This window comes from Bos javanicus, chromosome 3 (assembly GCF_032452875.1).
Source record: "Bos javanicus breed banteng chromosome 3, ARS-OSU_banteng_1.0, whole genome shotgun sequence".
Lineage (NCBI taxonomy): Eukaryota > Metazoa > Chordata > Mammalia > Artiodactyla > Bovidae > Bos > Bos javanicus.
This window is the reverse complement of record NC_083870.1, coordinates 23,867,803-23,939,219: the sequence shown is the minus strand read 5'-3', so window position 1 is coordinate 23,939,219 and position 71,417 is coordinate 23,867,803. Positions and strand designations below refer to the sequence as shown.

At 47.0% G+C, this 71,417-nt stretch overlaps 1 protein-coding gene across 1 annotated transcript; it reads left to right on the top strand.

Moving 5' to 3' along the window:
- Positions 1–35,279: 35,279 nt before the first annotated feature.
- PHGDH (phosphoglycerate dehydrogenase) lies at positions 35,280–67,713 on the top strand. Its single transcript, XM_061409101.1, has 12 exons — positions 35,280–35,521; positions 40,932–41,083; positions 44,347–44,412; positions 47,707–47,761; positions 47,850–47,948; positions 58,465–58,597; positions 59,102–59,250; positions 59,678–59,830; positions 64,029–64,161; positions 65,207–65,337; positions 66,297–66,534; positions 67,400–67,713. Exons 1-12 carry the CDS (start codon positions 35,384–35,386, stop codon positions 67,552–67,554), a joined length of 1,602 nt encoding a protein of 533 aa, XP_061265085.1. The 5' UTR covers positions 35,280–35,383; the 3' UTR covers positions 67,555–67,713.
- The last annotated feature ends 3,704 nt before the right edge of the window (positions 67,714–71,417 follow it).

The window sequence follows — 71,417 nt, the reverse complement described above, 5'->3', positions numbered from 1 at the left end:
AACTCTCTGCAGATGCAGGGGGTCCCTTGCCTTCCTTACCTCACCCAATGGGAATCAGGCCCAGGTAGCTGATAACAAATGCTGCTACTCTGATGATTGCTAATGCTGTGAGAAATAAAGTCCTTTGTCTCTGACCTGGGAATCTCATGTGTTCTGCCAACACCCATAAAACTGTGCAGTTTAACTTGTTAGTTTGCAAGTAGAGTACAACTGTAGACCCTTCCTGCTTCTGAAGAGACATGCCAGAATGGGCAGACTGATTACTGTAAGATTTTTAAACTTCCCCAATTCCTAGCTTCAAATGAAAGAATAAATAGCTAAGAATCACTAAGAATTTTCAAAACAAAAAAAAGAGAGTAAAGAGGTAGTACTTGCCTCCCCAGAGATTAAGTTACTCATAAAGCTACAATAATGAAAACAACAATTGTGGTTCTGACATAAGAAAAGATAGCCAAATCAGTGAAACAGAAGGAATAGTTCGGAAACAGACTCTATAATGAGGGAGGGACTTCCCTGATGGTCCCGTGGCTATGCTTCCAATACAGGGTGCTGGGGTTCAACCCCTTGTCAGAGAACTAAATCCCATATGCTGCAACCAAGACCTAGGGCAGCTAAATAAATAAATGAATAAAAACAAACAATAGAAAAAATTACCCCAAGGGAAACATCATAAATCAATCGTGGAAGTTTGAACTACTGAAAAAATTATGGCTCTAAAAAACTGGTTGGACATTTGAGAGGGAAAATCAATTTAGAGATTCACATGATGCATTGGTATACACTTTTGACAGATATGATTTAAGAATGAGGAAACATACTAAGCCATTAGCAAATATAAATGAAGCCTGGAGGAATCTCATTTCTGGATGGGAAATAACATTTTGAAATATCTTTCAGAATTTTGAAATTGTCATGTCCTTTGACACAGCAATTTTTAACTAAGAGAATGCAAACTTCATCGTTAAGGATCTAAGACCATTGACTATTGGTTATTGCTGTGTCCAGAGAAGAGTTTCTAAGTCTAAGTCATTTCAGTTGGAAGAGTAGGAATTCAATAAATGTTTGTGGAATAAGCAAAAGAAAAAATGTTGCAAAAAACTTAAAGGTGTATAAACAAGGATGTCATTGCAGTCCTGGTTGTATAAGTCAGTTGCCAGTAGGCTATTTATACCTTGAGGTTTAAGTGAAATTGACAAGAGAAACTAATCAAACTGTTCACTGCCCACCTCATGATTTCTGTGAGTTTTGGCTGTTTTGTTTTCTCACAGTTACTTCTGTCTCACTGGGAGATCTGGTTCTGTCTGAATCCTTGGTTCCACCTGGGTCTCACCTCTCACAGCTAGTCTCATCTTTTTTATCTGAACAAACTTACACATGGCCGTCAGTCCCCTTTCCCTGATTTTCCATCTTCTTAAAACAAGATGAAGCTCAACAGCAAAAACACCTCCCAAGGCATTTGAATCTATAGCAACTTTTACAGGGTTCAGATGACAAAAGGGATTTTTATAGCCACACAAATGGACTCATTCAAAACTTAATGTTAGACATTCTTATACATAAAAATCCTTTGGCTACGCTCTCATGAGAAATTTCTCTCTGGCTATATTTCCCCATGGACTCCTGTCCTGATGGTCATTTGGCCTCCTCTCTTCAACTTTGGACTTTGCTCACATCTTATCAGGCTGTATTTCCAGGGCTTGCCTCTCAACTTGGGCTGCTCAGGGACAGGAAAAATGCCTCCTTCTGTTTTTCAAAGCAGCTTTTCTTTCTACACCTTCCCCAGCCCCCAGCCTACCTAAAGCTTCAGTAATCAGCCAGACTACTCAAAGGCTTATTAATTTGGCCTCAATCTCTAGTAACAGAAAGGTATGGAGATTTTCATATTTTAGACTTTCTCTCTCTCTTATAAAGAAAAAGGAAGCAGTATATAGATTGTTGAGGCAGTCCAAGCATGGGTTGGAAAAGAATTTCCAGACACAGAGCATTTCAGAAGGAAGTGAGTTTATTAGTAAGAACAAAGAGCAGAGATAAATTGGGCACTGCAAGCCCAATGGGCTGATCTCCTGACAGAACAGGGAAAGCTGACAGGTTTCGTGAGTTAATAGTTTTTTAGCCTCAAGAGAAAGAAAATTCCTGCTGGACAGTCGGCATGAGGTGATTGGTTCGGGCTATAGGGTGTTTACTGGAGCGGGCATCTTTGCTTAGCTGGGAGTCAGGAAGCTTGTTGCCGACTATCAGATGGCTTTTGGCAAGGTTCCAAAGGGGCTCAGTCAGCTTTGGAGGTGACCTTGATTCTGGGCTCCACTTCTGTGGCCTTGGTGCAAGGTCTCACACCTGTGGCCTTGGGGGCAGGACTCAACAGAGATGTTTGCTTGCCTTTTGATATGAATATAACTATCCCATTCCCTTAAAAGGCACAAGTGGGGAATAGCCTGGTGGTCCAGTGCTTAGGATCCTGTACTTCCACTGCAGGGGGCACAGGTTCAACCCCTGGTGGAGTAACCAAGATCCCACAGACTATGAAGCACCACAGAGAAAAAAAAAGTGGCTACAGACAGTTTTGGTTTCAAATAATTTTTTTTAATCCAACTACATTTGTAATAGTAGGGAAAGTAAAGATGATTCAAATGATCATTAGTAGAAGATACCAGGTTGAATAAATCATGATACAATAAAGAAAGTAATGGATCCAGGTGTTCTGGTTCTGAAACGGAAAAGATGGCCAAGAGGGGTTATTAAGTTAAAGAAGAAAAAACAAGTTGCTTCAGCACTGAGTGCATTTTTGGTTGTCACAACTAGGTGGCTAGGTTACTACTGATGCTGAACACCTGACACTGCCCAGGGCAGTTTTCCAAAGAATTTTCTGGCCCCAAATACCAGCAGTGTCGAGGTTAAGAAATTCTCTTCTAGATGAATATAAGCCACACTTTTATCAGTGGGTATTTCCAAGAGTTGAATTATGTTGGAATTACATCCTTTCTAAATCATTAATTTCTCTGTTTGCATTACTTTTGATAAGCTTATTATAGTCCGAGAAGAGATTTTGAAAAGCTATAAATAGTTGGAAAGGATGGGTACATTTTGAAAAATCAATACATTTGATCAAATTAGGGAGCAGATGAGCAGACTGGGAGAAGGCACGCCCAGCAAGGAGAGGCGTGGCTTGTTCCCAGAGGAAGCCGCCCAGTTGGGTAATGAACTCTGGTAAATTCTCCATCCAGGCCTCCATCCAACTAGGAATTTCCTCGCCAGAGCACACCTCAAGGATGTCCTGTTCTTTCCCGCTGCCTCTCAAGCGCTCTGCCTTCAGGAGATTAGGGTTGGTAGGGCAGGGGGCAGTGTGGAACTGGAGTGCTTATATGTCCAAACGCCACGCCCAGAGTCCTGGGGGTGGGGAAACGGACCAGTTAGAGGCGTGGCAGAACATCAAAGTACATGGGATATGAAAGGCGTAGTGCTATTTGTCTGCCAAGGAGTAAATTTTGGTTTTGTTTTCTGCCACCCCATCCCCTGTAGCTCAGACGGTAAAGAAGCTGCCTGCAATGCAGGAGACCTGGGTTTGATCCCTGGTTCGGGAAGATCTTCTGGTGAAGGGAATGGCAACCCACTCCAGTATTCTTGCCCGGAGAGTCCCATGGACAGAGAGGCCTGGCGGGCTACAATCCATGGGGTCGCAAAGAGTCGGACCTGACTGAGCGACTAACACTACTACTACTACCCCATCTCCATCACATGCTTTCCCAGCGTCATTTTCTGAAACTGGAATGTCTTGGGCGCCATCTGGTGGACAGATTTTTATTACCAAGTCACATGTGTCTGCCTTGGCATGAACCTTTTAGTCACAGTATATCAGTGTCTACCGGAGAAGGCAATGGCACCCCACTCCAGTACTTTTGCCTGGAAAATCCCATGGACGTAGGAGCCTGGTAGGCTGCAGTCCATGGGGTCGCTAAGAGTCGGGCACGACTGAGCGACTTCACTTTGACTTTTCACTTTCATGCATTGGAGAAGGAAATGGCAACCCACTCCAGTATTCTTGCCTGGAGAATCCCAGGGACAGAGGAGCCTAGTGGGCTGCCGTCTGTGTGGTCGCACAGAGTCGGACACAACTGAAGCGACTTAGCAGCAGCATCAGTGTCTACATTTTAATGTCTTTGGCCTGGGCTGTGGCTTGTTGTCACTGCTTCAGCATCTTGTGCAATTGACAGATTATAAGCCACCAGGAATTGTTGAAAGAGTAAATATTGATCCACTATAAGCTGGGAATGGATATTGATGTCCAACCTGAAGGGATGTTGGGAGGAGCCAGGAATAAGTTTTCCTGGTTGCCAAGGGTGAGAGCAGTGTCTGCGACTGAAAAATAAAACCAACTCTAGGCCAGAGAACTTCTGAAATCCCAAACAGGTTCCCCAGGAACCCATAAGATTCCCCTGGAGCCTGGGCAGTGTTTGAGGGTGGTGGACCCAGGCCTTCTATGGGATGAAACTCCATGAGGTGCACAAGTGCTCTGGTGTGTAACTTAACTAGTCCCCGCACTTTCAGCTCTGCCCTGCTCAATTCCCCAATAACACAGTTCCCTGCCTCCAGAGTGGGCCCCAGGGGGGGCAGACACTTCCTTCCTAATGAGGACTGCTGCTGCTGAGTGGGTCCCGGGTGTACATTGCAGTGTTCTCAGATTTTTTGAAAGAAGTGGAAATCTTAAAGAGCTGGGGAAATAGTAACACCTTAATTTTCCAATATTGGCACACATTTCTTTTAAAACATTCAGTGGGACAAAAAGCACTTGTGTTTCATCAACTAGAGGCTCTCTAGGCTTCTTTCCATTCTTCTGACCCACTAAGCCTCTGACCTCTGCCTACATCAGTGCAGTAGGTGTGGGCTAGTTCTGAAATGAGGTCAACTGATAACCCTGCTGCTGCTGCTGCTAAGTCACTTCAGTCATGTCCCACTCTGTGCGACCCCACAGACGGCAGCCCACCAGGCTCCCCCGTCCCTGGGATTCTCCAGGCAAGAACACTGGAGTGGGTTGCCATTTCCTTCTCCAATGCATGAAAGTGAAAAGTGAAAGTGAAGTCGCTCAGTTGTGTCCGACCCTCAGCGACCCCATGGACTGCAGCCTTCCAGGCTCCTCCTGCAACTCTTTCCAGGCAAGAGTACTGGAGTGGGGTGCCATTGCCTTCTCCGCAGCTGATAACCCTAGCTCACGTGAATCACAGGGTCAGGAATGCACTTTCTTTGAAGTTTCAGGACAGTGAGCTACAGTTTAGGGAAAAGACCAAAGTGCTTCTCTTCAGCTAAAATATCTTCCAGAGCAGCCCCTACAGCCTCCCCCATCCCGTTCCACTAAAATACAGCTGTCTCCTGCACTTCTCTCTGCTAAACATCTCTGCAGCATGTTGCATGTGAACCAGATCAAGCCTCTGCATTCTGATCTTTTCCTCAGGGTGCGGTCTTTCTCCAACTTTCTGTTTTCATTTACTCAGAAGCCTATTATGCTATCAAATTAATTAAACTAATTCAATCAAGCACCATGTGTTAAAGCTAGTGGATGACTTTGCTAGTTGGTCTTTTTTTTTTTTTTTTTAACTTATTGACACCAGAAACATTTTGTATTGGGCTGTAGCCAATTACCAACGTTGTGATAGTTTCAGGTGAACAGTGAAGGAACTCAGCCATAGCTATACATGTATCCATTCCCCGCAAACCCCACTCCCATCCAGGCTGCCACATAACATTGAGCAGAGTTCCATGCGCCCTACGGTAGGTCCTGGTTGGTTACCCATTTTAAAGACAGCAGTGTGTACATGACCTTCCCAAAGTCCCTAACTATCCCTTCCCCCTGGCAACTGTAAGTTCATTTTCTAAGTCTGTGAGTATCTTTCTGTTTTGTAAGTAAGTTCATTTGTATCATTTCTTTTTAGATTCTGCATATAAAGGATGCCATATGGTATTTTTCCTTCTCTGTCTGACTTCACTCAGTAAGACACTCTCTAGGTCTATCCACATTGTCACAAATGGCATTATTTCATTCTTTTTTAATGGCTGAGTAATATTCCATTGTATATATGTACCACATCTTCTTTATCCATTCTGATGGACATCTAGGTTGCTTCCATGTCTTGGCCACTGTAAGCAGTGCTGCAATGAACATTGAGGGCATATATCTTTTGGGCCATATTTTTCTCTGGATGTATGCCTAGGAGTTGGATTGCAAGGTCATATGGTAGCTCTATTTTTAGAACTACTTTAAAAGGAACAGGGTTGAATGTAGACCCTGAGACACATAATGCAAATATAATTATAAAGAGATCCAACCAGTCCATTCTGAAGGAGATCAGCCCTGGGATTTCTTTGGAAGGAACGATGTTAAAGCTGAAACTCCAGTACTTTGGCCACCTCATGTGAAGAGTTGACTCATTGGAAAAGACTCTGATGCTGGGAGGGATTGGGGGCAGGAGGAGAAGGGGATGACAGAGATGAGATGGCTGGATGGCATCACTGACTCGATGGACGTGAGTCTGAGTGAACTCCGGGAGTTGGTGATGGACAGGGAGGCCTGGCGTGCTGCGATTCTTGGGGTCGCAAAGAGTCAGACACGACTGAGTGACTGATCTAATCTGATGTAATTATGAGTTTCTATTAAAACAATAATAACAGGAACAGAATCGAAAGTAAAAATTATGTATAAACCTACTGTTTTACTATGTTTTAATGTATATGTTCTGTTTCATACTTTATTCATACATTTCCCTATTTTTTTTTACAAAGATCATGAAAAACACACAGACACACAAACACAAGCCCACACAGACGAATCATAGGTGATTTGTGATGATACACTACAGGTGAGATCACCCCAGGGGTGAACATCAGTCACACAAACAATAATTGGACAATATTTCTCTGATTCCACCCCTACTCAATCTGCAGAAATTCCAGTCCTCAAATCCTTCCTGACTAGTTCTTGAGTCTTTGGGAGCTAATCCTCCCAGCTGTGGTGTGCAATTTCCCCTACTTTTTAGCGTCTCTGTTTGGAAACATCTCCTGTTGCTAATGCTGCCATAGAAATCTGAGAAATCTCAGAAACTGCCGCATCCTCTTCTCATCCTTCTCCCATCAGCCAACTAAGACCAGTTCAGCTCCTTGGTTAGCTTGCTTCTATGCTATTGCCAAGCCCGCTGCGACAGAATCAGATCAGATCAGATTAGATCAGTCGATCAGTCATGTCTGACTCTTTGCAACCCCATGAATTGCAGCATGCCAGGCCTCCCTGTCCATCACCAACTCCTGGAGTTCACTCAGACTCACGTCCATCGAGTCAGTGATGCCATCCAGCCATCTCATCTCTGTCGTCCCCTTCTCCTCCTGCCCCCAATCCCTCCCAGCATCAGAGTCTTTTCCAATGAGTCAACTCTTCCCATGAGGTGGCCAAAGTATTGGAGTTTCAGCTTTAGTATCATTCCTTCCAAAGAAATCCCAGGGCTGATCTCCTTCAGAATGGACTGGTTGGATCTCCTTGTAGTCCAAGGGACTCTCAAGAGTCTTCTCCAACACCACAGTTCAAAAGCATCAATTCTTCAACACTCAGCCTTCTTCACAGTCCAACACTCACATCCATACATGACCACAGGAAAAACCATAGCCTTGACTAGACGGGCCTTTGTTGGCAAAGTAATGTCTCTGCTTTTGAATATGCTATCTAGGTTGGTCATAACTTTCCTTCCAAGGAGTAAGTGTCTTTTAATTTCATGGCTGCAGTCACCATCTGTAGTGATTTTGGAGCCCAGAAAAATAAAGTCTGACACTGTTTCCACTGTTTCCCCATCTATTTCCCATGAAGTGGTGGAACCGGATGCCATGATCTTCCTTTTCTGAATGTTGAGCTTTAAGCCAACTTTTTCACTCTCCTCTTTCACTTTCATTAAGAGGCTTTTTAGTTCCTCTTCACTTTCTGCCATAAGAGTGGTGTCATCTGCATATCTGAGGTTATTGATATTTCTCCCGGCAATCTTGATTCCAGCTTGTGTTTCTTCCAGTCCAGCGTTTCTCATAATGTACTCTGCATATCAGAGACACGGGCTAAAAAGCAGCACAAACATGGAAATGTTAGTGCAACTGCCTTGTGGTTTCTACAAGCTTTTCCTTGCAGTCCATTCTTCCTTGAGCACCCATGAGTCTGGAGTTTGAAGGATGGCCAACTAAATGACAGACAGTTCTCTCATCATCGCCTTTTCTATTTTGCTGACTCTGTTCCTGGGCTGAGCGTCTGTGACTTGATTTTGTTCTCTTTATTATGAGGTTTTACTTGATAGGTTCCTACTTAAGAAAATTGTAGTTTCTATAAATCCCCAAACTTCAAGGACCTAACATTGTAATAACTTCTCACTCATATAACCATCCAGTGTGAGGTTCCTAGTTGGCAACATTGATGAGACTCCTTCCCGGGTATTCACTTCGGGGTCAGGGTGATGGGGGCTCTACCATTGTCAACACAGAACTTCCAAGACTTTTCTGGGTACCACCATCAGCAGGCAAAGGAGCAGGAGAGAGACGCTCAAATTACAATTTCATAAAATAAAATTCACCCACTTTAATGGCATTGTTGGATGAACTTTTGGTAACTGTCCACTGCATGTCCACTGTGGCAATCACCATACAGACATTTTCCACATAAGTTCTCAGTAAGTTCCTGATGCCTCTTTACATCTGATCCCTTCTCCTGACCCTTAGCCCCAGGCAACTTTCTGTCAATATAGATAAATTTTGCCTGTTTTTAAGTTCCTTGTACTTAGTGAAATGGGCTTCCCAGGCAGCTTAGTGGTAAAGAATCCACCTGACAATGCAGGAGATGCAGGTTCAATCCCTGGGTCGGCAAGATCCCCTGGAGAAGGAAATGACAACCCACTCTACTCTTCTTGCCTGGGAAATCCCGTGGAAGAAGGCTGGCGGGCTACAGTGTCACAAAAAGTCAGATATAACTAAGTGATTGAGCATGTACCCGCACACTTAATGAAGTATGGTATGTCTTCTTTTGTGTCATACTTCTTTTTCTTGGTATAATTCATGTTGATAATTATATTAGTAGTTCGTTTCTTTCTATTGCTGAGTAAGATTTCATTGTGTGGATATATTACAATTTGATAATCCATTCACTGGTTGATAGACAACTGGATGAGTTCCAGATTTGAGTTATTATGAGTAGTTCTTCTGTGACTCGTAGATATCTATCTTGTGTGTATACAGTAAGTCCCCTGCATATGAACCTACAAGCAGCAAACTTTCAAAGATGTGAACATGTGTGCCCAGCCCCTGTAGGCTAGCTGTTGTATTGGACTTCTGTAATTTTCAAGGTACTGTACTGTAAGATTAAAAATGGTTTCTTTATTTTTTGTGTTTGTTTTTTATGCATGTATTATATGTGTGAAAATATTATGAACCTATTGCAGTACAATACTATAGAATCGATTGTGTTAGTTGGGTACCTAGGTTAACTTTACTGGACTTGCAAATTTGACTTAGGAATATGCTCACAGAATAGAACTTATTCATATGTAGGGACTTGTACATATATTTTCCTTCCTCTCATGTAAATATCTAGGAGTTTGATTCCTGGGTCATATAGTAAGTATATGCTTAATTGATACTAAAATGGCTGTACCATCTTGCATTCTCACCAGAAATGGATGAAAGTTCTAGTTGATGCAGGTCCTCCTCAATACTTGGAACTGTTAATATCTTTAATTCCAGCCATTCTAGTGGATATGTAATATAATTTTGGTTTTCACTTACACAATCCTAACAATTACTGATGTTGAGCATATTTTCATGTGTTTATTGGCTGTTTGCATATTTTATTTTGTGAAGTATCTGTTCAGATCTTTTGCTCGTTAAAAAAATCAAGTTGTCTTCTTATTGAGTTATGAGTTCTTTATATATTATGGACCAAGCAAAGAGTATACTAATCATTAGCTAGTACTTTCTAACACCATTAGACAGTTGCTTTTTTGCATTATGTTCAGATTTGATAGTTGTTTCTTTAGGGAGATTGGTCCTGTAGCATCTTACTCTCTTGTTATGGGAAGCAGAAACTATGAAGGAGATTTTAAGGGCCAGAGCCGGAGTTGGCTTTCATCAATTTTGCTTACATTGCTAGAAGTCAATCATGTGATAACAGTCAACTCTAAGAAGGCTGGAAATATGGTTTTTGTGTGTGCCCATAAGGTAGTGTGCCTTGGACAAGAACAGACTTGATAGTTAGCTGTCCGTGTCTGCTGGGGTGGACTTAGAAGAACATGTGAGAGCTGAAGTTCTGGCCCAGGAGCATGGTAAGTCTGTTTCTAGATCCCTTCCACAGTAAATAAGTGTGCAGTACTTACTGTGTGATAGACGAGGAGGCCAATGTTTATTGAGCACATACTATGTGCCAGGCAAATACACTCTCTGTAACTATTTCTTCACCATTGAATGGGCCTAACTTCCTGTGGTGGCCAAAGGAAGACTATCTGTACCTTTCGTTACTTCTGGGGTACCAACCACAGTGTGTTTAATGATGCGTCCCAATCTTGCCAGTCACAGCAGGAACAACATTATGGGTAATGAGGATGCATGCCAAGCCCTCCCTGGTTCCCCTGAGGGAAAGGATCACTGGATAAATAAGGTGTTATTAATATCTCAACAAGCCAGTTTTTCCACTTTCTGGATAATTATTCATGGATGTCTGTTGACCCTCAGGGGTTGGGATAAGATTCCAATTACAGGCTGTTCCTTTGCTCCCCGCTGTGTTTCTGCACCAAAATCATCACTCTCTGCAGCATTTCATGCCAGAGCAGTTTGCAGAACCATTTCTGATCTTTCAGTGAATCTCCTGCCTCCATACATGGTTTTGCCAGATTTACTTGTAATTGTGACTCATGCAAATGGGTTGGATTGCCTATGTTATCATCATCTCTCTGTCTAAAGCATCTAGACACAAAATATATATTCTTTAAAAAAAAATCTCTTATTATTTTTGTCTGTGCTTGATCTTTGTTGCTGCGTGGGCTTTTCTCCAGTTGTGGCAAGCAGGGGCTGTTCTCCAGTTGCAGGGTTCTCATTGCTGTGGCCTCTCTTGTTCTCCTGTTGTAGAGCATGGGCTCAAGGTCTTGCAGGCTTTGGCAGTTGTAGATCCCAGGCTCTAGAGCACAGGGTCAATAGTTGCGATGCACAGGCTTAGTTACTCTGATGCATGCAGGATCCTCCTGGATCAGGGATTGAACTTGTGTCTCCTGCATTGGAGGGTGGATTCTTTACCACTGAGCCTCCAGGGAAGCTCTATATATTCTAATGATAATAGCGAGCAGTTGGTGGTCACTGTAGCTCACAAACTGCTTCTATATAAATAGGATAACTAATAACTATGGAGTCATTATTCATCACTACTCCCTCACATTCTACACTCTGATACTACTGATCTCTTTGCAGTTTCCCTCTACACAAGGTGTGATTTATTTACTAGATAGATTGCTCTAGGAATCTTCCAATGTTTAGCTCAGTGTCCCTGGTATTGGGAGCTGCTTCTGCCCAGCCCCCCAGCTCAGACAACCTAGCTGATTTCTTAGAGGATATGAGAACACCTGCATTAGCACTTTCCACACTGCTCAGTAATAGTGCCACTGATTTACCTGACTGGGTGGCCCACACATTGTGAGCTCTTCAAGGATATAGCATCTTTTTAATTTGCATAGTTCCTGTCATACTTTAATTGAAGCATGAATAAATACATACATAAATGAATAAATCAATATTTGTATTATTTGCATCAACTGTTTTGTTTGTTTGAATTGTATTTGAGGTACTTTTCATAACCTTGTGCAGACAGGCAAAGCAAGAAGAAACTGGAGTGAAAAAAAGATTAGTACATTTAGAGGCTTCAAGGAAAACAGGTTTAAGGAAATGGTTATAGAATAGTAGAAAGACAGAAAATGGTTATCTTTGTACACATTTGCCTTTTTAAAAATCAAACATATTCAAAACAGTAGTGACTAATTTCTTATCTCTAAATAGTAATAACAAGTAACATTTGTTTAGAATGTATATTTTCAAAACATTTACACAATTATTTTTTCCAGGACACATTCACAATTCTATTTTTCATATGAGCTACATAGGGAAATGATTAATCAAAGTTCCTATAGCTACTATACGACCAAACTGAATGTCTATTAGCTCAGGTCTTTAACTCAATATGAGGTCACTGGGACAGCTTCTGATTATTGGACTGAAAATTTTTACTTTATCTGCCTGTCTAATTTCCCAAGAGTTTGCCTTCTGGGGAATACAGACACATGCTGCTTATCTGCATATACTGTACATTGCCTAATAACTGGTTATACAGATTGTTTAGCAAATTCCTAAAGAAGATAAAATCATGGGCTTGATTCTAGAATTCACAGTTAACTTGTCTTTCTTCGCCCCTCTCTTAAGAGCCTGAGTCCTGTGTCAATCACTAAATTTAAAACCTCTGGATGAAAAAATAGCCTTTTGTTGCAGTGAAAAGGAAAAAAGAAGAATGAGTTTTTTTCTTTCCCTTTCCTGAAAACAAAGCAGATAAAGAGAACTGTGAGCAGATCTGAACATTCCTAGCTTTTTTTTTTTTTTTAACTTTAACTGGTCCTAACACTACTGCTGCTGCTAAGTCACTTCAGTCGTGTCCGGCTCTGTGCGACCCCATAGATGGCAGCCCACCAGGCTGCCCCGTCCCTGGGATTCTCCAGGCAATAACACTGGAGTGGGTTGCCATTTCCTTCTCCAATGCATGAAAGTGAAAAGTGAAAGTGAAGTCGCTCAGTTGTATCTGACTCTTAGCGACCCCATGGACTGCAGCCTACCAGGCTCCTCCATCCATGGGATTTTCCAGGCAAGAGTACTGGAGTGGGGTGCCATTGCCTTCTCCGGGTCCTAACACTACATGTCTGTAACTAAGTTTGCTTTTCTCTCCCCTAACTCTGCAGGAGCTACATTTTACACCTAGTCTCCTTTGACTCTTTGCATGCTAAGTTGCTTTAGTCGTGTCCAACTCTGCAATCCTGTGGACTGTAGCCTGCCAGGCTCCCCTGTCCATGGGATTCTCCAGGCAAGAATACTGGAGTGGGTCCATGGTCTTGCAAAGAGTGGGACACAACTGAGCAACTACCACACGCACACACATCTTTTGACTCTATGCTAAACACTTCCTGCCCCTTGGTAGTTCTTTTACAGATCAGAAAGATAGTTTTTTTACAGATAGAAAGGTAGTTTTTTTATAGATCAGAAAGAGGGCTGCAGAGCCACTGAACTGCCAGACTCAATTACTGGATTACTAATGCCAGCTTATGACTGTTTTTGACAAGATCCTAACACCTTTGTTCCTCATCACCGACTCCTGGCTGCAAGCCCTCGTCTTATGTAAGCCCCTAGACTCCTCACCGAGCACAGCTATCTAACGCAGGGTCAATAGCTGTGGCGCACAGGCTTAGTTGTTTTGCAGTATCTTTCCAGACCTGGAAAGTGGGATCTTTCCAGACCAGGGATTGAACCCGTGTCTCCTACATTGGCAGGCGGATTCTTTACCACTGAGCCACCAGGGAAGCCCCCTTTGTCTTCATTTTGAAAGATGTTTTTGCTGGTCTTAGAATTCTAGGTGGATAGTTTTTTTTTTTTTTTTTCCTTTTCAGTACTTTAAAGAGATTGTTTTAAATAATTTCTTCTGTCTTGCATTAATGAAAGATCTGCCATAATTCTTACCTTTGTTTCTCTATATTTAACATTATGTGTTTTTTCCCCCCCCTGCCTGCTTTTAAGATTTTTTTTTTTTCAACTTTTTGTGATAGTTGGTATAATTTTCTTCCTACATCTTGTGCTTGGAATTCAATGAGCTTCTGAATGTGTTGATTTATAATTTTCATCAAACTGAGAAAATTTTTTGCCCATTGTTACTTCAAATATCTTTTCTCTCCACCCCCGGCCCCTTCCGTCTCCTTTGGGACTCCCATAACATTTATATTAGGCCGCTTGAAGTTTTCCAACTTTTCATTGCTAATTTTTTCCTAGCCCTATTATTCTATGTAGTATTTAATTCTGGGAAGTTTATATTGAAAAGTCTTCAAATTTACCCTTTTCTTTTTCTTCTATAATGTCTAATCTGCAGTTAATTCCATCCTGTGACTTTCCATCATGCACACTGTAGCTTCCATCTCGAGAACTTGAATTTGACTCTTTTTTATACTATCCATGTCTATACTTCACATGTTCAATCCTTCCTTTAGTTGTTTGAATATATGGAACAAATTTATCACACTGACTTTTCTATTCTTGTCTATTCATACCATCATCTGCGCTAAGTTCTGGGTTGCTGCCGTTGGCTGGCTTTTCTCCTTGTTAAGAGTCACATGTTCTTGTTTCTTTGCTTGGTCACTTTTATTGAATTCTGAACATGGCAAATTTTACCTTCTTGCATGCTGGCTATTATTGTCCGTCTACATATATTCTCAAGTTGTTCTGGGACGTGGTTAACTGGGAACAGTTTGCTCCTTTCAGGTATTTCTCTTAAGCTTTGTCAGGCAAGACCAAAACAATACTTAGTCTAAGGGCTAATTTTTTCCTACTATTGAAGCAAGAAATAGGGAGCTTGCCCTCTGGAAGAAGAATAAAATTAGGAAAAGAAAGAACGATTAATGCCTTGTTGACTGTCAGTGTCTACTGTGTAAATGGAGACTGAATTTGTAACACGTCTTTGTTGTTGCTCAGTCGCTCAGTCACGTCCGACTCTTTGTGACCCCATGGACTGCAGCACACCGGGCTTCCCGGTCGCTCACCAGCTCCTGGAGCTTGCTCAAACTCAGTCCAATGAGTTGGTGATGCCATCCAGCCATCTCATCCTCTGTCGTCCCCTTCTCCTCCTGCCTTCAATCCTTCCCAGCATCAGGGTCTCTTCTAATGAGTTGGCTTTTCACATCAGGTGGCCAAAGTACTGAAGGTTAAGTTTCACCATCAGTCCTTCCTGTGAGTATTCAGGATTGATTTCCTTTAGGATGGACTGGTTGGACCTCCTTGCAGTCCAAGGGACTCTCAAGAGTCTTCTCCAACAGCACAGTTCGAAAGCATCAATTCTTGTCTTATCCATATGTATTTGATTCTGAAATCTCCTGTGCTCTGAGCTGTAACAGTAAGGACTGTTGCACTTGAGGTATATGTTGAGGAAGACTGACACTGGAGCCCCAGTTTGGGAGTGGGAGAAATGCTTAAGTTTTGGAGGGTGCTATGGACTAAATGCTTATGTCCCCACAAGATTTGTGTGGTAATTAGATCAATGCTTGTCACTTCTACCAGAAGTAACTTCCATGAAAGCTAGGACCCTACAACTGCCTGATTTGTTGTAGTGACTCACTTAAACAGTGTGTGGAAAGAATGAATGAGGACGGGGGCAGTGCACCCCTCCTGCCTCCCACCTCTGTCACCTGAGTGCACTGGAGCTGCATGCATTCCCCTGTGACTCAGAATCACCTCCCTTAAATACCTTTTTCAGAATTTGCCTATAGAGCCACACTCCATTGGTTCAAAATCCATATTTTTGAACTGGTTGGGGGATAGTCAGCCTTTTGCCCTTCATTTCCTGTCTCTTTTATCTCTGGCTTCAGGCACCCTTAATCAGCTAACCACTCCAGGTTGAGGAAGGGAAAAACAGGAGAGTTTTCCTGTCCTATCCATCCTGTCTCATTTTAGGCTTAAAGAGGACTACCCAATGTCTATGTTTGTTGATTTTATGTAAATTCTCTTATTAATTAGAAGTGGGGCTATGGGAGGAGTTCATTAATCTTCCATCTACCCTTCCTTAGTGGTTCAGACAGTAAAGAAACTGCTTGTAATGCAAGAGACCTGGGTTCAATTCATGAGTTGAGAAGATCCCCTGCAGAAGGATGGCAACCCACTGCAGTATTCTTGCCTGAAAAATTCCATGGACTAAGGACTGGGGCATGCTACAAGGCCATGGGGTTGAAAAAAGCTGAATACAACTGAGTGACAAACACTTTCACTTTTTTCCACTACCCTTCCTAGCTTCTAAAATTTATTTTTGTTTCAGTGCTACTTAATCTCTCCATTCAGTTCAGTTCAGTCACTCAGTCGTGTCCGACTCTTTGTGACCCTGTGGATTGCTGCGCGCCAGGCCTCTCTGCCCATCACCAACTCCCAGAGCTTACTCAAACTCATGTCCATCGAGTCAGTATTGCCATCCAACCATCTCATCCTCTGTCGTCCCCTTCTCCTGCTGTCTTCAATCTGTCCCAGCATCAGGGTCTTTTCCAATGAGTCAGTTCTTCCCATCAGGTGGCCAAAGTATTGGAGCCTCAGCTTCAGCATCAATTCTTCCAATGAATATTCTGGACTGATTTCCTTTAGGATGGACTGGTTGGATCTCCTTGCAGTCCAAGGGACTCTCAAGAATCTTCTCCAACACCACAATTCAAAAGCATCAATTCTTTGGTGCTCAGCTTTCTTTATAGTCCAACTCTCACATCCATACTTGACTACTGGAAAAACCATAGCTTTGACTAGACAAACCTTTGTTGGCAAAGTAATGTTTCTGCTTTTTAGTATGCTGTCTAGATTGGTCATAACTTTTCTTCCAAGGAGCAAGCCTCTTTTAATTTCATTGCTGCATTACCATCTGCAGTGATTTTGGAGCCCCCCAAAATAAAGTCTCTTACTGTTTCCATTGTTTCCCCATCTATTTGCCATGAAGTGATGGGACAAGATGCCATGATCTTAGTTTTCTGAATGTTGAATTTTAAGCCAGCTTTTTCACTCTCTTCTTTCACTTTCATCAAGAGGCTTTTAGTTCTTCTTTGCTTTCTGCCATAAGGGTGGTATCATCTGCATATCTGAGGTTATTGATATTTCTCCCAGCAATCTTGATTCCAGCTTATGCTTCATCCAGCCCAGAGTTTCTCATGATGTACTCTGCATATAAGTTAAATAAACAGGGTGACAATATACAGCCTTGACTTACTCCTTTCCCTATTTGGAACCAGTCTGTTGTTCCATGTCCAGTTCTAACTGTTGCTTCTTGACCTGCATACAGATTTCTCAGGAGGCAGATAAGGTGGTCTGATTTTTCCATTTCTTTAAGAATTTTCCACAGGTTTTTGTGATCCACACAGTCAAAGGCTTTGGCATAGTCAATAAAGCAGAAACAGATGTTTTTCTGGAACTCTCTTGCTTATTCAGTGATCCAGTGGATTTGGCAATTTGATCTCTGGTTCCTCTGCCTTGTCTAAAACCAGCTTGAACATCTGGAAGTTCATGGTTCACATATTGTTGAAACCTGGCTTGGAGAATTTTGAGCATTACTTTATAAGCCTGTGAGAAGAGTGCAATTGTGTGGTAGTTTGAGCATTCTTTTGCATTGCCTTTCTTAAGGATTGGAATGAAAACTGACCTTTTCCAGTCCTGTGGCTACTGCTGAGTTTTCCAAATTTGCTGGCATATTGAGTGCAGGACTTTCACAGCATCATCTTTCAGGATTTGAAAGAGCTCAACTGGAATTCCATCACCTCCACTAGCTTTGTTTGTAGTGATGCTTTCTAAGGCCCACTTGACTTCACATTCCAGGATGTCTGGCTCTAGGTGAGTGATCACACTATCATGATTATCTGGGTCATGTAGATCTTTTTTGTATAGTTCGTCTGTGTATTGTTGCTAGCTTTTAAAAATATCTTCTGCTTCTGTTAGGTCCATACCACTTCTGTCCTTTATTGAGCCCATCTTTACATGAAATGTTCTCTTGGTATCTCTAATTTTCTTGAAGAGATCACTAGTCTTTCCCATTCTGTTGTTTTCCTCTTTTTTTGCATTGATCACTGAGGAAGGCCTTCTTATCTCTCCTCACTATTCTTTGGAACTCTGCATTCAAATGGGTATATCTTTCCTTTTCTTCTTTGCCTTTCACTTTTCTTTTCTCAGCTCTTTGTAAGTCCTCCTCAGACAACGATTTTGACTTTTTGCATTTCTTTTTCTTGGGGATGGTCTTGATCACTGCCTCCTGTACAATGTCACGAACCCCTGTCCATAGTTATTCAGACACTCTGTCTATCAGATCTAATCCCTTGAATCTATTTGTCACTTCCACAGTATAATCATAAGGGATTTGGTTTAGGTCATACCTGAATGGACTAGTGTTTTCCCCTACTTTCTTCACTTTAAGTCTGAATTTGGCAATAAGGAGTTCATGATCTGAGCCACAGTCAGCTCCCAGTCTTGTTTTTGCTGACTGTATAGAGCTTCTCCATCTTTGGCTGCAAAGAATATAATCAGTCTGATTTTGGTGTTGACCATCTGGTGATGTCCATGTGTAGAGTCTTCTCTTGTGCTGTTGGAAGAGGGTGTTTGCTATGACCCGTGCATTCTCTTGTCAAAAGTCTGTTAGCCTTTGCCCTGCTTCATTCTGTACTCCGAGGCCAAATTTGCCTGTTACTCCAGGCCTGTTACTACTTTTGCATTCCAGTTCCCTAAACTGAAAAAGACATCATTTTGGGGTGTTAGTTCTAGAAGGTCTTGTAGGTCTTCATAGAACTGTTCCACTTCAGCATCTTCAGCATTACTAGTTGGGGCATAGACTTGGATTACTCTGATATTGAATGGTTTGCCTTGGAAATGAACAAAGATCATGCTGTCATTTTTGAGATTGCACCCAAGTACTGCATTTTGGACTCTTTTGTTGACTGTGGGGGCTACTCCATTTCTTCTAAGGGATTCTTGCTCACAGTAGTAGATATAATGCTCATCTGAGTTAAATTCATCCATTCCTATCCATTTTAGTTCGCTGATTCCTAAAATGTCAATGTTCACTCTTGCCATCTCCTGTTTGACCACTTCCAATTTACCCTGAGTCATGGATCTAACATTCCAGGTTCCTACGCAATATTGTTCTTTACAGCATCGGGCTTTACTTCCATCACCCGTCACATCCACAACTGAGTGTTTTTGCTCTGGCACCATCTCTTCATTCATTCTGGAGTTATTTCTCCATTGATCTCCAGTAGCACATTGGGCACCTACCTACCTGGGGAGTTCATCTTTCAGTGTCCTATCTTTTTGCCTTTTTATACTGTTCATGGGGTTCTCAAGGCAAGAATACTGAAGTGGTTTGCCATTTCCTTCTCTGGTGGACCACGTCTTGTCAGAACTCTCCACCATGACATGTCCGTCTTGAGTGGCATGGCTCATAGTTTCATTGAGTAAGGCAAAGCTGTGATCCATGTGATCAGTCTGATCAGTTTTCTGTGACTGTAGTTTTCATTCTGTTTGCCCTCTGATGTATAAGGATAAGAGACTTATTGAAGCTTTCTGATGGGAGAGACTGACTGAGGGGGAAACTGGGTCTTGTTATGATGGGCCGGGCCACGCTCAGTAAATCTTTAATCGGCTTTTCTGTTGGTGGGTGGGGCTGTGTTCCCTTCCAGTTGTTTGACCTGAAGCCAAACTATGGTGGAGATAATGAACATAATGGCGACCTTCTTCAAAAGTTCTTGTGCATGCACTGCCCCACTCAATGCCGCTGACCCTGCAGCAGGTCTCCGCCGGAGACTCCTAGACACTCAGGGGCACGTCTGGGTCAGTCTCTTGTGGGTTCGCTGCTCCTTTCTCCTGAGTCCTGTGTTGCAGCCTGGTGGAACAGAGACCAGAACCTGCCCCATGACTTGGGGGTGTGGCAAACTGTGCCCTCGTGATTGTCCTAGTAAGCATGCTGAACGGGACATTCTTGTGTCAAGATGTGCTCTCCGCTCCGCTTCACTGCCTACCTTTGGGTCCGTCTCCATGGAAACAAAGCAAGATATTCCTGACCAACAGCAGAGCCTGTGCTAATCAAACTCCCCAGTATGGCTATTCCCTAATGATCTCATGTGACTTCTGCCAATAAAAGTGCAGGCTGAAAGGGGCCATTTTGTCTTCCTGCCATGGAGAGCAGGAGGGCTCCCTGACTCCTCACTTGCCAAATTATATGTGTTTGTCTTTTCATTACGCGCTCGCCCCCGTTTCAGGTCTTTCTCACCCGCTTGTGCTGGACGTGGCAGTCCTGGTGTGCACAAGGTTTTGTTTGTGCCCTCCAAGAGCCCTTTACTTTTACCCAATTAACTGGTTTCTTTTTCCACATCTAACCTACCCCAGAACCCTCCCCAAATGTATGCACAACTCTTTTCCAAGATGGATACCAGCCCAGAGGCCTATGGCATCACATATTAGCATTACATGTTACCGGGTGGTGCCTAGCAACTAAGCAACAACATCATGCCAAGTCACTTCAGTCATGTCCAACTCTTTGCAACCCCATGGACTATAGCCTGCCAGGCTCCTCAGTCCATGGGATTCTCCAGGCAAGAATACTATAGTAGGTTGCCATGTCCTCCTCCAGGACATCTTCCCGACCCAGGGATCAAACTCCTGTCTCTTGCATCTCCTGCATTGGCAGCTGGGTTTTTTACCACTAGTGCCACCTAGGAAGCCCCCAAACAGCAACAACCACCTCTCCTTTTTGACCTCCAAGGAGCCTTTCTGCACGTGTGAAATGTCTCCCTTGCCTCAAGGATGAGAGATACATGACCTCCTGATCGTTTATGCAAACAAGGTTTAGTCCCTTTTTGTTTCTGCCATGATTGCTATCTTAAGCTGTTCACAGGACACAAGGCCAGGATATTTACCATTTCAGGAGGCCAGTTGTAAATGTCTAGCCTGGGGTCCTTCTATCTCCTGTCTCACATCCACCCCTCAGATAACCCAGGGTCATCTCCGCACCTCAAACGCCTTAACCTAATCACATCTGCAAAGTTCCTTGTGCCATATAGGGTGACATATTCATAGGTTCTGGTCATTAGGATGTGGACACCTTGTGTGTGTGTGTGTGTGTGTGTGTGTGTTTGTGTTAGTCTCTCAGTCGCGTCCAATTCTTTGGGACCTCATGGACTGTAACCCGCCAGGCTCTTCTGTCCATGGAATTCTCCAAGCAAGAATACTGGAGTAGGTTGCCATTCCCTTCTCCAGGGGATCTTCCTGACCCAAGAATCAAATCCAGGTCATTGTAGGGAAACCCTGGTGGGGGAACATCTTGGAGGACCATTATTCTGCAACCACTCTCATTTCTTAGTAGATACAAATATGTTGGACAACTTTTCAGGCAGCACAGAATCCCTGATTTCTCGCTGTTGTCAATAGCTATAACATTCAAGCCTTTTGTGCTATTGTTTCTAAATTGAATATAGTATTCTAGAAATGGAAGGACCTTTAATTTCACTTTGAAAGATTTAAGGACAGCACAATTAGAAATTTAACTAGCGATTTAAAGAAAAGTTATAATTTTGACTTTATTATATATTGTCTTGTGACTTTTAGCAAGTCATCTTTACTTCTCTAAATTATAAAGTTGGGGTAAAAATAGCAATGTGTCTCAGATTTATCATTTATTTGTAAAATGAGAATAGTGAATGCCTACTCTGTAGAGTTGCTGTGAGGACTTACTGAATTATACATATCTAGCACTTTCACGCTTTGGAGAAGGAAATGGCAACCCACTTCAGTGTTCTTGCCTGGAGAATCCCAGGGACGGGGAAGCCTGGTGGGCTGCCGTCTATGGGGTTGCACAGAGTCGGACACGACTGAAGCGACTTAGCAGCAGCAGCACTTAAAAATGATCAGTAAATATTTGTATCATTATTATGACCATTTTGCATTTTATTGTCATATCTAATCTATGTAAAATATGGGTTTCTAATGTTAAAGAGAAAACCACAGGCCCAGAATGGCATCGCTTGTGCTAAAGGCCATGATTCCAAACCTAGACTTGATATGTGACTTAATAGCAGTTTCAACCTTCCCCAGAACTGTAATCTTAATCAGCCAGTTTGGGACCAGTTTCTGGTCAGCACTGATGAGGTAATGTGTCCTGTAGGCCCTCTCCGTCTCCCTCTCCCACCCCAAGAAGAGACAATTCATGTGATACAGATTAATACTGGTCCCCAAAAGATGTCCTGGCCTAAAATCTTTCTTTTCTTTTGCTAATGACTTCCTTGCTGCTCTCTTTTCTCTTTTCCTTCTGCAACCCTCAGGAAAGTCTTTTTAGTTGTTAGACGGGATACTGCTCATTCTTGAATCCTTGAAGCCACTTAGATCTTCAATTTTACTTGGTTGAATATTTTTTTAACATTAACAAAAGGCTCATGGGATCCTGTAAGGCCCATTAATAAGCTTCAAGAGCTCACGAGTCCTCAAAACCATCTACACAATTTAGAAGGTGAGAGGGTTTGTGGCTTTCATTGGATTCTTACAGCGTTCAGTGACTTAAATAAATTTCAAGACACTGCGGCTGAAGGTAAGGAAGGGAGAGCTTGAGATGGCACGAGGAAGCCTTCTGATGACTAGACTCCCAAAGTAGTAGCTCAGGGTCCATTCTTGGGTCAAAAGTTTTAAAAATTTGATTTTCTCAGAGCCCCTCGTATTGATCAGTTTCAGAGACTCTCACTCGCCTAACTCATAAGAGACCAGAGAACAAATCGGAAAGTTCCCGTTTTGGTAAACAGGAGGATTGCTTGTCTAGTGACTGCCACAAGAGAACACACTGTTCCCCTGCTCCTGTCACTCAGAGCGTTCCCCTGGTGACAGACACCCCTCACAAAACAGGTGTTTAAGTTTCTGCCTTTTTCTCCTTCTGCCACAGGACTCAAAGATGATGGGATCTGGCGAGAAAGAGATCCCACCCTGTGGTCGCTTACTGGCATCTGGGTATCTGGAATATAAAATACTCTGAAGAGTGGTAAGAAAAAGAGGTCTTCACTGGTCACTAAGAAGGTAAAGAAGAATGCTAAGAAAAAGAGTCGTGTAATCAGCAGGGTATTTTTATATAGACTGTGATTCTATCGGATGAATTCTCTCTGTACCACAAAAGGGTTCACCTTGCTAATGACCATCACATGCCTGTGGTCACGCATTCTTTTCTTCTTTTTCTGCTGGAACAGTGCTGGGTAAAAGCCAAGACTTGACTCGCATCACCCTTTTGAAGGTGCAGACCAGCCTTTCTATTAATACATTCTTTTTGCAGAAAAATTATAATCCAGTTGATCATATTATGAGTTTTCTCCCCTTAACATTCAACTGTATTTGGATGAAATAGTATTCTTCTTCCCTTCATTTGCTCTGGTGGTTCCCCCAAATCCTATTTCAGGCATTTACCTTCTCTCAGGATGGTTTACTTTCTCAAGTGATTAAATTCATGTTAGTCAGTGACTCTTATCAGTTTTACCATCAGAGACTTGCCTTTTCAAGTTCTGAGTGTACCTTACTGAGTGGCTTCATGTGCCAAACAAGGGACCCATTCTTCTAATCATTATCATCCTTATATTTATTGTTATCTTCATCATTATCATCAAAACAACACTGTAAAAGAGGACTCTTTTGTGTGTTAAAGTACAGTGATCATTTTAAAACTTAGGTAATACTTGCCTCTTCTTATATCTAACCTTTCAATGGCTTCCCATCCTAGTTAGAATAAAATGTAAACTCCTTTCCATGGTGTTGCTAGCCTGTCCCCTAGTCTTCACAACTCTTCTTTGGGTTCAGCACCCTGAATTTTCCCTTGGGGACCCACTTTTCTTACACTATTAGTGTACACTTCAGATGGAAAAAATCTTTTCCTCCAATCTGAAGTGTGTGCTTTCTCTCAGACTGGCCAGTCAGCATGTTCTTTCTGCAGGCCACAGAGAATGGTTCAAGGACAGATACATGTCCCAGATTTGCCCAATGAGGATCAGGTCTGAATATTTTGCAACAATCATTGGATGACTAGTGCAATCTTTTAGGATGCTAAAGTGCTAGAATATACAGCTGAATCTTCTGTTCATTATTTTATGACATTTATGTCACATCTTTGGCATAGTCAATAAAGCAGAAATAGATGTTTTCCTGGAATTCTCTTGCTTTTTCAATGATCCAGCAGATGTTGGCAATTTGATCTTTGGTTCCTCTGCCTTGTCTAAAACCAGCTTAAACATCTGGAAGTTCATGGTTCACATATTGTTGAAGCCTGGCTTGGAGACTTTTGAGCATTACTTTACTAGCATGTGAGATGAGTGCAATTGTGTGGTAGTTTGAGCATTCTTTGGCATTGCCTTTCTTAAGGATTGGAATGAAAACTGACCTCTTCCAGTCCTGTGGCTACTGCTGAGTTTTCCAAATTTGCTGGCATATTGAGTGCAGCACTTTCACAGCATCATCTTTTAGGCTTTGAAATAACTCCACTGGAATTCCATCACCTCCCCTAGCTTTTTTTGTAGTAATGCTTTCTAAGGCCCATTTGACTTCACATTCCAGGATGTCTGGCTCTAGGTGAGTGATCATACTATCATGATTATCTGGGTCGTGAAAATCTTTTATTCTACAGTTCTTCTGTGTATTCTTGCCACCTCTTCTTAATATCTTTTGCTTCTGTTAGGTCCATTCCATTTTGTCCTTTAACGAGCCCATCTTTGCATGAAATGTTCCCTTGGTATCTCTAATTTTCTTGAAGAGATCTCTAGTCTTTCTCATTCTATTGTTTTCCTCTATTTCTTTGCACTGATCACTGAGGAAGGCTTTCTTATCTCTCCTTGCTATTCTTTGGAACTCTGCATTCAAATGGGTATATCTTTCCTTTTCTTCTTTGCCTTTCACTTTTCTTTTCTCAGCTATTTGTAAGACCTCCTCAGACAGCCATTTTGCTTTTTTGCATTTCTTTTTCTTGGGGATGGTCTTGCTCCCTGTCTCCTGTACAATGTCACAAACCTCCGTTCATAGTTCATTAGGCACTCTGTCTATGAGATCTAGTCCCTTAAATCTATTTCTCATTTCCACTGTATATCATTAAAGATTTGATTTAGGTCATACCTGAATGGACTAGTGGTTTTCCCTACTTTCTTCAATTTAAGTCTGAATTTGGCAATAAGGAATTCATTAAACGAGCTACAGTCAGCTTCCAGTCTTGTCTTTGCTGACTGTATAGAGCTTGTCCATCTTTGGCTGCAAAGAATATAATCAATCTGATTTCGGTGTTGACCAACTGGTAATGTCCATGTGTAGAGTCTTCTCTTGTGCTGTTGGAAGAGAGTGTTTGCTATGACCAGTGCATTCTCTTGGTAGAACTCTATTCGCCTTTATCCTGCTTCATTCTGTACTCCAAGGCCAAATTTGCCTGTTACTCCAGGTGTTTCTTGACTTCTTACTTTTGCATTCCAGTCTCCTATAATGAAAAGGACATCTTTTCGGGGTGTTAATTCTAGAAGTTCTTGTAGGTCTTCATAGAACTGTTCAACTTCAGCATTTTCGGCATTACTGACTGGGGCATAGACTTGGATTACCGTGATATCGAATGGTTTGCCTTGGAAACGAACAGAGATCATTCTGTCATTTTTGAGATTGCACCCAAGTACTACATTTTGAACTCTTTTGTTGACTATGATAGTTCCTTCATTTCTTCTAAGGGATTCTTGCCCACAGTAGTAGATATAAAGGTCAGCTTAGTTAAATTCACCCATTCCAGTCCATTTCAATTCGCTGATTCCTAAAATGTCGATGTTCACTCTTGCCATCTCCTGTTTGACCACTTCCAATTTGCCTTGATTCATGGATATAACATTCCAGGTTCCTATGCAATATTGCTCTTTACAGCATCGGACCTTGCTTCCATCACCAGTCATGTCCACAACTGGGTGTTGTTTTTGCTTTGGCTCCATCTCTTCATTCTTTCTGGAGTTATTTCTCCACTGGTCTCCAGGAGCATATTGGGCACCTACCCACCTGGGGAGTTCATCTTTCAGTGTCCTATCTTTTTGCCTTTTCATACTGTTCATGGGGTTCTCAAGCCAGGAATACAGACCACCTGACCTGTTTCTTGAGAAATCTATACGAAGGTCAAGAAGCAACAGTTAGAACTGGACATGGAACAACAGACTGGTTCCAAATAGGAAAAGCAGTACGTCAAGGCTGTATATTGTCACCCTGCTTATTTAACTTATATGCAGAGTACATCATGAGAAACACTAGGCTTGAGGAAGCACGAGCTAGAGTCAAGATTGCTGGGAGAAATATCAATAACCTCAGATGTGCAGATGACACCACCCTTATGGACTTCCCTGGTGGCTCAGACGGTAAAGCGTCTGTTTACAATGTGGGAGACCCGGGTTCGAGCCCAGGGTTGGGAAGATCTCCTGGAGAAGGAAATGGCAATCCACTCCAGTACTATTGCCTGGAAAATCCCATGGATAGAGGAGCCTGGTAGGCTACAGTCTATAGGGTCGCAAAGAGTAGGAAACGACTGAGTGACTTCACTTTCACTTTATGGCAGAAAGTGAAGAAGGACTAAAGAGCCTCTTGATGAAAGTGAAAGAAGAGAGTGAAAAAGTTGGCTTAAAGCTCAACATTCAGAAAACTAAGATCATGGCATTGTGTCCCATCACTTCATGGGAAATAGACAGGGAAACAGTGGAAATGGTGGCTGACTTTATTTTTTCAGGCTCCAAAATCAATGCAGATGGTGACTTCTGCCATGAAATAAAAAGATGCTTACTCCTTGGAAGAAAAGTTATGACCAACCTAGACAGCATGTTCAAAAGCGGAGACATTACTTTGCCAACAAAGGTCTGTCTAGCCAAGGCTATGGTTTTTCCAGTAGTCATGTATGGATGTGAGAGTTGGACTGTGAAGAAGGCTGAGTGCCGAAGAATTGATGCTTTTGAACTGTGGTGTTGGAGAAGACTCTTGAGAGTCCCTTGGACTGCAAGGAGATCCAACCAGTCCATCCTAAAGGAAATCAGTCCTGAATATTCATTGGAAGGACTGACATTGAAGCTGAAACTCCAATACTTTGGCCACCTCATGCGAAGAGCTGACTCATTGGAAAAGACCCTGATGCTGGGAAAGATTGAAGGCAGGAAGAGAAGGGGACAACAGAGGATGAGATGGTTGGATGGCATCACCAACTCAATGGGCACAAGTTTGAGTAATCTCTGGGAGCTGGTGATGGACAGGGAGGCCTGGTGTGCTGCAGTCCATGGGGTCACAAAGAGTTGGACACGACTGAGCGACTGAACTTAACTGATGTCACATCTTGGGTTTCCTAGGTGGCACTAGTGGTAAAGAACTCGCCTGCCTATGCAGGAGTTGAAAGAGACACAGGTTCAGTCCTTGGGTAGGGAAGATCCCCTGGAGGAAGGCATGGCAACACACTCCAGTATTCCTGCCTGGAGAATCCCATGGACAGAGAAACCTGGTGGGCTATAGTCCATAGGGTTGCAAAGAGTCAGACACGACTGAAGCAGCTTAGCAGGCAAGCATATGCCACATCTTGCCTTTCTAGAAATGAAGCAAACTCAGAGGAAAACAGAGATAGGAGAGAGATTCAGATTGCCATTTGAGCTCATTTCTGTCCAGACTTGATCTTTTCAGACACTTGAGTGATCCCTTTTCCTTTGGGATAGTTTAAATGCTGTTCTTCACATCCATAAATGTGAATGGTCAAAGTGAAAGTGCAAGTCGCTCAGTCGTGTCCAACTCTTTGTGACCCCATAGACTATACAGTCCATGGAATTCTCCAGGCCAGAATACTGGAGTGGGTAATCTTTCCCTTCTCTAGGGGCTCTTCCCAACCCAGGAATCGAAGCCAGGTCTCTCTCACTATAGGCAGATTCTTTACCAGCTGAGGCACAAGGGAATCCCAAGAATGCTGAAAATCCAGTCTATTCCCATGGTTTGAGTGGTCTGTTCCCTGATAACTTCCCCATCTCTTCTAGGGCCACATTCCCTCTTGATCTCTCTACATGACAGGTTTTTGGAACTTCTGTCAGTTTCGAGAAAAAGCCATGCTCTTTTCTACCCAAGCGACTTTGTTCTTACTGTTTCCTTTCCTCCAGAGTTCTCCAGGGCTCTTTCTCCACTTTCAGATCTCAAGTTCAGCACCGTCTCCACAGAGGCTTTCCTCACTGTCCAGTACAGATGAAACACACAGCACATGTGCTCACTCACTGGCTATGAGTTCCCTGAGGGCAGTGGCCTCACATGACTTGTTTAGCATGGTTATCGCATGCCTGGCACACAGTAAGTGTTATTGAAATACTGGTGGGCCAGTTCCTTGACTTGTTCTGCTTTCCCTGCTGCCTAGAACTCCCCCTCCTTATTGCTTTGCATGATTGACATATTTTTTACAGTGCATTTTATTTTATTATTATAAATATATATTTATTTGGCTGCACCCAGTCTTAGTAGCTGCATGCAGGATTTTTAGTTGCAGTATGGGGGATCTGGTTCCCTGACCAGGGATGGAACTCAGGCCTCCCTGCACTGGGAGTCTGGAGACTTAGCCACCAGACTACTAGCGAAAGTGAAAGTGAAGTCGCTCAGTCGTGTCCGACTCTTCGCGACCCCATGGATGGTAGCCTACCAGGCTCCATGACCCATGGGATTTTCCAGGCAAGAATACTGGAGTAGGCTGCCATTTCCTTCTCCAGGGGATCTTCCCAACACAAGGTTCGAACCCGGGTTTCCTGCATTGCAGACAGACGCTTTACCGTCTGAGCCACTAGGGAAGGACTACTAGGGATGTCCAATAATTGACTTATTTTAGTCTTACCTCAAATATCATCTTCTTCGAAAGCCTTCCCTGATCATAGACAGGGAAATAGACAGGGAAATAGATGTCCCCTTATCACAACCCTCTATCACATCACTGTTTTTATTCTTCATTAAACTTAACCCTAAGATTATCTTTTCAAATCTTTCATTTATTTACTTACTCATTTTCATTCTCCAACTAGAACACAAGCTCCATGAGGGCAGAGGTTGTGTTTGTCCCATTCAAAGCTTCATTTCCAGCACCTTCAGCAGTGCCAGGCTCACAAGCTCCCAATAAACATATATTAACTGACTGAATGAATGAAAGCCGCGCACTACAGCTGGCAGTTATCTGTGGGCTCTTCGCAACAACCTTGTTAATCTTCACGACAACCTTATGAAGTAAACACTATTCCACTGTTAGTCTCATATTATAGAGAAGAAAACTAAGTCTTACAGAGGCAATGCAATTTGCCCAAGGTCACATTATCAGTGATTTGAGAAGCTGGAATTCAAATCCAGTTGTGCGTGTTTTGCAGATGACAATTCATCCTCTACCACTAAAAATGTCTGTTTTATTATTCATGATGTGAGTTTGGAGATCAAATGGGATTCCTACTTCTCCCACCTCCCCCCTTGCCCTGGACCTTACCCTCCTCAGGAAGAGCAGCTGGGCAGCTGCAGCTCTGCACCCTCAGGTGCGTGGGGTGGGGCCTGCCCTGGGGGGTTCATCACGTACCAGGAAGCAGCAGAGTGCACGTTATCTGTGGGTTTTCTACTCTAAAAGAGACAGCCAAGAAGTGGCTGGCCTGACTCACACCAGGACCTTTCCCCCAAATTCACGAATCTGATCAGACACTTCCCAAGGGGCAAGTGTCAGGGGTGGGGAGGGTATGAGGTGTCTGGAGAGAAAGGCAGAACTATTTTCCTAATACTTCCAAGAGAACCAAAGTTTCTGTTCAACACAGAGAGAGGGAGAACAATTGCCCTTCTCCAGCCCTCTGAAGAGACTTAACACGCACAGCCCCCTGTTATAAAAGAAAAACCTCCAACCTACAATGGAAGTTGGAGATGGGGTGAGGGGTGAGGGGTGGAGGTAGGTGGGGTGGATAGGAATATTATCTAGCAAGAATACACAGAAGAACTGTAGAAAAAAGATCTTCATGACCCAGATAATCATGATGGTGTGATCACTCACCTAGAGCCAGACATCCTGGAATGTGAAGTCAAGTCGGCCTTAGGAAGCATCACTATGAACAAAGCTAGTGGAGGTGATGGAATACCAGTTGAGCTATTTCAAATCCTAAAAGATGATGCTGTGAAAGTGCTGCACTCAATCAATATGCCAGCAAATTTGGAAAACTCAGCAGTGGCCACAGGACTGGAAAAGGTCAGTTTTCATTCCAATCCTTAAGAAAGGCAATGCCAAAGAATGCTCAAACTACCACACAATTGCACTCATCTTACACACTAGTAAAGTAATGCTCAAAATTCTCCAAGCCAGGCTTCAACAATACATGAACCATAAACTTCCAGATGTTCAAGCTGGTTTTAGAAAAGGCAGAGGAACCAGAGATCAAATTGTCAACATCCACTGGATCATTGAAAAAGCAAGAGAGTTCCAGAAAAACATTTACTTCTGCTTTATTGACTATGCCAAAGCCTTTGACTGTGTGGATCACAATAAACTGTGGACAATTCTGAAAGAAATGGGAATATCAGACCACCTGACCTGCCTCTTGAGAAATCTGTATGCAGGTCAGGAAGCAACAGTTAGAACTGGAAGTGGAGCAACAGACTGGTTCCAAATAGGGAAAGGAGTATGTCAAGGCTATATATTGTCACCCTGCTTATTTAACTTATATGCAGAGTACATCATGAGAAACGCTGGGCTGGATGAAGCACAAGCTGGAATCAAGATTGCTGGACCTCAGATATGCAGATGACACCACCCTTATGGCAGAAAGTGAAGAAGAACTAAAGAGCCTCTTGATAAATGTGAAAGAGGAGAGTGAAAAAGTTGGCTTAAAGCTCAACATTCAGAAAACTAAGATCATGGCATCCGGTCCCATAACTTCATGGCAAATAGATGGGGAAATAGTGGAAACAGTGGCAGACTTTATATTTTGAGGCTCCAAAATCCCTGCAGATGGTGACTGCAGCTACAAAATTAAAAGATACTTACTCCTTGGAAGAAAAGTTATGACCAACCTGGAGAACATACTAAAAAGCAGAGACATTACTTTGCCAACAAAAGCCCACCTAATCAAAGCTATGGTTTTTCCAGTGGTCATGTATAGATGTGAGAGTTGGACTATAAAGAAAGCTGAGCACCAAAGAATTGATGCTTTTGAACTGTGGTGTTGGAGAAGACTCTTGAGAGTCCTTTGGACTGCAAGGAGATCCAACCAGTCCATCCTAAAGGAGATCGGTCCTGAGTGTTCACTGGAAGGACTGATGTTTGAAGCTGAAACTCCAATACTTTGGCCACCTGATGCGAAGAACTGACTCACTGGAAAAGACCCTGATGCTGGGAAAGATTGAAGGCGGGAGGAGAAGATGACAACAGAGGATGAGATGGTTGGATGGCATCACCGACTCAATGGACATGAGTTTGGGTATACTCCGGGAGTTGGTGATGGATAGGGAGGCCTGGCGTGCTGCAGTCCACAGAATTGCAGAGTCGGACGCGACCGAGCGACTGAACTGAACTGAACTAACAGTATCAAGGCTCTGGAGAAGGAAGTGGCAACCCATTCCAGTATTCCTGTCTGGAGAATCCCATGGACAGAGGAGCCTGGCAGGCTACTGTCCATGGGGTTGCAAAGAGTCAGACATGATTGAATGACTAAGCACATCAAGGCTCAGCTCAGCCAGCTAATGTAACAATGTGTGTGCGTACGTGTGCGTATGTGTGTTAAGTTGTTTCGGTTGTGTCTGACTCTTTTGCAACCCCATGGACTGTAGCCCTTCAGACTCCTCTGTCCATGGGATTCCTTATGCAATAATTACTGGAGTGGGTTGTCGTTTCCTTCTCTAGAGGATCTTCCTGACCCAGGGATCAAACCCCCATTTCTTATGTCTCCTGCATTGGCAAGTGAGTTCTTTACCACTAGCGCCATCTGGGAAGCCCAATATAACTATATCACTTCTAAAAATTGGCTCAGCACCTCTGTTCTACCTTTTGAGTCAAATTGAAACCTCTTCTCTGGACAAGACTTTTCACTGCTGGCTCCTCTATAGTCTTATCTGCTCCTCTGGCACCTCCACAGCCAATACCCCTGGAGTAGCCATTGTGAACATCTTATAATTCTTCACTTCTCTGGGTTTTTGTAAATGTTATTTTTTTTCCCTCTACATGGCAGCTTCCTATTCTATAAATCCTATATGCTTTCAAGATTAGGTGACTGACCATGAGCAGTTTGAAGGCAGAATAAGTTGTACTCATCTCTGTATCCTTGGACCTCTTTGAGTGCCTGCCTTCAATGAGCATTGAAGTGTCAGCTCAAAGGCAACCTTTCTAGAATATTTCCTGCTGCCCCTAGTTTGTGCTGGGAGGTCTCCTTCTTGCTGTTAAAGCACTTCAGCATATTTATGTTTATTCTTTGAATGCTATACTTTAAGTGTTGTTTTTCTTCTTTTTTAAAATTTATTTTTTAATTGGAGGATAATTGCTTTACAATGTTGTGTTGGTTTCTGCTGTACAACAACATGAATTAGCTATGAGTATACTCATATCACCTCCCTTTTAAGCCTCCCTCCCAATGCCCCATGTCCCACTCCTCTAGGTCATCACAGGGCTTCCCACCAGCTATCTGTTTTACACAAGGTACTGTATATATGTCGATGCTACACTCTTAATTCATCCCACCCTCTCTTTCCTCTGCTATGTGTAAATCCATTCTCTATATGTCTGTGTTGTTTTTCTTGTTTTTTCAGGTGAAAGGGGTGTGACTGGTACATCACTGCACCCTATTGTTAAGCCATGGTACCTGGCACATAGTAGGTGCTTGATAAGTTAAATTTGAACGCAATGTCTTCTGAATCTCCAACATGGAAATCTCTGTGCCAGGCACTATTCAGTTCAGTTCAGTCTCTCAGTTGTGTCTGACTCTTTTCGACCCCATGAATCGCAGCATGCCAGGCCTCCCTGTCCATCACCAACTCCTGGAGTTCACTCAGACTCACGTCATTGAGTCAGTGATGCCATCCAGCCATCTCATCCTCTGTCGTCCCCTTCTCCTCTTGCCCCCAATCCCTCCCAGCATCAGAGTCTTTTCTAATGAGTCAGCTCTTCGCATGAGGTGGCCAAAGTACTGGAGTTTCAGCTTCAGCATCAGTCCTTCCAAAGAAATCCCAGGGCTGATCTCTTTCAGAATGGACTGGTTGGATCTCCTTGCAGTCCAAGGGACTCTCAAGAGTCTTCTCCAACACCACAGTTCAAAAGCATCAATTCTTTGGTGCTCAGCTTTCTTTATAGTCCAACTCTTACATCCATACATGACTACTGGAAAAACCATAGCCTTGACTAGATGGACCTTTGTTGGCAAAGTAATGTCTCTGCTTTTGAATATGCTATCTAGGTTGGTCATAACTTTCCTTCCAAGGAGTAAGCGTCTTTTAATTTCATGGCAGAAGTCACCATCTGCAGTGATTTTGGAGCCCCCAAAAATAAAGTCTGACACTGTTTCCACTGTTTCCCCATCTATTTCCCATGAAGTGAAGGACCAGATGCCATGATCTTAGTCTAGAGGGACATAAAGTTGTGTCTCTGATCCTAGGGGGAGAATGAGACATGAAATGTTCACATATATGTTGTCCAAGGTACTATGAGATAACTTGAAGACAATGCCAAAGAAAATTTAAAAGAGGAACAAGTTTCTGACTTGTTTATGGTAAAAATTATTACACACCCTCCTTTCTAACTGGAACTGAACACATCTGTTGACTACTTTCTTAATGGGCTTAGAAGTACCTTTTGTGTGTCCAGTGTGAAAGTAGGTGGGTCATAAATACTAAAGCAAGAAAATAATGCCCAGGTGACAGGTGTGGAAGGGCCTCTGGTTTTGAGTTCAACAGCATCTGAGAAGTTTGACTTGGGGTCAAGGGTTGGGGTTACCCTTCAGATACAGTGGGCTTTAGATTCTACACTGAATGGAAGCAGAGGGTGAGTCCAGGAAACAGTTGAGTTAAAGAGGTAGCCAAAATGGGTGCTTCCCAAATTGCTTTGTTAGCCTCTTGGGCCAGTTCCACTGTCTGCTCCCCAGGCCTCCAGGGTTGCTGGGCACCTCCTGAGAGGAAGAGAAATGAAATACTCAGGAGTGCTGGGATGCGGGAGCAAGAAATCATCCAAACCAGCAAACAGGATAGCCAAATTATCTTCTTTCCTATTGGAAGCATTTGGTCTAACTTCTGATTTGTGCCTAGGAATCATCTGTCCACAGCTTCATTACATGAGAGTGTTGACACTGAATAGTCCTATAGGATAAGGCTCTTGCACCCGAGCATTGTGAATAGCGTAGGACAACAGAACACAAAGGTTAAGTGGGCTGGATATAATGAATTCTAATTCGTCTGTGAGGGTCCCTGACTCTGTTTCTGATCCTGCTACTGATGCTAAGTCACTTCAGTCGTGTCCAACTCTGTGTGACCCCATAGATGGCAGCCCACCAGGTTCCCCCGTCCCTGGGGTTCTCCAGGCAAGAACACTGGAGTGGGTTGCCATTTCCTTCTCCAATGCATGAAAGTGAAAAGTGAAAGTGAAGTCGCTCAGTAAGTGTCTGACTCTTGGTGACCCCATGGACTGTAGCCTACCAGGCTCCTCCATCCATGGGATTTTCCAGGCAAGAGTACTGGAATGGGTTGCCATTGCCCTCTCCGGTTTCTGATTCTAGGTGGCCTTAAAAAAATCCAAAATAGGATTTTCCAGTATTCTGTAAGATAGGGCATGGAAGAGCATGTTTGTTGTAGGGTTTAAACATAAAGGAGATAAGGGCTGGAAGTGCCTCCTTGTTCAATATATAAATTAGGCCAGACTGACATCTCATTTTCTTCTTTTTCTTCTTCTTTCTTTTTAAAGTAATTAGAGAGGAAGTAGTGGAAGAGGAGAATATTGAACAAATATTTTGACTAGTCCAAATGGACTTGTTCTTTTTCAAATTTACAATTTTCATTGCATCATTCATTTGGAATTAATCATGGTTTTGTGAGGTTTCAGAAACAGTTCCCTATTGCTTTTTATTATTTAACTTTCCTCATCTGTGTCTTTGGTACTCTCGGATGTTAGCCAACCAGAGGAAAGGGGCTATGTCCTTTTGAAATTCGAGCCCCTTCAGCATCCAGCGCCTTGCCTTGCACATAGTGGGTGCGTTAATAAATGCTTGTTGAAGAGTTAGGTCCTTAAGAGGAAAGTGAAGAGGAAATATTTCTCTCGTGATGAGAGCGAATATTTCTCAACTTATTTCAGATATGAATCAGCTACTCAGCAAAAACATGCTTCTGTCTGCTCACCACTTATAGAGAAATGCTTTGGTTGACATTGAGAGACTGTCTCGAGGATAATAAAGTGGGAGGAGATCTGAAGACCCAGAACCACCACGAGGGGGCGGAGTCACAGAGAGTTGGAGAGTTTCTGTCCAATCGCGAATCCTGCGCAGTTACTGAAGCCCGCCAGTCGAAGCAGCCGCGTGTCGCTTTAGGTGTTTCTGCCCAGGAAAAGCTGCAGATTCCAAGGCCGACTCCAGCAATGGCCTTTGCAAATCTACGGAAAGTGCTTATCAGTGATAGCCTGGACCCTTGCTGCCGGAAGATCCTGCAAGACGGAGGGCTGCAGGTGGTGGAGAAGCAGAACCTGAGCAAAGAGGAGCTGATAGCCGAGCTAAAGGTTAGGCGAGCGTGAGAAAGACAAGGGCTGTGTGGCATCCTCCGTGGACAGTGGTTGACACACTCGGCCCAGCGCGCCCCACCCTCACCTCCTACCTGGTGGTCAGTCTTGGGGGTCTCCCGAGTTTGGGGGCTGGGGAAGGTGGAGGGAGAAAGAGGGAGGAACCAACGTCTACAAGCTGCAGGATGCAGACTTTCCGTTCAGTTTGCAACGGCGTGTTTCACGTTGGAACGTTTCCCGCCAACATTGCAAAGTGCAGGCTGCGCGCGGGATGCCAGCGCGGCTTCCCAGGGCCTTTGCGCGCAGTGGCCCTGGCAGCCCGGGGCCTTCTCTCCCGCCTCGTGCGGGGGTGCCGGGGGGAGGGGCGCCAAAGTGGCTTCCCTTCTTGGAACTCAGGGACCGGCGAGCCTTCCCTGGCCGGCCCAGCCCTGGCTCGCCCAGCCAAGTCCTGCCTTCCCTGGGGGACGCTGGCGGAATCCAGCCTGTCGCGTGGCTGCTCCAGCAAGCTCCCCTAGAAGCCGCAGGGAAAGCGGCGGGACTGGGGCAGCAAACGCCATACCCGCCTTTAGTCTGATGCAAGACTACGAAGAGTTTTCACCGCCCCTCGGCCGCCTGGGAGCGCTTGGAGGAAGGAGGGGCGGGTGATGGGGGGCGCCAGAGATCCCCGCGCCAGCCGCGCGGCCGTGACCGCGGCTCCGGCGGTCTCCGCCAGCGGTTTCAGCGGATGGCCTCACCTTTGTCCTCGGCGCGGCAAGGTATGGCCACATCCGTGGAGAATCCGATCCCGAACGCTCCCAGGAAACGTGTATTTCTTAGCAAATCTTTCTCAGGAGCGTATCACCGCTTGTCGTGTTATATAATTAGGGCGGTCTACTTCGGATCTTTCTTCACCTTGTTTGTAAAATCTCTGCGAGATTTGGTAGCCTCGTCTAAGCTTATAACATTTATTTTGGGAACTCTTCACTCCCGTTACCGCACTTCTTACTTCTGGACTGCGCCCAGCGCCCAGGTGTCTCCCTCCCACCCGTCCGGAAGTATTTTCCCTTGCCCCCCAACTCCCACACCCGGCCCTGTAGCCTCCTACCAACTTCAGCCAGACTCAGCGCAGATCCACCCCTCCATCTTTCACTCCTCGAGAGGCCCTTAAATCAAACCACGGGGGTGGCCGCTGTTGCTCTAGCGGTGAGGCAATCACACGGTCTTCCTAACTGTCTTTATATCTCCTGCTGGGTTTCTCCTTGGAACCCTTGTTGGCTCCGGCCCCATGGTACTGTATCCAGCCCCTGTCCTGTACTCAGACTCTAAGTTTGACTGGTTCCTATCTTCCAGAAGCTTGTCAGCTGGTTAGGGAGCCTGGTTAATAGACTGTGAAGCTAGTGACCAGATAACACAGTACTTGAGTGCTAAATGAGACCATCAGAAGCCTAAGCCTCTGCCTGCTCCACTGCTGCTCAAGTGGGGAGGAGAGGGTGATCAGCCTTGACTTGGTGGGGTCCAAGGACTCAGGAGCTGATCCTTGGAGCACCCTCGGCGTGAATGCGAGACAGGCACTTCACTTGTCACCTCCTCGTTTGTGCAGATGGCAGCAGTGACTTTGGCTCTGGGCAATGGCCAGAAGGCAGTGTAGTGGTCTCTAGATCCTCACCTCCACCAGACCACCGGGCTGGGAAGTGTGGATGGGACTCGGGGGCTTTCCGGCTTTCTTGTGGAAATGAAAATCCTGTACCCCTGGGGTAGGGTGGGATGAGGGAGTGGTAAGTGAGTGGAACTGACAAGAACGGGAGCCCTTGGTCACTAGTTGCAGGGTTCAAGGATGTTGGGACGTTGACTGGGAATCGGGGGCTGGGACTTAGAGGATGTTTTAAAGGCACTGCAAACTCCTGGCAGGAAGAGAGGTGTTTGTTGGCTACATTGTTGAGGGATTTGGGCATGCCCAGTTTTCATGTCTGTCTTTGTAAAAAAACAGTTTGGAATCCAGGTTAGTCTCCTTGGGCCAGTAAAGGACTCCTATCCAAGCTACCTCTTGTTATTCTGAGTGGAGAGGTATCTGGGTTAGCGGCCCCTGGCCTCCCCCGTTTAAACCTTTTTCATACGGAAAGAAACTGGAGCAGGTTGCCAGAACCACGCCTGGCCTCCCTTCACACTCCTTGGTATTCTGGGCAGGCACGGTTTGTTCTCTCTCGCTCCGTGGTCAGGAAGTACAATCATTCCCCAGAACCATGCTTTTCAGACTTGAAGCAAGTCACAGCTCATTAGTGGGCATTGAAGTCCGTTTAATGGGTCGTGATTAGCATTAAAAAGAAAAAAAGTAAATATCAGAGAGCAATACAGATAGGCTAAATGTGTTTGGTACTGTGGGTCTTAGTCAAAAGTTTGGAAAACACTGGCTTGATATAATAAAGCTTCTTGTTGGAACTCAACAAAACTCTTATTTAGACTGTGTACCCCTCTTCTATCATCTTATACAAATCTAATAATAAATATTAAGTCTTACCACGTATCAGTGGTTTTAGACTTTGACCATGACCCACAATAGGAAATTTACTTTACACCGTAACTCAGTATACACACACATATGTGTACACACATACACTCAAGTTTCATGAAAGAACACCCATACTATATGTGCTGTGTTCTGATATTTTCTTCTGTTTCATTAAATAACAATGCTGGTCAGAGTCCACTAAACGCAGGCTGGTAATGCATTTAACTTTCTGAGGCACCTTTGTATCTTTATCTCTGAATTTTAAGAAAGGAAAAGAAGGGAATAAATTTCCATGCAAGAGTCCATGTTTTGAAAGGCTCTTTTAAAATAGCACATTTCCAGCCTTTACAGTAGGATTTGGTTGGCAAAGGTTACAGAGCCATCTACTTAATGAGGATCACATATACTGTGCCAAACAGTGCCTACCTGCATTCTCTGTAGCCAGGGGAACATAACCTGGAGACTTTCTTTGGCATCCCCTATTACATAAGTCAGCGCATGCTTGTGTATTTGGTTGTTCAGTTGTGAGGCAGGAGCAATGCTGAAATCACCCCCAAGGCGAAGCTTGTCCTTCTTGGGAAAGGAAGCGTGTGTGAACTTGAGGAGCATGAATGGGTTTCCACTGCTGAGTTGGCATAGTTTGTCTGGAACAGCCATAAATCCAGCAGAACAGGGTCCTGCTGTTTTCCAGCTCTGAGGCCACTGAGGGGCTGGGAGTAGGAAGGCAAACCAAGTGTGGTGAATGCCTATTCCAGCCAGCTGTCATATACGGATACAGCACACACAGAGCAGAGAACAGCAGACAGCAGAGTGGGTGTGGTGTTGAGATTCCTGTCGCAGGAGTGCCAGAGAGGACCTTGGGATGCTGCAGAAGAAAATTATAACCACAGCAAACTTCTGAGAGGATGTGGGCTGCAGTTTTCAGAAGTAGAGGAGAGCTGGGGAGAGCAGGGAGCCACGTGTCAGAGGGATGGCAGGGTCCTGAGAGGGGGGCGGTGCCTGGGAGTGCAGACTCTCAGTAAATGTGTGCAGATTGACTGAATCCTAACTTTTTTTTGAGGGGGGGGTGGCCACCACGCGTGGCTTGTGGGATCTTAGTTCCTTGACCAGCTGTTGAACCTTACCACTTGGCCTTGCAAATTTGTGAACTCTGGCCACAAGCTATGTCCAGATCGTGTGGGACCAGTGTCTGCTGAATGAAAGTCTGCAAAGGCAGATTCTCACTTGGGATGGGCGAGTTCTGCTTGTACATCTCAGCTGGTCTGACTGGAGGCTCTCCTGACCTCGTGGCTTCAGAGAAAGCTGGGGCACACCCTTGAGTGAAACAGAGACTGTAGGATAAATCTCCATAAGGGAGATCCTTCCACAGAGGCTCTGCTTGTTAAAAACTCTGTGCTGTTTCTGTGCTTGTCCTTGGAGTCTGCAGCGATGGGGTGGACTCCTGGGGAGTCTGTATGCTCTTCTGCAACCAGTCTGCCCTGTGGGAAGATTCCCAGGGTTTGGTGAGGGGCTGGCAGCTTGGAGAGAGTATTCAAGGAGCATTCTATTTCAGAACCACAGACACGAAAGGGTGTGAAGTGCTGGTGAAGGGTCCTCGATGCAGCTGTCTCTGGTCTGGCAGAGCTCCAGCCAGTGAGCATGCATGAAACATTCACACCTCCAGAGAAGTAGTTTTTCAGCCTTTTCTAAAGAATCATCCCAGTGTTGAGAAGCCCTCCAAGTCTAAGTAGACTGCAGAGTAAGCTTCTTTTCTCCTCTCCCCTCTGTGGAGGGAAAAGAACCCTCTGTTCTCCCTGCATTTAACTTGTCCAAACTTGTTCCTAGGCTCTGGACTTGTGCAAGTAAACACGAGTGGGCCCTTACCCTAGAAGCCAGATGCCAATAGCCCCTCTTTGTCTTTGGAAACCATGTGGTGGGAAGGGAAGAGAGAAGGTTCTCATGGGATCCAGCTGGGTGCCCCACTGGGGAAGTGCAGGGCGAGTTACAGGTTTCAGATCAGTTGTCTATTCCAATGCTCTTGTGTTACTGGAGGAGACCGGGGTGGGGGTGACATAACTTGGCACAGTGACCCCGCGTGTCGTTGGCAGCACAGGGCCTAGAGCCCCAGCCTCCTGGTTCCCAGCTTGCTGCTTATGCAGACGCCCTTGCAGCTTGCTCATCAACCAAGCCTGGGACAGCCAGCGTTGGGCAGAGTGTGCATTTGCTCTCCTGCTCCATTTCCTGGGCCTTCTCGATGCGTATTGGCACAGCATCCTTATTCTGCAGAAGATACTATCAGATGCTGGGCAAACCTAAGGACGATTGTCCCCGGGTCTGGCTTAGCACAGGTAAAATGGCTGTGATGAACCCCAAAAGTCTGATTTTTCACATAGATTTAGTTTTAGTCTAATAGTGCCTGGTTTTCTGAGCAGCTGTGAACCAGCTTAATTGTTTTCTCCCCTTCCCTCTACTGTGGTTTCTATTTTAGGAAATGTTTTTCTTTTAATAATTTGCCTTTTATTAACTTCACTTAGTCATTCAGCCGACCAACATTTATTGAGTGCCTTCTATGTGCCAGGCATAGGGGCTCACAAAGTAGAATCTGATCCCACCTCACCTCTTCAGTAGCTCCATGTCTGATGAAGAAAGTGATGTCCCTTGAGCTGGGCCAGATATCGTGCCAGGGGTTGTACCTGTCCTGTCTCATTTCCTCCTCACACACCTGAGGAGGCCGAAGCTCAGAGTCTTAGCTTGTCAGGGCTGGAGCTTGGATTTGAACCCAAGCCTGACTGTTGGCAAAGGCTCTCAGAGGGGTGTGCGCATACACACGCCTTCCTTTGCTTGAACGTATCCAGCGTCAGCCAGCCTGCAGGGACTCCCACCTTGGACAGAGAGGCTGTACAAAGACCAAGTCTATGGATCCAGGTGTTTCTTTTTCTGCCTCAGGACTGTGAAGGCCTTATTGTCCGCTCGGCCACCAAGGTGACCTCTGACATCATCAACGCGGCAGAGAAGCTGCAGGTGGTGGGCAGGGCTGGCACGGGCGTGGACAACGTGGATCTGGAGGCCGCAACCAGAAAGGGCATCCTGGTCATGAAGTAAGTCGTGGAGGTAGGGGAGTGAGTGTGGAGACTGACCACGTGGAGGGAGGAGATGCCTGTAGAGTCAGAAGGGGGTCCAGGAGGCTGCCTGCTCCAGGCTGAGAGCAGATGGGGTGGGGGCAGATCAGAGCTCATGGTTTAGTGGTTTCCCGGGTTTCTGACATGAAAGCTGTCTTGGTAATCTCAAAATGCTTCACAAACTCACCCCACAGATGCTTGCATGCCTGCAGCCTGGTTGAGGAATCAGAAGAACCTTAGTGGATTTTCCTCAGTCACTGCTGCAGCCTGCCCCTCCCCGTCTGCAGTTCCGTATGGAGCCGGTTCTGCGGGCTCCACTTGACGGTGGTTCTTGTGCTGCAGCACAGCCTTTGCTAGTAGACAGACTTGCCCACTCTTTCTCTTCCTCTCTTCCCTGTGCTCTTCTGGAAAGGGATCCCAGTTTCTCTTTCAGATTCCAGGGCCAAGAAAGAAGGAGTCCTCCTCAGAGCTGTTTTTTGCAGAAACTCATGGCAAAGGTCATGGCAGCATGCCAATGCTGCTGCTGCTGCTGCTACGTCGCTTCAGTCGTGTCCGACTCTGTGTGACCCCACAGACGGCAGCCAACCAGGCTCCCCTGTCCCTGGGATTCTCCAGGCAAGAACACTGGAGTGGGTTGCCATTTCCTTCTCCAATGCATGAAAGTGAAAAGTGAAAGTCAAGTCGCTCAGTCGTGTCCGACTCTTAGCGACCCCATGGACTGCAGCCTACCAGGCTCCTCCATCCATGGGATTTTCCAGGCAAGAGTACTGGAGTGGGGTGCCATTGCCTTCTCCATAGGCAACCCTTATTTCCAGCACCACTCTGACATAAGTTGGAGTGGCAAGGTTATCCCTGTCCACTTCTCCATCCTCCATTTTTTCTCTTCCCTCGGGAGCCTCATCATTGTCAAGACCTTCCCCTCCCTCCTCTCCACTTCCCTCTGTAGGGTAGGGGTTAATTGACCTGGTTATCGGCCTGAGGTCAGTATCCAACAGAAGCGATGTTAACCGGTAGCATCCTCCAGGCTTCCCAGGTGATTCATTGGTAAAGAATCCACCTGCCAATGCAGGAGACGTGGCTTCGATCCCTGGGTTGGGAAGATCCCCAGGAGGAGGAAATAGCAACCCACTCCAGTATTCGTGCCTGGAAAATCCAATGGACAGAGGAACCTGGAGGGCTACAGTCTATGGGGTCACAAAGAGCTGGACGTGACTGAGTGACTGAGAACACACATGCAACCCATCCTTCAGTCTTGCCCTAGATCCGGAAGCACCAGCCCCCCGGCCTCAGCACTTCCTCCCATATCCTGTGTAGTCTGGTCATTAGCTGCGGGTGACAGGAAGCCAGGTGTTCTTAGAAAGACAGACTCTAAGAGTCCTTTTATCTTGATTTTTAAAATTTTTAAAAATAGAGTCTCTTGACCTTTTTGCTCCTTATAACCTTCATTTCCAGAGAAGAAAAGACCCAATAGAGGGCATAAAGGGTAAACATGTGTTAATATTCTAAAAATAATAAGGAAAATCTTTTGAGAAACGAAAAATAGTTTCATGGGTTTTATCTCTATCTTCCTTTCTGCAAGATGGGTAGAATCAACATTGCCCTTTGATTTATCATGTGAGGAAGATTTCTCAGTGCAAAACTTGTGGAGAAATAGGAGGAGAAGCCCAACAGGAGAAGATAAAAGTATTAGCTTTGTTCCTAATAAAAGCCAGGTTGGGAAACTTGATAAAAGTCTGTGGTCAAAGGGCCACCCTCTGCCTCTGTCACAGGTACAGATGTGTGACGCTAACACCACAGTGTAAATCAGCTGTACTCCAATAAAATAAAAGCTTGATGGCATGGAGCAGCAGAGATTTGTGCCTTTTGTAGGCAGGTCGGTCCTGAAATAAGAGAAGTCAGATAAGGGCTGAGCCACACACGTTTCTCCCCATCTAATGAGATGCTTCTCTGCCTCTGGAGAAGTAAGTCTGGGTAGAGAGAGGCCAGGTGTGTTTCTCGAATGGGGGTCCCTCTGCAGGAAAACATAAAGCCGGGGCAAAAGGGTTTTCTTCCAACTTTGGGTTTAGGGCAGGAGTACCTCACAGAACTCAGGGCTGGTGGCATGGGGTTGGGGGTTTGCATTAAGAACAAGTACACTCAAAATGTTGGAGAGAATGTAGAAAGAAGGGAACACTTACACACTGTTAGTGGGGATGTAAATTGGTGTAGCCACAGTGGACAGCAATATGGATCTTCCTCAAAAAAATAAAAATAGGCCTACCACATGACCCAGCAATCTCATTCCTAGGTATATTGGGAAAAAAATGCTAATTTGAAAAGATGCATGTACCCCAGTGCTCATAGCAGCATTATTTCAGTTGTCAAGATGCAGAAACAACATAAATGTCCATGGACAGATGAATGGATAAAGAAGTTGTGACACACACACACACACAAACACACAATGTAATGCTGTTGTTTAGTCTCTAAGTCGTATCTAACTGTTTGTGACCCCATGGACTGTAGCCCACCAGGCTCCTGTGTCCATGGGATTCTCTAGGCAAGCATACTGGAGTGGGTTGCCACTTCTTACTCCAGGGGATCTTCCCAACCCAGGGATTGAACCCATGTCTTCTGCATTGGCAGGTGGATTCTCTACCACTGAGCCATTCTGGGAAGCCCATATAATAGAATATTGGCCATAAAAAGAATGAAATTTCGCCATTTGTGGCAGCCTGGATGGTTTTGGAGGGCATTAGGAAATAAAAAGAGAAAGACAAGTACTGTGTGATATCACATGTAAGGAATCTGAAACATACAGCAAACTAGTGAATATAACAGAAAAGAAACAGATTCACTGATACAGAGAACAGTCTAGTGGCTACCAGTGGGAGGGAGGGGCAACATAGGGGTATGGGGTTAAGATGTACAAACTATTAGGTATAAAATAAGCTACAAGCATATATTGTGCAACATGGAGAATAGCAACAGTATTTTATAATAGGTATAAGTGGAGTGTAAACTTTAAAAATTGTAAATCACTATATTGTACACGTTTAACTTATATAATATTGTGTATCAGCTATACTTCAATTTTTAAAAATCTAAAGAAATGACCCATAAAGCTAAACAAGAGAAATAAAGAACTGGTAAGCTCATGGAGCAGGAGAGCAAGCTCGGGGTGCACTGGAGGCTTTCCACAGGGACAGAAGTGGGAATCCTGGTCTGGCTAACAGACGACCCCCCTCTTTTTCCATGCACAGTACCCCCAATGGGAACAGCCTCAGTGCTGCGGAGCTCACCTGTGGAATGATCATGTGTCTCGCCAGGTAAGTGAGTCCCTAACCTCTGAGGAGAGTTCCTCTCTGCGGTCTGTCGGTTATTATGACTCCCTAAGCAAACTGACCCAGAGAAGCTTAGAAACACTTCAGCCTGGTGATGTGCAGGCTGCTAAAAACCTTCAAGGCTGTCAGGCCTTGACTGGTCACTCATTATCCTGGTTCTCACGTTCATTACCTGGGAGCAGGCCCATTGAGAAAATAAATACGTGGGTGATCTTCTCTTTCTCCTTACTCACTTCCACTCTCCACACACATCCCCTGCGCCGGTCACAGTGGTAGGTGTCCACACACACATGAAGCCTTCTCGGATCTCGAAGCCTCACAAATGCTGTTTCTGCTGCCTGGATATCTGTCCCTGCCATTTCTTTCTTTAACTCTTAAAACTGTTCTTCAAGGTTAAGCTCGAGTGTTAATTCATCCAAAAAGCTCTCTCTAGATTCCCCAGCCAGGCCGATTCTCCTGGGGCTTACCTCTGTCACTGTCCTTGCAGATCTGTATGTAAGAGAATGGAATAGAAAGCTTCCCTGGGATCCCTGGGACCATGACCTGTGGGTTCATAACACAAGAGATCTCAAAGGGTCAAATCTCTTAAAGAGAGGGGACAGCCTAGGGACCAATGAATATTGCACAGATGTACACGAGTCTTACTGTGTTGGATGGTAAAGTGACTGTCTGAGCTCCTGCTGTTGAACAGGTAGTGGGTCATTGGGAAGGACAAGGAGCCAGTGGACAGGCAGAAAGATGCTTTGGGTCCCTTCGCAGGTCCATGGATCCTTAACCAGGGAACCCAGGCAGCCAGGACTCCTTACTTCTCTACTCAGGGGGTCTGAAACCTTCTGGGCCTGAGAAATGATTCTTTCCCCTTCTCAAGACCTGGAAGAGGGTCTGAGGGCACTCACCTTTGCTCTAACTCTTCCTAAGAGTTCTACCTGAGATCGTAGGTCTTCACTGATACTGACCTGTCAGTGAAGATGAGAGGAGATTGGAAAAAGGGAGGAATAGGGAGAATTGCCCAGCAGAAGGGACCCGGTCCAGAAGGGGTCCCTGCGTTGGCTGTTTGGATCTCCCAGAACATCTAGAGAAGTATTGAGGCCTGATGCCCTGGTGTCATGTGTGCTATTAAATTCAGTGGTGTGTGTTTGTTTGTGTTTTTGAGGGATGAGGGAAGGATCCCAGTGCAGCTTTCTAATTCTCTCACATTTTTTTTTTTGGAGGTGATGTTCCCTTGGGAGTCAGGAATAGTTTTCCTCCTATTCCACGACCAGCTTTACTTAAAGGAGTTGGCAAAGTGGTATGATTCAGGTTCCCAACCACTCATCATAACCTCAGTCATCAAAGATGCATCAAAACTAATAAGGGAGCACGCTGTGAGAAGGAATCACCGGTCTCATAACTCACTGTGCGCTGGTTTAATCAGTCTGCTTTCCCAGCCAGGCAGCAGTAGAAGGGGTTGGGGTGCGGTGGACAGAGAAGTTGAGACACTGGGCAATGTGGGTGGAGAGCAGGCCGGGATGGGCCTTGCGCTGGGGGACTTCGACTAGATGCCTGGTCCTGAGGAGCTGGAGAAGAACAAGGACATGGAAAGGCAGTGAGGAGAATGCAACCAAGGTAGACGTCACTGTTCCGCCTGTTTTCCTTCCTCTTGTTAAGTCAGGTCGGCCTCCATTTAATTCTCAGGAGATCTTCTGCCCACATGTGGCCCTCCTCACACTGGCTTGCTGAGGACCCCACAGTGTTAAAACCTGAGACCATGGCCAGCTGGGTGGAGCACCCAGAGAGGGGTGTGGGTGTTTCCTGTACCCAGAGGGCGGGTGTGGGGGTTTCCTGTACCCAGAGGGCGGGTGTGGGTGTTTCCTCTACCCAGAGGGCAGGTGTGGGGGTTTCCTGTACCCTGTGGTGCCACAGGCATACCTCAGATGGCACCATGCAGCCAGGTGGGCAGAGGTCGGGAGGCGAGAGGACAGAGGAGGCAGATGGCGGCTCTGTCTCACTCGGGCAGGTTTGCTTCTTCGAGGCGAGTCATTGTCCTCAGTGAAGTGAGGACTTTGTCCTTCTTGCAGTGGGGCCTGATGGGCCAGAGTCGTGAGATGGGGCTTCTTCCGTGAGCTTTGTTGAGTTTGCCCGTGAGTTCATAGGGCTGAGACAGCAGGGCAGGTTCTCTGTCAACCTCATCCTCAGATGGAATCTGTGCCTGGTAACGTGTAGACAGGAAAGAAAGCTTTGTATCAGAACTCAGGGAAGTGGAAATAAGGGAACGGTTATCTTGGAATCTCTGTTTTCTCTCTCGCACATGCAGACACGCACACGCCGCTGAATTTTATGGCTGGCAGGAAAGCCGGCATTGAAATACTTAGGAGGCTGACTGGTGGGGATGCCTTCCTTGGCTTTGAATTCATTCTGCTACTTCTGGCTGAGTGATGCTGGGCAAGGTGTTTAACCCCCAGTGCCTGCAATCTGCCCCCAACTCTCCCGCCCACCCCCGCCATGCAGTTATTGTGAGCATCAAATGAGCTGATATTTAAACATTGCTCCTTATCTCCTCCTTTCTCACTTCTGGAAGAGCCTGGAGGACCATGATCCACATAACATATCTTGCCTCTAATTTCTCACATCACCCTAATTTCCTGTGTCCCCTCTGGAAAACACATGGAGAATCAGACCTCCATGTTGGCTGATAGGAGGGGATAGGCTGTGGAGTGTGTGGGGTGTCGTGTGTGTGTGTGTGTGTGTGGTGAGACAGGAGGTGCTACGGTTGTTGGAAGTGTCCAGACTATAATACCTGCTCACCCCAGTGTAGTCTAACTCTCAAGGGAGAATAAGTATTCAACTATCCCCTGATATAGTGGAAGATGTCGCAGGTTGTAGCTCTGAATGAAATAAGAAAATGGAAATCTTTGTGCTTCTGGAACATTTGGTGTTGTTAAAATCCCCCAATATACCATTTCATTATCTCTACAAATGCTGGAGGATTAGCTTTTGCCTTTTACATGTCCGGAGTCACTGAGGCCAATACTGAAGCAACTGAGATGGACTCAGAACCTCCTGCCCGACATTTGGCTGAAAACAATCCAGGGCTCCAGGCCAGGTCTTGTCAAGGGATCCTCCTGCTACACTCCTTTGTCCATCCTCGGTATTTCTGAACCTGAGCCCCCAGACCTAGCTTGAGCTTGTCTTCATCAGGGGATGCCCGGCAGAGGCAGTGGCCATGCAGCCTTCACACTGCGCCTCCTTCCTGGGCTGGTGGGGTCTGGGTGGGCCTGCTGAATGTGTCTGTCCTTGCAGGCAGATTCCCCAGGCGGCGGCATCTATGAAGGATGGCAAGTGGGAGCGGAAGAAGGTAAGCGGCTGGCCTTGCCTCGCCCTGCCTGGCTCGGTGTCCACGGTCTACTGCAGGTGCTGACTTCGGCTTCTTTCCCTGTTTGCAGTTCATGGGAACCGAGCTGAATGGAAAGGTCCTAGGAATTCTTGGCTTGGGCAGAATCGGGAGAGAAGTGGCCACCCGGATGCAGTCCTTTGGGATGAAGGTAAGAGGTCACTAGACCTCTTTGATGTGGGGCTTCCTGTGGCAGTTTTGGAAGAGGCAGCTTTGCTTGAGAGAAGCTGAAGGCTTTGTCCTAGGAAAATCTGATGCCCCCTTTAGAGCCCCTGAGTAAATGGGTGGTAAAGCCAGGGAGGGAGGGGACATGGGCCCACCGACCTAGACCCTTGAACTCAGCATCTGGGAATACTTGGTGGAGATCCTTCAGCTCTGGGATGAGTAATTGCCCTGAGTCCCCGTGAAGCAGAGTGGAGTCTTATCCTGCCTGTCCTTCCCTCCCCTTCTGTGAGGGCCTTCTGGTTTTGCTGCTTCTGTCTCCTGTGATAATTCAGAAAGCAGGAGCAAATTTGTAACCCTGCAGCAGAGCCATTGCTGTCCCGTCTTCTAGCTCCCCTCCACAGTCCAGAAGAGGTTGAAAGGTGCTTGCCTATACACTGTGAGGGACTTCCCTGGTGGCTCAGATGGTAAAGAATCTGCCTGCAATGCCAGAGACCCAGGTTCAATCCCTGGGGCAGGAAGGTCCCCTGGAGAAGGGAATGGCAACCCGCTCCAGGATCCTTGCCTGAGAAATCACATGGACAGAGGAGCCTGGCAGGCTACAGTCCAGGGGGTCACAAAGAGTTGGACACAACTGAGCAACTCACACTTCCACTTTCATACACTGTGAAAAGATCATAGAGCTCGCAGTGGCTGGGAAAACTCACACATTTCTCAGGAATCTTCCCTGACCCCACCGCCCACCAAGGCTCTGTCTTAGCCTGTGCTTGGAGCTCAGTAGTTCTTCTGGTTGAGCGAGGGTTTTCATCAGAAGCAGTGCTGTTCCCCAGCCCCCACCCCAGGGACCCATCCAGAAGACCGTGCCAAGAGAGAGGAGGCCCACCAGGTGCCCACGTGGGCGAGAGAGGTGTGGCATCTGGGTGGGCTGGTGGGCATCTCCATGTGTACTGTGGCTGTGGAGAGAGGGACTGTGGGCTCAAACTACAGCCAGGAAACATTAAGGAAGATGGTTTTGAAAATCAGATTATTTCAGGTCTAGAAACATCTACATAAAGCTGTATGGAATTTTCGCTTTTTTCCCTTGCTCCTTCCTTTCTGTATATCCGTCTCACTTTGCATTAGGAGAGACCTTATAGATTAACCCTTAATTTTATATCAACCTCTGAATTTTGTAAGTTTTTGCTAAGGGCTCATAGGAAATGGATGGTGAACAAGGACCAGCTGGGCATCCCTTTGTACCACGATCTCCATCTTCTCCACTCACCATATCGACTGAAGTCAGCCAGACATCTCTGCTAAGCTTTAGCCCCAGGAGGGAGAGGTACCTTTTTCTGGCTGCCTGTGAGAGGGAGCATGGCCCAGCAGGATCCATTGATCATGGAAGCGGACCAAAGCCATGTCCTTTGTGCAAGCCACAGGGAGCACTCTCTCCTTTTTGCTTGTTTGTGAGGGCTCAGGGTAAAGGTTCAGCTCCTGGAAAATTCTGATCATCTAAAAGCAGGGGTCAGGGGTTCAGTAAAACTCAGGGAGGGCACGTGTAGCCGAACACGTGAGTGCTTCACTGATGACGTGGTGACTTGGGATGGTTGCCAGACCCAGCGGTCGTTCTGTCACGTGCGCGGCCCTCCCGTAGGCACCACAGTGCCCTGGGCTCTTCTGGCTTGGCCACACTCATTGTCAAGGACGTGAGACTTTTGTGGTGACTTAAGCCAGGCAAAAAAACCTTACCCTGTTCCCTGAATAATTTAAGTGATTGATAAGCTTGTCCATTCTTCCGGCATGCACGCGTGCTCAGTCACTCAGTTGCATTGGACTGTTTCTGACTCCATGGACTGTAGCTCACCAGACTCCTCTGTCCATGGGACTTCTCAGGCAAGAATACTGGAGTGGGTTGCCATTTCCTCCTCCATGGGATCTTCCCTACCCAGGGATAGAACTCCACCTTGGCAGACGGATTCTTTACCACTGAACCACCTGCGAAGCCATCTTGTTTCCTGAATAATTAAGTGATTGGTAAGCTTGTCTGTTCCTTTGGCAGCACTCAGCTACTTAACCGCAGCCCCGGCTGCTTCCCAGAGGCACAGAGGGATACAGGACCTTGAGCATCAGCAGCAGACGTAACTGACAGGGCTCAGCTCAGAGATGTCTGGACCCTGCATATGAGTGCTCACCTGTGTCTCTGGGCATAGCACATACCACATGCCCACATGCTCTGTCCCCAGCATGGTTTTGAGGGTGTGGGTACCTTTTTTGTGTTGCAACATATATCTGCTTCGCTGGGGGGTTCTTCTGTGCAGATGTCTCTGGAGGGTCACTAGACTGTTTTGCTTCTGGTCCATGTTCTTTGTAAACCTGAAACACACCTTGGAATGTACCCCCACCCCACATACACCCCAGCCCCTCCAGAGCCGCCTGGCTGTGGTGCTTTCCCACCGGCCCAAAGTGGCCTCTTTTTGTAGTCAGCTGCTCACTTTGATCCAGCTCCCTAACAGCTTCCTGGGTCTGACACATTTTGAATCATATCTCAGTGCAGAGAAATCACTGACCTGCATCATCTGAACCTTGGTTGATGTTTGAGCAGTTGCAGAGAGCAAGATTTTCTAAAGGCCAAGGAAGGAAGATTCTTGAACAAATTGCTGAAGAGATGATTTATCAGCATCCAGGCAGGATGAGTGTTTACTAAACACAAGCTGTTTCAAATAGTCTTGGTCTCTCTTTGGAAATCATTGGTAAACTGGTAATATCATGGGACACCCTAGATGTATATGTCTTGACTATTTAAAATTATAATCATGTAATAAGTGAATGCATTCTCATAAAAATTGAAATTTAGATAAAGGTCTCCTAGATGACCATCCCAATCCGAGTTTCCTCAGGTAACATCCATTTGATATATGTCATCTTGGACTTTTTCTATGTGTTTACATGGAATACAGGTTTCTGGGATACAGGTACAGTTCTGTATCTGTAGAGGAGTTTTAGCCTAGAGACAGTAGACTGTTGTGCATGTTTTTAAGATAAAAGCATATGTGTTGGAATAAATAGATTTACTGTATTTTTAAACCATTGCGTGGAATTCCTTTGAAGGGATAAATTGCTTTTATTTGGCAATTACCTCAACGATGAACATTTAGAATGTGGACTTTAGCAAGCATTGGTGACGTCTTTCATGATATCTTTGAGGTTGAGATGGAGATCATGAGCTTGATGCTGAGGATTTAGTAACTGGCTGAAGGATGTATTCATCTCGGTCTGCAGGGGGACTGGTTCAGGATGGTGCAGGGCTCTGCCTTGCTCCCTGTGCTCATCAACAGCCTGGATGATGTGTCATTTGTCGATGACAGGAAGCAGAGGGAAGTAATTAATACTTAAAAGTTCAGACTTAGGTCCTAAGAGGCATAGGAAGTCTAGAATGGTTGGGCACCCTAATAGGAAATTTAATTGGAATACGTGTCAGTGCCCCACATATGAGCCCCCAGAGCAAGTAGGCTTGGGTGTAGAGGTGTTTATAAAGGCTTTTCCAGGACAGGAGGCCTTTAGTTGACAACATTGCAGTGTGATTAATTGTGACATGGTTGATAGAAAAGCTTCTGTGACTCTTGGCAGCATTGAAAGAAGATGACTTTCAGAACAAGGGGGTGACATTCTTCATGCTCTGTACTGATCAGTTCCTGTTGTGAGTATTTGAGCAGTCCAAGACCCCATGTTCTGCAAGACTGTGAAACTTGGGAGATGATAGAGTGACAGCAGCGGAGCCCACACATCTGTGCTTCCTGAGAAAGGGTGGAGGCACTGGGATCTCTGAGTTCATCAAGATGTGGGAGTCACAGGCGAGGCCTTGAAATAGCCAAAGGGAAGTCGTATAGCCAAGTCACACTCTCGGAGAAGTAGATCCAAGAAGGAGCACTAGAGTGCAGGCTGGAGAGGCAGCGTTACAGACAGAGCTGGCCTCAGTGGAATAAGTGGTCTCAGGAGAGAGTGAGTCCCCATCACTGCAGATACACTTGCAAGACCAGATAACTCCCTGGCCAGCAAGTGAAGAGGGGATGTGAACAGACACAGATGCCCTTTGAGCCCTCACATCTCTGAGTGTACATCACCCCAGTGGGCTACCAGTTTCTTTAAACTGTGAAATGGCCCTGGCCATGAGTTCACCGTGTGATCATCGGTAATGGTGCCAAATTTTTAAGGACTGGGTTTGTTACAGTAACTTGGGAGAACAACCTAAAGACATAACAATGGGACTTCCCTTGAGGTCCAGTGGTTAAGAGTTCACCTTTCAGGGGTTGCAGGTTCCATCCCTGGTTGGGAAGCTAAGATCCCACATGCCTTTTGGCCAAAGAACCAAAACTGAAAACAGAAGTAGTATTGTAACAAACTCAATAAAGGCTTTAAAAATGTTCCACATCAAAAAGGTCTTTTTTAAAAAAGGACACAGAGTGGACCAGGCGGCGTGGGGGACCCTGAGTTGTTCTGGTTGGGCCAGCTGAAGCAGAACAGTAAAGCCTGTAGATGTTATTTTTATTATCCTCTTCTCTCCTAGCACTGGGGTCTTATCCTGTTCCTGATCAGTCACCAGGCTGTTAACCACTAATCAGGCTGGTGTGTGTGTGCTCAGTCACATCCGACTCTGTGCCACCCCATGGACCGTAGCCCGCCAGGCTCCTCTGTCCACGGGATTCTCCAGGCAAGAATGCTGGAGTGGGTTGCCATGCCCTCCTCAAGCTAATCTTCCTGACCCAGGGATCAAACCCGCGTCTCTATGTCTCCTGCATTGGCGGGCAGGTTTTTACCACTAGTGCCACCTGGGAAACCCAGCTAGGCTGTTAATAGGATGACTGTTATCTGACCCTCTCTAGGGTATCAGGATTTAAGACCTGACCCCATCATGCCACAGGAGCTGTAAGGAGAGACCTTCTTGTGCTCAGATGCTGGGGGTGGACCATCCCTTTTCCTCCTTCCCTTTGTGACTGTCTTGTCACTTAGGGAAAGGGGAGCTTAGCCAGGTGGCTTCCTAACAGCACGTGGTGTATGAGTGGGGATGGGTGAGGGAAGAGCCTAGGAGGAGCCTTGGAGGCCCTTAGAGCAGCTGCTGACATGCTTGAGCCATAGGTACAGGTGTGGGTTTCTGGATAAATCTGGCAGCCTGCAGCCGCTGGTGTTCTGAGTCACTTGAGTCTTAACATGCTAATATTCTTGTCCTAAGTAATGTTTCTGGATAACAGATTATAACTCTGGAGGCTCAACTCATTCAAACTGGCCTGTCCCCTGGGATGGCTTAACAGGCCCCAGCCAATCAGGAGCTGAGCCTTGTACTTTCTTACCAGGTTTTCTGTGAGGAGCAGACTAGCATCTCTTAACAGTTTCTTTGTAGCCAGTATTGTGATGAGTCTGATGTTAGCCCAAAGGGAGGGATGTTTAACTCGAGGCTCCAGTTGTCATCAATTCCTTTGGGTCTTGCCAATATTTACTGAGTTAGTTAGACAAGGCTGTGGATTGAAGGCAGGAGGAGAAGAGGATGACAGAAGATGAGATGGTTGGATGGCATCACCAACTTGATGGACATGAGTTTGAGCAAGCTTTGGGAGTTGGTGATGGACAGGGAAGCCTGGCGTGCTGCAGTCCATAGGGTCACAGAGAGTTGGACACGACTGGGCAACTGAACTGAACTGAATATTTACTGAGATCTGCTGTGTTAGATATCATGCCTACAATGACCCTCTGGAGTTGATATTATTATCCCAGTTTACAGATAAGTAAACTGAGGCCCAGGAAGGTTATGTGAAATGCTCAAGATAATAGGACGAGTAAGGGGTGGAGTCCAGCTCAGACTCCTCTTGGGTCCCAGTCTGGTGCTCTTTGCCCAGCACCGCCGCCACCGCCGTCCTTCCTGCTGGTTCCTGTTGGTACATCAGTCCCTGCGCCATGTTCCTGCGCTCAGTCATTCACATAGCAGGCAGCTCGCATCTCAATCTGGTACCTGAAATTCTTTCTGCCCCAGAGCAGTGGTTTTCAGATTCTTCCCAGAGCCTCAAGTTTAGACACATAGTAAGGACGTCAAAGGGCTTCCCCGGTGGCTCAGTGGTAAAGAATCTGCCTGTAATGCAGGAGACACAGGATTGATCCTTGGGTTTGGAAGATCCCCTGGAGAAGGGCATGGCAACCCACTCCAGTATTCTTGCCTGGAGAATCCCATGGACAGAGGAGCCTGGGGGCTACAGTCCATGGGCTCACAAAGAGTTGGACACGACTGAGCAACTTAGCATGCACACGTGCACTCAAGGACATGGAGTGTGGGCCCAGGGAGAGAGCAGATGGTGGGGCTTCTGGGCCTTCACCTCTATGGTTTTGAATTGATCTGGTTTTATATTATTATTATTTTTGACTGTGCTGGGTTTCGTTGCTGTGCAGGGGTTTTCTCTAGTTGCCATGCACAGACTTCTCATGCTAGTGGCTTCTCATACAGAGCTCTAGGCTCTCAGGCTTCAGTCGTTGCAGCCTGTGGGCTCAGTAGTTGTAGCTCATGGGCTTAGTTGCCCCATGGCATGTGGGATCTTCCCAGACCAGGGATTGAACCTGTGTCCCCAGCACTGGCAGGCGGATTCTTAACCTCTGGACCACCAGGGAGGTCCTGATATGGTTTTATATTGAGTTTGTGTTTAAGATTTCATTGTGTGGTTCGGGGGGAGAGTGCCAATGCTAAACTCAAAGATTGGCTCTGGGATAGAGAGAGGCACGTGAGCATTAGGCTCCTCTGTTGGAGCCCTTTTATGCCTTGAAAGCCTCCCTGATCTCCTCCATCCACAGGCAGCCAGAGGGACCAGGAGCAGTGTGACTGGTCTTCCAAGGCTGCCTTCTATGACAGCAGCTAGGAGGTCACCTGGGAGCACCACTTGAAAAGCTAGGGTTCCTGTGTTGCCCCAACATCAGGACTCTGTCCTGGGGCTGGAGTTGGGGTGGGGAATCCCTTTATGCAAATCCCCAAGACTCCTCTCTAGGAATAGATGGTATGAACCCGGAAGTGCCTGACATCCATACATTTGACACCTGACCTTTCTTGGACACATCGGAACCCGACTCGGGGTTGGTCTCCTGGGCCTCATGTCACCCTTTTTACCTCCCGGAACATGTCTCCTGGCCCTTAGTTGAGTTCAGCCCCTGTCTCTGCCCTGGGTATCTTGAGTGAAAAATGAGAACAGGGTAAAATTCTTCCCCTGCAATTGTCTGCAGATGAAGGAGGTTCTGTCTGTCTGTTGAAAGAAAGCTGAGTCAGGGCCTGCTGACAGCCTGGCAGATGCTTATCTCCCCTGCACCACCACCCCCACCCTTTAGCCCCAGGCACCTGCAGCAGGGACACTGGGATAGACTCAGCCTGCAGGAGCCTTCCTCGACAGCCCTGCGCGGATTCTTGGCTCCTGAGAGCCCAGAGGCAATAGGGTTGTATGAACTTGCTCCCTTAGGTTTGGCTGTGTGACTTCTGTTGGTGTCCCCATCCTCCCCATGTTCTGCATGAAGAAAAAAAAAAAAGTATATCTGGATTAGAGATGAATGGGACATTGTTCCAGCCAGCCTCAGAGCCAGTGGACAAAGAAGACTTGTGAGAACCAGGGCAGGGTCCTCTCCCCTCCCCTGGATGTTTCATTCTCCCCACGAGAAAAGAAGAGTTTACCTCTGTGGAATGGCCATGAGCTTACCATCCTGTAAGGGTGTGGGGAGGGGGGCAGCCTCTTTCCCCTATACCTCCACGAGGGTTGGAGTGGGACCCACTTGGCTTGTTTGGTGCCACAGAGCTGACGATGAATGAAAAATGTGGTTCCAAAAGCCACATCTCATTCATAACTGTTTTTTGTTTTTTCTCTAGGAAGGCTGACTTGATCTAGTAATCTTCTGTGCCATGATTTTCTAAAATAACTTTTATATTTCCCCTAGCTTCAAAAGAAATTCATGATCAGTGGGGGAAACCTGAAAGAGTTTAGGAAAGCATAAAGGAGAAAAAAAGTTAATTCTACTACCTAGAGGTAACCACTGTTGAAATGTTAGGCTTTGTGTTCTTTCTGTTTGTGTTTGGTTTCATCCTGGGCCAACTCTGAATGTTTTCTCAGGGAGCTTTCTTTTCATGGAACATTGAATTGTTGAAAGCCAGAGGAGGGGTCACTTTGAAATTTTCCACCTGTTCCTTTTCTTAAAGTTGAGGATCCAGGTCTGGAGGCACTGACTTGCACCTGGACACACAGTTGACCGCACTTGAGGCTATACTCAGGCCCATCTCCTGGTTCAGAGTCCTTATCTTGGGTCCTGCAGACCTGCACAGCTCAGCCAACTGTCCTGCCTTCTTGAGCATTTCAGTACCTTTGAGATTCTTATGACTTCTACACCTCTTCCCCATCTGGTCACTGTGGCTGACATGGGCCAGGCCCAGGGAGAGAGCCCGGGGCAGGCCTCCTGGGTAGACCAGGCAGGAAGTGGTTAGGTCTTTGCTATTTCTAGAGAAAAATGCGTCTTACCTAGTTGCACATCCCTCCCAGCTGCTTGTGCTGCCTTGGCAACCTTCAAAGCATCGCCCCTACTGAGAGGTATGTGGCTGGTAGCCAGGATTCTTTCTGATGTAAGAAGAGATGTTTCCATCTCATTTTATCCCTGTTTTCTCAGGTGGGGGCTGTGGGCCTCCCCGCTCCACCCCTGATTAGCAGGTTGGAATTAGGAGCGTGGACCCTGGATCCAGAATACTTGTGTCCCAATTCTACCACTTGCTACCTTTATGACCTTGGTTAAATCATTTAATGGGCTTCCCAAGTGGCTCAGTGGTAAAGAATCCACCTGCCAGTGCAGGAGATGCAGGTTCAATCCCTGGATTGGGAAGATCCCCTGGAGAAGAAAATGGCAACCCACTCCAGTATTCTTGCCTGGAGAATGCCATGGACAGAGGAGCCTAGTGGGCTGCAGTCTACAGGACCACAAAGAGTCAGACACAACTTAGCAACTGAGCATGCAAATCATTTAACCTCTGTCTTAGTTTCTTCATATGTGAAATAGGGAAGTAATAGTATCTAACTCATCAAGTATGAGATGCATGTTGTCGTTTGTTGTTTAGTTGCTAAATTGTGTTCACCAGGTTCCTCTGTCCATGGGATTTCCCAGGCAGGCATTCTGGAGTGGATTGCCATTGTTTTCTCCAGGGGATCTTCCTGATTCAGGGATCAAACCCTTGTCTCCTGCATTGGCAGGTGGATTCTTTACCAGTGAGCCACCAGGGAAGCCCCGTGAGGCACCTAGTTAATGCAAAGGGTGTTTGCCATCATCAGCTATGAGTCTGTGCCTTTTCTTCTTTCTCATGAGCGTTGTCTTCTCTAGCATTCCCTCTTCCCATCAATATGTGATGACCTTTGGCTGATTTCATGGGGTCAATGAAGTTTACACCCCAAGTTCCCTGTCTGCCCTCATCTCCCAGGAGCCAACCTTCCCTCTTTCTCTGAAGCCTCAGGGAGGTACCTCTGCTTTGGGGGCTGCCCTCTCCCCACCAGCTCAGACCGCGGTTCTTTCTGGATCCTCTCAACCCACGGTGCCTCTAAGTCTCACTTTCCTCCTCTTGATGTCCTTCCCCTCCCCAGTCAAGCCTGCCTTGTTGAAAGGATCTGCCTTTAGTCGTTTATACCTCTGCCTGATTAGTCGCCCAGTTACACCTTCCAAGACGAGATACACTTTAAGCCTTGTGAAAAGAACCTTGGAGAGACAGGACCGTACTCTGCCCACCTGGTATCAGCATTGGTGTTTCACCCCCTTCCCCGGTGCTGAGTCTGTCTTGTTGACAGCCCTCTGGGCACCACCACCACCCTTCTCCCTTACCTCTTCCTAGCTCCGTTGAAGTGGGCGGCGTGCCTGCCCATCTTCTGGCCCCTGGGGCCTCCAGCTGCAGCCAGCTTCTCCCCTCCTTTCCTTCGTGCCCTCTGACCGCATCACTGCTCCCCACAGCATCGTCCTTTCTCATGGGGGCTCCCCACTTTCAAAGGGTGTCTGAGCTTCACTGGTTCAGCCACATACCTGCTGCTCCAGAGCTTGGAGGTGGGTGAACCTCCCTTTGAATTCTGACCCTGCCTGCTCCAGCATGGATGCCCCACTTCCTTCAGATCTCAAGTAGGAAGAATAATAGTACCAACCCCCTTGAATTCCCGTGAGAGATAAATGGGTATTCTGGTAGTTGTTCAGTTGTGTCTGACTCTTTGCAGTCCCATGGACTCCGCCAGGCTCCTCTGTCCATGGACTTCTCCAGGCAAGAATATTGGAGTGGGTTGCCAGTCCCTTCTCCAGGGGATCTTCCCACCCCAGGGACTGAACTCCAGTCTCTGGCATTGCAGGCAGATTCTTTACCATCTGAGCCACCAGGGAGGGAAGGCTTAACAGTAGTACTCAGTTTGGAGTCAGTGCTCCATAAACGGTAGCCATGATTAATAATACCAGTACTGATAACTAATAGTTACACTTACCCTCTGCCTCTCACACGTCCCCAGACCATAGGCTACGACCCCATCATCTCGCCAGAGGTCTCGGCCTCCTTCGGTGTGCAGCAGCTGCCCCTGGAGCAGATCTGGCCTCTCTGTGACTTTATCACTGTGCACACACCTCTCCTGCCCTCCACCACAGGTAGGTGTGTGGGTTGACCACAGAAGCCACCGACCAGGTGAGGGTGGGCCCTCAGTCTGGGCCTTCTGCCCACACTGGGGACCAGCTATGGTGGGAAGGTGGCATCCAGATCCTGTGAGCATGGAGCATGGTGATGCTTTGTTACACGGCCCGGCATCAGACCGAGGAGGGGTGAGCTGGCTGGCAATGCACAGGGTCTGGGTGAACTGGGTCAACATGTAGGATCAGTGACCCTGTGGATACTTCCTTGGACCACCACCTGAAGCATTAACATCTCAGGGACATTTGAGATGTTTCTCAACTCAACTGAGTCTGGTCCAAATTCGTCACTAGGACTCCTGGCCCAGAGCATCTGAGAAGGGAGCAGTGAGACCAGAGAGGTTGTAGTCCCCCAGGAAGGAGGCGTGTGGGGAAGAGCCCGTGGTGGGGATGGCGGGGCCTCCGGAGCCAGAGAAAGTGGTTCCCGACACCATTGCTGCAAGACAGCGTCTCCTTCCCTCCCAGGCCTGCTGAACGACAGCACCTTTGCCCAGTGCAAGAAGGGGGTGTGCGTGGTGAACTGTGCTCGAGGAGGGATCGTGGACGAAGATGCCCTGCTCCGGGCCCTGCAGTCGGGTCAGTGTGCTGGCGCTGCACTGGACGTGTTCACGGAGGTAAGTGCCTGCTCGGCGTAGGGGGCGGAGGGGAGGTGGGAACAAAGGGCCTTGGGCTGGAAGCCCAGCTGAGCAAAGGCCTTGGCTTACTGTCTCTAGTGGGAGAAATTATGTTGCCAAAAATAACACCTCTGTGTCAGGAGGCAGGTAGTATTAACCCATCTTACAGATAGGGAAACTGAGGCTCAGAGAGATGGAGATGTGCCCAAAGCACATGAGTAGTAAGTGATGGAGCTGAGATTGGAATCCAGTCTACGACTCTGTCTGTTCTGCTGTGATGGAACATTCATGAGGAAGCTGATTATTACTGAGTCCACTGACCACCGGGCAAAACAGAAGTAGGAGTTGGCATTGCTCCTGCCCTCTCCCCCTCCAGTTTCTGAGGCAGTCCATAGCACCCCACCCAGAGATGTCTCTTTCTGGTCAGGAACCACCCCGGGACCGGGCCTTGGTGGACCATGAGAATGTCATCAGCTGCCCCCACCTGGGCGCCAGCACCAAGGAGGCTCAGAGTCGCTGCGGGGAGGAGATCGCCCTCCAGTTTGTGGACATGGTGAAGGGGAAGGCCCTGGCGGGGGTTGTAAGTATGCCTTGTGGGGCTGGGCCCAGAAGGAGAAGTCAGAGGAGGCCATGTTTTAGCTGGGAATGGGGACAGCGGGGCTGAGCAGTGACCAGATTCAGCCCTGGGAGCCCAAGATAAGGGACTGCACTTGACAACGGCCGGCAGTGCTCTGGGTGGGGCGGCAGGAGCTGCCCTGCAGTTTAGCCTCGAGAGCTGAGGCCCGGCACCCTGGAGCCGGCTTAGCTTGTTCTGTTGCAGGCTTGCTGCTGAGACACTGTTTTTTGTTTCCCCCTGCGCCATGCCTCTGGAGAAAGGCTCCTTTGTTCTCTGCAGGCCTTGGGAGTGAAGGAGTGAGGCTGGCGTGATGGCGGGGTGCCCAAGGTTGGGTGAGTGGGCGGGGGGACGGACCGAAGAGAAAGCCTTTCATAACCTCCACTTAGAATCCTGAGCAGGGGCCACCCTGCCCCCGCAGCCTTCATCACCCCTGCTAAGGAACTCTCCACGCTCACTGGCCCCTTAATTTCCCCAAATCGTGACTTCTTGACTGTGCTCTCAATGTGCCCTTCCTGGTCCTCTTTAAGGTTTCAAAGGATAAAAAAAAAAAAAAAAAAAAAACAAACCCAGAGCAGGATGTAAGCTTTTCTGCAGCTCATGTGGCTCTACCCCAAATACTTAACCAATAATGAATGGAGGGGGCAGGGCTGGAGGGTGGTCCCTGACCTTCCTGGCTGACCTTCAGCATAGGGCTTTTCGCTTCTGAGGACAGAGTTATGGTGGGAGAGACACAGAGTGCTTTGTTCAGCCCTTGTTTGGGAGCCCAACTCTCCAGGCCACCGTGACCGCTACATGCTGAGAAAGTAAGGGACCCATGAAATGTCCCCTTCTTACTTATGTGGTCAGATCTCAGTCAGATCATTAAACTTAGTCTCAAATTAGGAACAAATGCCTGTTTTACCCTGCAGTGGCTCAGGTACCACAGGCATTTGTAAGAAAGACCTCCTTGTCACCCCGGAAGCCCCAGTGTCCCTCATTCTTTACTGAGTCCTCTCCAGTTCCTTTCTGCTGTGACCTGAGGCACAGACTAGCTTGAGGATCAGGTTGGCACCCGAATGCCTTGGCTCTTCCTGGAGCCTCCTGCTCGTCTTCTAGAGAAGATAGATGCCCCTTTTGACTCGGCAGACCTCTGGCGAGCAGTGCCCTGGCCTCCGTGGGGAAGGAACCAGGTGTGGCGCATACCTTGGGGCTTCTCCGGTGAACGCTTTCCCCCTGCCCTCTGCAGTTCTGCCCCCACAGCCGTCACCTGGCCCTTCAGTTCTCCTCTTGCAGTTCTGGGACTCACTGCCCTTTCTTTCTGTGCACTTCAGAGAGGATCAAAGGGGAGCCAGCCGTGGGGCGCCATCACACCCGGGACCCCATCACACAGCAGGGTCTGCTGGGGAGTCCTGCCTCCTCAGCTGTTTCCATCGTTAGGGCTCCATCTTCTTTCATTCTCTGCCAGTTTTCTCTGTGGAAACAGGAATAGAAAGATCTACGTTTTCCTTTCATTACATCTGCTTGATTGATTTGCATCCAACCCCAGGATTCTAATTAAATCCTTCTTAGATGATTCTCTTTACAGGTTGCCTCAGTGTAAGTGGCCAGATACTTAATTCAGAGACATCTTGAGCCACAAGACGAAATAGACATTTTGACCCTGAACATGCTGCTTTGTTGTCAGCGGGGGGTCCAGCTGGCCAGACCCTAGACTTCACAGCATTGGAGGATTATGTGGCTTCTGCCTCTTTGCAACTGCCCAGCAGGCCTGTGTGGACTTCACAGGAGTCCACATTTGAGGAGTGATAGGATCATCTAAAGTGTATGAATTCAGGGAATTCCCTGGTGGTCCAGTAGTTAGGACTCAGTGCTTTCACTACTGTGGCCTGGGTTCAGTCCCTGGTTGGGGAACTGGGATCCCACACGCTGTGTGGTATGGCAAAAAAAAAAAAAAAGTGTCTAAATCCCACCTTACAAATTGTGGTATTTAGACAGAGTGTTTTGTGACAGTGTAAAAACACACTTAAAATCAAGATATAAAATAAAAATGTTGAGCATCTTTTCATGTGTTTGTTAGCCATCTGTGTGTCTTCTTTGGAGAAATGTCTATTTAGTTCTTTGGCCCATTTTTTGATTGGGTCATTTATTTTTCTGGAGTTGAGCTGTAGGAGTTGCTTGTATATTTTTGAGATTAGTTGTTTGTCAGTTGCTTCATTTGCTATTATTTTCTCCCATTCTGAAGGCTGCCTTTTCACCTTGCTAATAGTTTCCTTTGTTGTGCAGAAGCTTTTAAGTTTAATTAGGTCCCATTTGTTTATTTTTGCTTTTATTTCCAATATTCTGGGAGGTGGGTTATAGAGGATCCTGCTGTGATGTATGTCGGAGAGTGTTTTGCCTATGTTCTCCTCTAGGAGTTTTATAGTTTCTGGTCTTATGTTGAGATCTTTAATCCATTTTGAGTTTATTTTTGTGTAAGGTGTTAGAAAGTGTTCTAGTTTCATTCTTTTACAAGTGGTTGACCAGTTTTCCCAGCACCACTTGTTCAAGAGATTGTCTTTTCTCCATTGTATATTCTTGCCTCCTTTGTCAAAGATAAGGTGTCCATATGTGCGTGGATTTATCTCTGGGCTTTCTTTTTTGTTCCATTGATCAATATTTCTGTCTTTGTGCCAGTACCATACTGTCTTGATAACTATGGCTTTGTAATAGAGCCTGAAGTAGGTAGGTTGATTCCTCCAGTTCCATCAACATCACTCATTATCAGAGAAATGCAAATCAAAACCACTATGAGGTACCATTTCACTCCAGTCAGAATGGCTGCGATCCAAAAGTCTACAAGCAATAAATGCTGGAGAGGGTGTGGAGAAAAGGGAACCCTCTTACACTGTTGGTGGGAATGCAAACTAGTACAGCCACTATGGAGAACAGTGTGGAGATTCCTTAAAAAACTGGAAATAGAACTGCCTTATGATCCAGCAATCCCACTGCTGGGCATACACACTGAGGAAACCAGAAGGGAAAGAGACACGTGTACCCCAATGTTCATTGCAACACAGTTTATAATAGCCAGGACATGGAAGCAACCTAGATGTCGATCAGCAGATGAATGGATAAGAAAGCTGTGGTACATATACACAATGGAGTATTACTCAGCCATTAAAAAGAATATATTTGAATCAGTTCTAATGAGGTGGATGAAACTGGAGCCTATTACACAGTGAAGTAAGCCAGAAGGAAAAACACCAATACAGTATACTAACGCATATATATGGAATTTAGAAAGATGGTAACAATAACCCTGTGTACGAGACAGCAAAAGAGACACTGATGTATAGATCAGTCTTATGGACTCTGTGGGAGAGGGAGAGGGTGGGGAGATTTGGGAGAATGGCATTGAAACATGTATAATATCATGTATGAAACGAGTTGCCAGTCCAGGTTTGATGTACAATACGGGATGCTTTGGGCTGGTGCACTGGGATGACCCAGAGGGATGGTATGGGGAGGGAGGAGGGAGGAGGGTTCAGGATGGGGAACACAGGTATACCTGTGGCGGATTCATTTCGATATTTGGCAAAACTAATACAATATTGTAAAGTTTAAAAATAAAATAAAATTAAACACACACACACACACACACACAAAACAAGTATATACATTAAAAAAAAAATAAAAGAAAATAAAAATGAAGGCAGATAGGAAAGCCATTCCAGAGAGACCCACTACTCTAGGTCTAAGTGATCTGTGACTATCCACATGCTTTATGTCAAAGACCCATCTTCCTTCCTTTGCACAGGAAAATCAAATCTCTGGTGGAGTTGGGGAGGGGTGGCGGCACATTCAGAGAAGAGGGAGATGTCCCTTCCCTCTCTTCCCTGCTCCCCTCTTGGCAGTTTGAAGTGGGGGAGCCTTTTGTGCTTAGGGGAGCCAATAGGGGGAGCCAGGGAGCTGTGCCGTTTTCTGGCTGTATAGCACTCCTCAGCGACAGGAACAAGCTGTCATCTTGTGGGTGGCTGATGAAGGTTATCACCCCAAGACACCCAAAAACCAGGCTGGCCCCCTGCTGCCTGCTCTCCATGTGGAGCTGAAGCTTGGCCTTAAGACCTTGTCTGGGAGCCGATTCGGGCAGGGGTGCCCTGTCCCTCCCCTTCCTGACCTCAGTCCTGCTCCCCTCTCTCTGCAGGTAAATGCCCAGGCCCTTGCCAGCATCTTCTGTCCACACACCAAGCCTTGGGTCAGTCTGGCTAAAGCTCTTGGGGCGCTGATGCAGGCCTGGGCTGGGTCTCCCAAAGGGGCCATCCAGGTGGTGACACAGGGTGAGTTGGGGACTCTGCAGAGGGAGGGCAGAGAGGGCTGTGGACTCCTGCAGTCCCAGCGGGTGTGCCTGCTGCAGGCCACAGACCAGAGAGGGGCTCGGAGACACCCCCGTTCTTGTGACCCCGCGTCTCACATTCCATTTGAGTATGGCCGCTTGCTACCAAGTGAGGACAGAAAGGGAGGGGCACACAGTCATTGGGAAGTCTGCTTAATTTTCCTAAGTCCTGTTATGCCGTATTCTTAAAATGTGCACGTTTGGGATGCAAGAGGGACCTCCACAAGGTTCGGAGTTTCCTGTGGGAGGCGGTAGGATGGATGGAGGGAGTCCGGGGGAAGCGACAGAACCTTTATTCTGGTTTTGACCCAGTTGCTTACCTGCCCTGGGACTTCCCCTTCTCTGAGCCATGGGTTCTTCACCCGTGAAGTGAAAGCTGAGGTGGGTGTGTCAGACGAGGCAGGTGCTGGGGGTATTTTGTGCTCTGGAACATTCTAAGGTGGGCTCTCCGGCAGGCTGACGTCCTCAGGGGCTCAGCTGGGGAGTGGGTCCCCTGTACTCTGCAGAGGCCTGTCCTCCCACTGACTGTTGGACATCTGCTCACTTGCGGAAAGGCTGGAGTGGCGGGGTGGTGGTGCGGTAGACCGCTAGCATTGCCAATACCTGGAAGGGGCAGAGCCAGGGAGGTTGGCTCAGGTGCTTCGGTTGCCCCTTTCTGCTTCCACTTCCTGAGACCAGCAAGGGTGTAAGTGCCAAGTAGGGGTGAGGGTACAGGCAGACCCAGGTGGCCGGGCCGGGGACAGTGGAGTTGGGCTGGGTTCTGGAGAGGAGTTTCTTAGAGTGGTGTAGAGCCTCCCTGGTGTGGACCCCCAGTATGTCCCCCACCCCTGGCTGCCTCTCCATCCCTCAGAACTGCCCAGCAGCCTGGGCTTGGGCCTCCCCAGGGCAGTGAGGAGCCGTGTGACCCAGGGCTCAGGGCCAGGGTGCACTGCCCGCTCCCGTGTTGCTCAACACACAGCACCCTGACGGCAACTTCTCTCCGTCCCCAGGATCATCCCTGAAGAACTCCGGGAGCTGCCTGGCCCCTGCCGTCATCATCGGCCTCCTGAAGGACGCGTCCCAGCAGTCGAATGTGAACCTGGTGAACGCCATGCTGCTGGTGAAAGAGGCCGGCCTCGATGTGCGCACCCTCCCCACCCCTCCCCTCCATCCGCTCCCCTCCACCCCCTCCCCTCCACCCCTCAGCACTGCCTTTCTCCCCTGTGTTCAGAGCTCCTCGCAGCTCTGCTCACTGATGGGGACTCCCCAGGGCGTGAGTCCTGCCCGTGACAGTGCCTCCCTGTGGGAGACAGCCATGACCTGCCCCCCGCCGGCCCCCGAGCATCAGCATGAGAACTGACACTGTGAAGGTGCTGTGTGCATAACTGCTCTGTGAGCGAGAGGGCCAGCAGAACCCCCACTTCACAGCCAAGAAGGAGATCTCAGAGCCCGGCTGGGAGCTGGGAGGTGGCCCCGCATCAGCCTCTGACTCTCCATCCAGCACTCCTTTACCACCCCACCCAGGGTCTGGGCTAGTCTGCAAACTCCGGGAGCTCGCCACACATCCTCTTATCCTCTGCAGCCCCTCAGGGGCTTCCCTGTGGTGTCTTCCCTTCTGGTTCCATCTTAAGATCAAAGTCTGTGTTTCTCAGCCAGTGCGAGCTGGCGGAGGCAGTGGGCAGTGAGCTCCCATGGCCCCCTTCCTCTCCTTCGCCTGCTCTCTGACATCCTGGGTTGGCCACTGCTTCTGTGCAGGGAGCAGGAAGTCAGCACCGGAGGGATCAGGCTGGACTGCCTCTGGTGGCTGGGCTGCTTGTCCAGCCCTTCTTCAGGGATGATCCTGGGGACAGAGAGAAGTCTGCCTCCCTCCCTCTGCCTTCTCCTCCCACCCTCCCCTCCAAGCCTTTACCTGTATCGGGTAGATCTCTTCGCCCTCCTTCAGGGAGGAAGCTCATACTCAGGGGCGCCAGGCTTGCCCATCTGCCCTCTCCCCTGACCCTGAATTGCTAAGTGTGGCGGCCAGGCTGATGCCCTACAGATTGGCATTTAGGCCAAGGGAGGGAGTGGGCGTCACTGTGCCTCTTTGCCTCCTCTCTGCAGGTGACCACCTCCCACAACCCTGCCACACCAGGGAAGCAGGACTTTGGGGAATGCCTGCTGACCGTGGCCCTGGCAGGTGCCCCCTACCAGGCTGTGGGCTTGGTCCAGGGCACCAAGCCTGTGCTGCAGGCGCTCAACGGAGCTGTCTTCAGACCAGAAGTGCCTCTCCACCCTGGCCAGCCGCTGCTCATGTTCCGGGCTCAGGCCTCCAACCCTGCGATGCTGCCGACCATGATTGGTGAGGAGGGCCTGTGGGGCTGGCCAGTGCCCTGGAGGCAGGGACGGCTGTGTGTGTGTGGGGAGGGCTCTGTCCTGGGATTGCAGTCTGTGGATTTATGCCTCCTTCAGCCCCTCTTCATGCCTGTAGGCATCACTGGATCTGCAGCAGTTTCCAGAACATGTGGGGCTGGATGTGGAATTGCGAGATTAACTGCCTTATCTGAGGTTGCAGAGCCATGCGGCAGGGGTGGGACCCCAGAGCCCCTGTTACTAGCCAGGTGCTCACCAGGTTAAGGACTCAGTTTGAGACGGCCTATAGAAGTGTATCCTGGAGTTCAGAGCCACTGAGTTGCAGGTTTCCTGATGGCAGGGCTGGGTGGTGGTCAGCCTGATCCAACAAAGCCTGTCTGAGCATCCCCTCCAGCAGTCGTGGGCATCTTGGACTTGCCTCAGGCCCCTGGCACCACCTGCTCGGGGTCCTGGGGCACTTCCAAGTATGACAGAGAATGAGTGTCCACAGGCCTCAGGGGGCCTGATATCAATGTCCTTGCCAGATGCCAAGAGGAACTTTTCCCCTGCTTTTCTCCCTTGCTAATGGTCTGGATAAAACTGCCAGCCAGCAAGTCCAGCTGGTGGCTTTTGCTCTTTGTGGCTAATCTTTCCTCCCCTGCCTTGCCTGATGGTCAGGGTGTTCCTGAAGCTACTGGAATAGTGAGGGAGCTGACCAGAGCCCTTTGTTCCCTCTGTCTCAGCTCTTCAGTTCTGAGACCACCACCCCTGTTGCAATACTGATGTCAGAAATCAAGGCTTGTGAGCCCACTCCCAGCCTCCTGCTTCTCCTTCCCCTGTGCCTGGTGCTAACCAGGGGTTTCTTCTACTTCCAGGCCTCCTTGCAGAGGCAGGGGTGCAGCTGCTGTCCTACCAGAGCTCCGTGGTGTCAGATGGGGAGACCTGGCACGTCATGAGTATCTCCTCCCTACTCCCCAGCCTGGCACCCTGGAAGCCGCACGTGACCGAGGCTTTCCAGTTCTGCTTCTAACCTTGGGCTCTCCCGTCCTAGCCTCGTGGGATTTTCTGAAGAAACATATTCCCTGGGAGAGGAGATCCACATTTCTGGGGCTGACACTGCTTGTGTCTCCTCTGACTCCTATCTTCCTGTGGTACAGCAATCACCTCCCAATAAAGAGCCTACCCTCTACTCTCTGGGCAGTTTTGTGTTGTCATTACCTGGAAGAGCCACCGGAGGGCATCCGCGGGCAGCCGTGGGGCTGGGCTTTGGCTGCAGGTGAGTAGGAGACATAAAGGGAGACCCATAAAGAGAGATCTAGATGGGTGGACTACATGTCTGTGTGGGGGTGCTCTGAAGAGGACCCTTTCCCTGGGTCTCAAGTTTTTAAGAGACATTTTTATAGGAACAAACCTCAAGGATTTGAGCAAGTGCCTGTGCTATTTTTGGAGAAGGAAATGGCAACCCACTCCAGTATTCTTGCCTGGAGAATTCCACGGATGGAGGAGCCTGGTGGGCTGCAGTCCATGGGGTCGCAAAGTCAGACAGGGCTGAGCGACTAACACGCACACACTGTGCTATTTTAGACGCCCCCTTCCACCTGGGAACATAGCTGCGCACTGATGAATGTAATTCACCAAACATGCACGGCATTGTGTGCCAGGCACTGGGCTAGGTGTTCTGCCTAGGGGGAGGTTTATTAGAGCTCAGACTGCTTCTGTAGACATCTCCCTCTGCTGGGGGACAGAGCATACATGTCACTGGAAGCAATGAGGAAAGAGCCACAACAGGTGTGTGTGAATTCTGTTGAGACCAGAGGAGAAAGTCATTTGAGTTGAGGGTGGTGGCTCCCAGGAGATGTTTGGAAAGGTTTCATAAGAGGAAGAAAGTGTGAGTAAAGGCATGGGGCCTGAGGATATTTGGCAAATTCACAAAGCCAGTTGCGTATAGTGTGTGTGTGCACGCATGCTCAGTTGCTTCAGTCATGTCCATCTCTTCACAACCCTATGGACCATAATCTGCCAGGCTCCTCTGTCCATGGGATTCTCCAGGCAAGAATACTGGAGGGGATTGCCATGCCCTCCTCCAGGGGATCTTCCTGACCCAAGGGTCGAACCCACGTCTCTTGTGTTTCCTGCTTTGGCAGGTGAGTTCTTTACCACTAGCACAACTGGGAAGCCCCAGTTTAGTATGGGATAGACAGTATATAACATGATTTTAAGATTTTCATGAAACATGTCAGAATAGTACTCCTGTGCCTGAAGGGTTTCACCTCTTGAGGGTTGTTTTCCCTCTGTCGGTAGGGGATTGTCTATTCCCACCTCTCACCCAGTAGCACCGGTTTTGGAGGCTTCCTCAGGCCGAGAAGGCCCGATACAGGGTAACTGATCGCCACTGGCAGCAGCAAACCCATTCCTGTGGCCTCAGTGCTATGACTAAACCGAAGGTCCATAGAAATTCCGCCTGTAGCCACTCCCTGTGCTGACATCTGCCAGGACCTCATGTGTCAGGGCCTTGCACACCTGGGAGGGGATGGACTGGGACGTGAACAGCAAAGTGGCTTGGAGCTGCTCTGAGCTTGAGCACAGTGTTTCACTCCCCTAAGCCTTTGTTCCCTCATCAGTAAGAGGGACAGTGAGACCTCTCAGGATTGAATGGATAACAAGTGATTTGTGGGAAGTGCCTAAGGCACTTGGTAAACATTGGTTCCTTCATCCGTAGGCCTTTCTTTCAGAGCAGATGAGCAGGTCTCACTCAGGGCTCTTACATGGAATCCTGTGCACCAAAGGGCCCTCCCTTCACCCTAGTAGTAACGTTTTGCCAGATCTAGACATGGTTGCCCTGACATCAGACAACCCATTCCCTCCGAATGGAAAGAGATCTTGCACAATGTGGGATCTGGTTGTTGGGGGGTGGGGGGTGGGGTGCCGCCAGAGCCCACTACTAGCTAGAAAGATGGGCTGAGATTGATGAAGTTAAACTTAGTTAAAAGTAAAGTTGAGCTCAGAAGCTTCTCTTGGTGGCTCAGTGGTAAAGAGTCCGCCTGCCAATGCAGGAAACACAGGTTCGATCCCTGATTCAGGAGGACCCCCACGTGCCACAGAGCAAATAAGCCTGTGCACTGCAAGTATTGAGTCCGTGCTCTAGAGCCTGGGTACCACAAGTCTTGAGCCCATGTGCTACAGCTACTGAAGCCTGCATGGCCTGGAGCCTGTGCTCTGCAACAAGAGAAGCCACTGCAATGAGAAGCCCTCATACCGCAAGTAGAGAGCAGCCCCTGCTCGCTGCAGCTGGAGAAAGCTCAAGCTCGTGCACAGAAATAAAAACCTAGCACAGCCAAAAAAAAAAGTCGAACTCAACTTTCAGCTTCCCAAACTCCTCTAGACAAACCAGATTTTGTGCTCTAAGGTCAGAGCAACCCAAAGTAATTTAGAATTACTCAAGTAATTTAGGAACCCAAAATTACTTGAACAGCCCCCAGTGTCTTCCGCGACATGAGTGGCCAGTGAAGGCATGGGACACATTCACTGCATCACTTTGTCCACATAAATGCTCCTAAATTTAAAAAAGCAAATGTGTTTAAGATCCAGCTGGTGCTGGCTACTCCTTCATGTTAGTCTGTGGTTTGTGGTGTCTCCACACCACCTAACCTTAGCGTGGAATTCCTTCTTGTGTACCTTGGCTGGTAAGCAAGGGTTTGCTTCCCGTGGTGGAGACAAAACAAATACTGGGACAGGAGAGAACTGGCTTCGGAACGCTGACTCCTAGAATTTTGGGGTTTAGAAATGTGTGCATGTGTGTCTAATATGTCCCCTGAGGACAGGAAGTTGCCTCATGGTCAGTAGACTGGCTCACTGTCCACATCTGTTTTTTTTTAAATTAATTCACTTTATTTTTTGACCGTGCTGGGTCTTTGTTGCCGTGCGCAGGCTTTCTCTAGTTGCAGCAAGTGGAGTCCGAGCGTGGGCTTCTCCTTGTGACTTTTCTTGTGGAGCACAGCCTCTTGGGCGTGTGGCCTTCAGGAGCTGCGGTGCATGGGCTTAGCTGACCCGTGGCATGTAGGATTCTCCCAGACCAAGGATTGAACCCGAGTCCCCTGCATTGGCAGGTGGACTCTTAACCACTGGGCCGGCCACCAAGGAAGTCCTCCACATCTGTTTTAATACAATATGTAGGTATTCTTGATTGAGATGTATAAAACAGGCCACAATACCCTTCTCTAGTCATCACTCCATCCTCTTTCCTGCTCTAGGTTGTCCTGGGTGACTTTTTTGCCCACATAGGGAAGTTCTTTATCTGCATGAGAGTAGCTTACCTGAAGCTGAAACACTACTGTGTTTAAAATAGATAACCAACAGAGGACTAACCACTGTATAGCACAGGCAACTCTGCTTAATATTCTGTAATAACCTAAATGGGAAAAGAATTTGGAAAAGAAAAGATACATGTGTATGTATAACCGAATCACTTTGTTGTACCCCTGACACTAACGCAACACTGTTAATCATCTATGCCCCAACATATATATATATATTTGAGAACTCAGGGGAATATGGGCTTTTCTCTCATGACTACAGACACTACTGCAGGGATCTTAGCAAAGGTGTACACTGTCCTGCCTGGGGTGCCAACTAGACCGAGGGCCCCCAAACAGCTTGTTGAGGAGCAGGCAAAGGTTTGGGGCAGGGGTGGGGGTTGGTAGCCAAGGGGGGTTTGTGGGTGGCAACTGCAGCTTGTGTAATAGGGCAGGAGTTCAGGGAGCACCTGGAGAGGGACTGGGAAGGGAGTCAGCTGATGAAGGCATAGTGATCACGCTGGGGTTTATCTTGGATTTTCTGGCACCTACTGTGAAAAGAACAACAGGCAGAGAAGTCCAAGGGGTAGAGGGGCGTGGG

Coding starts and splice junctions, on each gene's coding strand:
- PHGDH (XM_061409101.1), top strand. CDS start 35,384: ATGGCCTTTGCAAATCTACGGAAAGTGCTTATCAGTGATAGCCTGGAC. Junction 47,762..47,849: donor GCAAGTGGGAGCGGAAGAAG/GTAAGCGGCTGG, acceptor CCCTGTTTGCAG/TTCATGGGAACCGAGCTGAA. Junction 66,535..67,399: donor GATGCTGCCGACCATGATTG/GTGAGGAGGGCC, acceptor TTCTACTTCCAG/GCCTCCTTGCAGAGGCAGGG.